The sequence below is a fragment of the Apteryx mantelli genome, chromosome Z, assembly GCF_036417845.1.
Source record: "Apteryx mantelli isolate bAptMan1 chromosome Z, bAptMan1.hap1, whole genome shotgun sequence".
Classification (NCBI taxonomy): domain Eukaryota; kingdom Metazoa; phylum Chordata; class Aves; order Apterygiformes; family Apterygidae; genus Apteryx; species Apteryx mantelli.
This window is the reverse complement of record NC_090020.1, coordinates 35,410,176-35,482,264: the sequence shown is the minus strand read 5'-3', so window position 1 is coordinate 35,482,264 and position 72,089 is coordinate 35,410,176. Positions and strand designations below refer to the sequence as shown.

The 72,089-nt window shown below is 38.6% G+C and overlaps 1 protein-coding gene across 3 annotated transcripts; it reads right to left on the bottom strand.

Moving 5' to 3' along the window:
* Nucleotides 1–14,444: 14,444 nt before the first annotated feature.
* Nucleotides 14,445–66,614, bottom strand: SPIN1 (spindlin 1). 3 transcript variants are annotated; one of them, XM_067315180.1, is made up of 6 exons: nucleotides 66,355–66,614; nucleotides 36,473–36,698; nucleotides 28,531–28,579; nucleotides 22,848–23,101; nucleotides 21,664–21,897; nucleotides 14,445–18,407 (listed from the first exon to the last, which is right to left on the bottom strand). In XM_067315180.1, the coding sequence occupies exons 2-6, from the start codon at nucleotides 36,522–36,524 to the stop codon at nucleotides 18,208–18,210; spliced, it is 789 nt and encodes a 262-aa protein (XP_067171281.1). In that variant the 5' UTR covers nucleotides 36,525–36,698; nucleotides 66,355–66,614; the 3' UTR covers nucleotides 14,445–18,207. The 3 variants fall into 3 exon arrangements, with proteins under 3 accessions (XP_067171281.1, XP_067171283.1, XP_067171282.1); XM_067315182.1 differs by lacking the exon at nucleotides 66,355–66,614 and adding an exon at nucleotides 65,690–65,707; XM_067315181.1 differs by lacking the exon at nucleotides 66,355–66,614 and adding an exon at nucleotides 48,364–48,410.
* Nucleotides 66,615–72,089: the final 5,475 nt, after the last annotated feature.

Here is a 72,089-nt window from a genome sequence, read left to right as displayed (position 1 = left end):
AGGAATAAAAGAAAAAGGTTTAGAATTTGGTGCAGGTTTTGTGTGGATGGCTGTAGGGCCAGAGCCTCATCCTGTCTGTGTAGGAGGCAGGCACATGCATTCATTTAGCATATAAAGAAAATAAGTTGTTGGCTGATGTGCTTCAGATAAGTCTCAATGACAGTCAAATTAAACTTCTTGAAACTACTTTAGAAGTAGCTATTAAGCATGAGAAACCAGATACTCTCTTTTGGAGGCTTGACATGATTGACTGCCAGGACATCACAGATTCACAAAAAACCCCGCATGAAATCACAAAAATTGTATCTTGCACCTACCTTTGATTCGACTGCAAAAACAGTTCTCTATGACACCAGCATGGACCAATATAAAAAGGGTTGATCTTAAAATTTATTTCAATCAGGCTAGAGCCTGTTTTGGCTATGTATGTTGTCTAGGACTATTCTTATTAAAGGCATTAATGTTATTTATTCCATTCCCTAATCTTCAATTTGACTGATAATAATGGAGCTATTTATATAGAGCCTGTGATCCTTTCTCAAGGGATCATATTAGCTCTAAGATGACAATATCTGAAAACTTGTAAACAATTCTCATCCAGTAGAAACCTCTGGCAAATTCCAGGGTAAAATAATTGAGATAAAAACTTCCTACCATAAAATATTCCATTTCTAGTTTTGCTAGAAAATAAGTTTTTAAATATTTAATTTACTGTATTATGTTAATGTGCCAGCAGCTAGTTCTATCTTTTAATCTAAAAGCAAGACTTTCATTTTATTTGTACTTATTGCAAGGATGATGCTGCTTCCCTTGGGTATTTTGCTTGAGTTACCATTTAAGTCAATTTGCTTGTCAAAACCTGGGCTTGTAATGAGAATTAAAAAAAATTGTACTAAGAGCTTGCTTCATTAAAATCATGTTTTCATAATATATGGTAGCACATTACAAAAGAAACATGAAAGAAATGCAGGCATAAATTGCCTAAACTAGCCAATACATCACTAACTCCTATATAATATACACTCAAAGCAGCATAAGTCCATACTCCTGTAGTTGCAGAACTAATATTTCTATAAGCTATATACATGTTAATATAGGAGAAGACTGAAGGTTTGTCTTTTTTTTTTTTTTTTGAATGAACATACTCCTTTACTCTCTCCTTAGACTACCTTCTCCGTAGCTGGCACTGTTCTGGGTAGTAAAGGGTTTGATCCAATAACCATTTCCAGTTAGTAGTTCCTTAAGAATACATAAAATGTTTGCACAATGCTGGATTTTTAAGTGAAAGGGTGATAAAAATTTCAGGGCAGATGTACAGAATTTCAATTTGCTTATAATTTTTAAGCAGTTTATAGGAAATACATACCTATATAACAACTAACATTGACAAATCACATAAATGTGTAGTGAAGCCGTAAGTCCATCTCTAACAAGGTAGTAGCAATACACCTTCAATACCTTACAGAGATTGTTTTCAAGGGTAATATATACCAACAACTTAACTCCCCTTTTTCACTCCCTCCCTCCAAAACCAAGCCAAAACAAATGAAATCTCTCCTTATCACTTCATCTTTAAACTTCCAGGTGCTTTAACTACCATGAGCACCATGTACAGATCTTTTTGCAACATATAAAAGTCTCCAAAGATAACTGTAAATAACTTTACACCATACATGAAGCACTTGCACAATAACAAATGTCATCTTACAACTCTGTAGGGTCATGATTCTCTCCTTAAAATTATGAAGAAGTCCTGTTCCGAATCCCAGGGGGTACTTTACTATACTTGAGATGTGTGTTGTTTCCACACAGCTGATCTTTTATGAGGTTCAAACAGGTATAAGATTTTGGCAGAAAAAAAACAGATTTGTAAAAGGTAGTGGCTGCTTTGACTTATAATCAAGTAAACAATACCTGTTTTAAGTTGTCCAGGGAAACTGGAATGCCAGAGGGTATCTCAGGACAGTAACTCCAGATACAACCACCATAGCTCCTCTGGGACAACCACTCTCCATGAATGCGTCCCCTTCGTGCTGTCAGGGGATTTCTAACAAGTGTTGATTGAGTCTTCATTGGCGAGGGGGGAGGACAAGTATTTTTGTATCAATACCATTTTAACAGCAAATGGAAACTCTCCTCTACCAGCTGGTGATTAAATTCACCTGAGAAGTGAGCAGACCACAGATTCTCAGAACTTTGGACACTGGTAGAGAACATGAAACTTGAGGTCAGTCATGAACCAATTTGGAGATGTTACAAACCTCATTCATTGCCCTTCCCTACTCTAAAAGGAGGTGCAGCCCTCACCAGTCTCCAGCTAGACAGGGACTTTAAAGTACAGCAAATGCAGTCTGAACTACATGAGGTTTAACTACCACTGCTACATAGCTGAAGGGGGGTTGGAGAGGGCAGCCAACAAGCCAGCTAGGTAACAGACTGACGAAGAGGATGCCTGTGGACCAGTGTCCAATAACCTCAACAGGACTCCTGGAGGAGACTGAGCAGATTGGGAAGAGTACGGGTGTGGGGTGTTGCTTTTTTTAAAAATCTGTACAACATGGACACATGGTTTGCTGATGTTCCAAGTTTGTGGTTGCATGCTTGGGATGTTGATAAAATAATTAGTGGCTTAGGAGTACACAGTAAATGATAAGCATACAAAATTAATGATACAATACAAGAACTGATTAAATATACTCAAAGGGTAGTGTTACTTGGATGAGAGCTTGTTGGACCTGTATTCACTTCACTCATCAGCACACAGTTACTAGGTACTCAGAGTACACAATATGTATACTTAATTATACTCTAATTAAAAAATGAAAATGACAAACCTAACTAAGATCAATTTTGTTTGGGCAAAGCTAAATTGAAAGGAATCCTTGAAGAAGTCAGATTAGAAACTGACCTTGAAGCATCCACTTATGTGTGGATACTTGCCAGTCAGAAAAGCTAACCCCAATGGAGATGTCAACAGAAGGAAGACTAGAATAAAAGAAAAATCCAAGTGGATTAAGAGTTTATATATATAAATAGCAATGGTTGATAAGATTAGATAAACTAGTTGTTTTTTAATTCACTTTTGCAGTAGATCTCAAATAATTTTTGTGTCTCCTGTAGAGCATATTCTGTTATGACAGGAAAGCAAGTAAAATTCTTTTCCACAGTGTACACAGTGACTTACAAAAGAGAAAGCAAGCTTTTTAATTGCAACCTAATACATTAACCAATAAGCTGTGAAAAGAGACCAGTGCACAGAGAAGAAAATACTGAGCCAACAAAACCCCAATTTACTATGCACAGTCTGTCAACTGAAATAGTTATTGGACTTTCATAAGGCTCCTTGGATCTGCCACACTCAATGCGCTGTTTCCTCAGCTGGGATCATGAGACCTAAACACAAGGATCCTTATTGGGTAGGAAGCAGTAATAAGTACAATTCCTTCACCAATATTCCTGCTTCTACTTTCCCCTATGTAACCTGAGCACTCTCCAAACATGAAAGAAATAACAATGTTTTCTTAAGTAGGAAAAATAAACCAAATAAATAGCACAAGAGTTCTGTAAGTTATAATTTTATTACTATTATTCAAACTGCCAAGCATGTAACAACATTCTGCAGCCATAAAAGGCTATTGGAAGCACAGTCTTGTTTTCCCTGGAGCAAAGAGATACTGGGACATAGCTCATTCTTACCAGGAAGAGATCCAGCATCAAGTAAGGATAGAATAAAAGCTGTAATAGTTAATCATTAGCCAAAGTATTTCACTGTAGAAGATAACACTTAGGTAAGAAATATCCTCTTTTTTGAAGCAACAGATTTCATAATTGTTAAAGTAAAATTTGGGATGTATCTGTGGGTCTCAGCTTAATATTCATTCTTGGCATAAATAAACAATAGCACATATAGCAAGGAGAAAAGAGTGCCATTACAAACACTTATAAATTAGCTGGATTTAAGAGACTGCAAGAAATATTTTTCTTTTAATCAGAAAATACTTAAACCTATTAATGAGTCTCACTAAGCAAGAAATCCTTTTTAAGAAATGCAGCAAAACCAGGACTACATTCTTAGCATTGCTTCCTGGGTTGGAAATTACAACAGCATTGAGCATGGAGAAATTAGCATAGGTATACCAATTTCTCCCTCCAGAACCTAAAGCCTGATTCAAATATCCTTTGTGTCTAACTTGCCAATTAGTGTTAGATACTCTAAATGTCAGTACTGTACCATTTTTGAGTTCCAAACAGGTACGATAGGGAAGCAATTTTGAGTGATCTAATACAGCAGCAGCAGCAGGGCAACAAGGAGCAACATTTGTGCCTGCAGCAATGGAAAAATACTGAAATAAAATTCTGCTCAAGTTCATTTGAGTTCAGACACACTTTCCTCTTCAAGTCTTTTGGCAGTCTAGTATAATTAAGTAGACATTTCTTTGTGATGAGACTTCTGACTAGCTCACTCTTTCTCAGGGTCAGAAGCAGCTAACATTAGATCCTGCATTTCTATACCTTATTAGAAACGTAAGGCTGGGTGAAACTTTCTCTGTAATCTGGTTTAGCCCACTACAGTTGCCAGGAACCATCATCTAATCCTGTCTGTGTCCAGGGCTTTTGCCAGGAGGAGACAGCGTGATGGTCACAAGGACTCAGGCAGGAGGGATTCCAGAGCGTTATTGCTAGTTCCAGTTGCTTTGCTTAAGTAACTTCATAGGCACGTAAAAAGTAAGTGGGCTGTCTATAGCAATACACCCTCTTTTGACAAGACTCCAACAACAGGAGCAGGCTTCAGCCATGGAAAGGACAACATGCATTTAATTCTGTCATTCTTGGTAGCAGTCTCTATTCTATCTAGGTTGACTTATTTTAAATAATTTAATTAATCCAAACATTTCAGAGGATCATTCACAGCACATAGTAAACATGTGTTTTCTGCAAAGAACTCAAGTTTTTCTTAAAATGAAGCTTTACACCTCCTTGCTAGGTTTCTAAATCAGATAGCAATGCCTAATACAAAAAAGGTAACTTACATATTTTAAACTAATCCCCAAATTTTTGGTAATGAAAATTGTACATTAGGCATTTTCCATATTTATTGAGAATTTAGGCTGAATAAGCCCATTGACAGAACTAGGCAGGGAAGTCTGATATTCATGTCAGAACATACAGGTAATACTTCTCTTTTAAAAAGAGACAGGTCTTCTCACACCACAGTTCTTCCATTTCAATACTCTATTCTTAAACTCTGATGGGGAAAAGAAATATAGCAAGTATCATTTGTCTGTCAAAGCAGATGATTTACATTGTAGTTCAAAATCACCTATTTTTATCATTCTCAACTTACTAATGACAAGGCCAGTGTAGACTATTTCCTAAACACAGACCTAAAAGCTTATTTATGCATGCTACTAAAATATTTAATTAAACTCTGTGGTATTTTCAACCTTCTAAGAACTGCATCATTTAAGGAAACACTTCTGTTTTAGGAAGGTTACACAAGTGGGTCCCCCCCCAAAAAGGGGGGGGAGAAAAGAGGGGGTAATTTTAAACACATTTTTCTTCAGTGTAGTTTGTGCTTGCAAATTATGATCCCTGGATATAGCAACTTTAATTTCCTCATAAAGAAATATTGCAAAAAATGAACTAATTATCTCCTGCCTGGCTGTATAGTAATAGAGCACATATGGGCATGCACATGTGAACCCACCACGCAAGAGAGGCTATTTTCTCAATTATCTAGCTAACATAATCCATTTGAAGAGGCACATTTCATGCCAGACAATCTTTTTATTTATTAGGTACAGGGAAACTTTAGCTTTGGAGAAATGTTACACAAAGAACCATACTGATTCAGATAAATACTCTCTCAAGAACTAAAATCAGGTTGACAAATGAATTCAGTAAACATGGAATGTGCTAACTATTTGTTGGTGAAACAACTCAGTAATAAACACGCTGAAAGAATCATATGCTTCATGTCACAAAGCGGTACATCCATAAAAACTGTACTGGTTTATTTATATTGTCTAATGTCCTCAAATGGAAGTAGAGTGCAGTAAGAGCTTTGGAAACCATACATGATTTATAATGACAAAGATCAAATTAATGCTATCTGCTCTCTAAAAATGGACTTAACACTTCCAGATCCTAGCAATGCTTATAGCTAACAGCTTATAAACAATGCTTACAAAGCTGTTCATAGCAAAAACCAAAGGATTGTTTCAGCTGAGTTGAAAGTTTTCTCTTAAAGAATAAGATTATGCTGTCATCTCCCTTTATAAAAAGAACACTACTACTTAAAAAAAAAAAAGCATTTCACACATAATGGCATCAGTTTAGCCTATCAAAAAAAGTTTCAGCTTGATATTAATGAGAGATACATGGAATGACCTTTTGTTTCATTAGGTTATCATTGTAATTACAGACACGTACTGTGGATGACCATCACAGACACAGAGCATACTTTGAATATTAAGCCTTGCTTTGTAAGTGTACTCCCGTTCCCATTTCCCATTCTACGCCTTTCATCGTTACCAAATTAAGGTCCAGGTCCAGGAAAAGAGGCAAGCCACACAAAACATTACAGGGCTGACAGCTAGGATACTGTCTTGCAAAAAAGTAGGCTGCCAATGCAGCTATGTAGCAGCTGCTAGTAGGAGCTTCTAATAGGAGTTTTGGCAGAGCACACTGACCCCACTGCAATCGCTTTACCCAGACAGCTGCAGATGGTCTCCAGAGATAGTCATCTCTGGCACACTCATTTTCATTTGGGAATCTGTACTTTTGCTGCTTGCATAAGGGGAACGTTACTTTAGTGTTATGATTCACTGTTATTTATATTATATGCACTTTTTCTAACCACTAAACAATCCCAAAACCTTCTCCTTGCTTCTAATCCACAGGCATACACAGAAAGTGCAACTTGCCTAGTCTTTAGTCTCAAAGTCTTTAATTTTAAAACTATTAGAAGTAGACAAGTAAGTAGGAAGACAGACACTTAAAACATAGCCTGTTTCTTGCACTGAGAAAGAACGATCACCAGAAAATGGATAGATGTTGAAAACGCCTCCACAATGAAAAGGCTGGTGGGGGGAAGCAATTAGAGAAAACAGTGATTTTATTTTAAAACTCTGGAATGACATTTAGTTTGGGAGAATGAAAGATTTTAAAGACATATCACCTGTTTGGTCTCTCTGCCTCGTATTTGTTTTTCTTATAATCACATAGTTTTCAATTAGATACTAAGTTATCTATCCTAGCCGAAGGAACAACAGGAAAAAAAAATACAAGAAGTTGTTGAACAGAATAAATTCTTATGCTATTTTATTCTTGCCTCCAAAGGAAAGGGTAACCTCATCCCAAAGTTTGTTCCAGGACTGAAACATTTCAAAAGAGGAAATATTTGAATTTAATATCTTTATCTTCTTCCTATTCCAGAATGCTGGGAAAGGCAAGATGCAATTCACTGGTTGAGGACCCTAAAGCACATAGCTGTACCCAGTAGGACTTCTTTTACTGTCTTGTCCAAAGTCATTTTCCAGCAATCACAACACACCTGAGAAAACTGTGTTAACTCTAAAACGGGTTGCTCCAGGGATGGTTCTGGGGCCAAGCCACAGGAAGAGATAACCACAAAAGGGACACAGCAAAGACGCAGGGACACAAGGACCTGGAAGCTCTGAAGCACCATTCTGGATATACGGGCAGATTTGTTGTCTGTACAGATAGAGTTAAGTTTTAAAGAAGCCTCAGACCATGCCTCTTCAATAGTCACAGTAAAACCGTATCACAGTCCACATCTCAGATTAGCTATGGCACAAATTCTTCCTTCAAGATGGACTTAGAAGGGGAGAGGACTCCCTCACTACCACTGCATATTGGGACAGAGCCATCCTTACCTATTGTCTATCACCTTGCAAAGAGCAAGCTACACTATGGGACAGGACCAGTCTTCATTTGGCCCAAGGATTAAAAGATTATCGCTTCAGAGTGAGCATTTACCTCCTTACAGCAACGGTAGAGAGCCCATACAAATCCATCAGTCCATTCAGTTGCCACTGTCCCTTGCTGGAGCCTGTTCTCACTGCCATCCCCACGGGGAGTTAGATATTTCAGAGAGTGTTGGCCAGGTGACCCTATCACTCCACTACACCCTTTCCTCTGGCAATTATTTCTGCTCCTTTATCCTGCCAAACAATCATGCAAGTAGCTAATCCCAGGTTAAAAATACAAAAAATAGAACCAAACCCAAAAGAAACAGGAAAAAAATAGAAAAATAAAAAAACCCATGAAATTGCATTGATTATTTCTAAGAAGGTTGCCAAGGATATAATCAGACAGTGGAAAAGCAGAAATTTACTTGGAAGGTGAAGTCCGCAGGATTCAGTTTTCTCTTCAGCAGCACGGTGTAGGATTTCTCTTACTTTTTATTGATTTGAGTGGAAAAAGTCATCAGCAGCACTTGTGTTTGCAATTTAGATCCCGTCTTGAATGTAAAGAAGTTTTTAACTGCATAAAGGAATGTCTCAACATAAAGTGGGAAGTAAATGATGTTTGAGGGAGATGATCGCGTGCATCACAGATTTTCTGCAGTGATATTTTTAGCACTCCTCTCACATTTTCTTTCCTTCTACACACTATTATATTCTATGAACTTCAGGCAATTCTGATCTCCCTTTCCACGCTCTTTCAGATTATACATAAACGAACAGCGTAAGGCAACCTTATTTGTTGACTTTAAGAATTCTGAATTTGGAGCACATCTGAGGTTAATTTGGCCATCTGCCTACATGAGATATTTAGATATGAGAAGCTGCACATGTTAAACTAATTCTTTGGAAGATGCATCTTCCCCATTTACACTCTTTTATTATCAAGTTAAGGACCATTAGAATGCTGTTTGGATTTACTGAATTAGAGAGCCCTGTCCATCCCAGGCAATAATTAAGACTAGATTTTTTTCTTCAGCAAAATATTATATTTTACTAGCATCCTCTTAGCCTTACTTTCATTCTCTTGGAACGAACCCTCACTCCCAGTTCCTGATTCAGTAGTTATTGGATTCATATATGCTAGTTTTCCTGCCATCAGGAATTCTGACCCAGGGAATTAGCTTTTCCACATCAGTTTTTCAGCAAACTAAGAGTTCTCACTTTTTTTTTTTTGATTTTTCTGTAATGCCAGTTTCTGAACAGACAGTCTCACTAATAAATAATTTTGCGTTAGGCAGAGTGAATATTTTTTGAAGGCAGAAAGCTGAGAATGGTTGTACAAAACCTGAGATTAGTGAGGATTCCCCCGAGATATAGCTTCATCCTCTCCCAGTGCAGTGTGCAGTAAAATATCAGTAGCAAAAAAGTTACTTGCACAACTTGCTGTCACTGTCCTTACACTTTTGAGCATGATCTTTGAACGGTATTACAGATTTTGTTCTGAATCATTATAGATGTTCTGTACTGCTATTAATGTTTGTTGTTCTTACAGCTTAAAAGGTTACTTTGTTTTCTAATTCATTAAATTCATGAGAACTTAAGTTAGACATCTGCTTTTATAAGTTAAAAATAGCTAAGAGTCAGTAATCACTGTTGTAAAATCCAATTAATTTGAATTTTTATGGAAAGCATAACAGTGTTCCCAGCACATATGACTCCAATGGTAGATCAAACTGTTTGTGAAGATAATTTATAAGAAGTCATCCCACAATCCAGTTCAAAGGCGAGTATATACCATGTGTAACTAGTTTGTTGTTTAGGATTAAAAATCTGCAGCACAAATTCTGCTTTTAGTGTAACACACAAGGATCTTACTTTTCCTTATTCATATTTAAAGCACTAGATACCACTTCACATATCCATCTTCCACACAAACTATTATTACTCATCCCAGGAATAAAACAGCCCTCTCCCCCTTCCTAAAACAGTGGTTGTTTACCTAACATTGCATTGATTTAACTTGAGTGTGCATTTAAAGCAGCGTGAAATGTGCTTTTAAATTGCAGTGATTATCTCAATTTAGGTGGGACATGCTTAAGAAAAAATAGGGTTGCTCAAACCAAAGTAAGCATACAGAGGTCTATATTCATTGCCAGAGTCAGCTTCAAACAGGTCAGTCTTCTGTAGAAACCCGAGTAACAATGTGGCACCAAAAAGCATAGAGATGTTAAAACAGGACTTGTGAAAGTGGACTTCATTGAATACAAGTAAGTTTAAGGACTGATTTTAAAAGATGTGCCAAAATATACAGGTATTTAAACTGAAAGGGCTACAAAAGCCATTTACACAAGTTCTGTACAACTGAAATTATGTAAACTATAACAGTGAATCAAGAAAAGGGACATGCAGCAGAAATGTTAACATCCAAATAGAATAGGAAAGAAAGTGTTAAGCAGACACCAGTTCATTTCCACTGGTGAGACCTCAGCTGCTGCATGCTGTGCATAAACTGCTTCTGTACTTCAAATTTGGAAGAGAAATTAATTCAGAGCAGCTAAACTAGTAAAATGAGAAGAACAGAGCCTGAAAAGAAAGCTTAGAAGCCTGGTAACTTTTCCCAGTCTGCCAATCCTAAAAACAATTTTTAAAAAGGTAGAATATTGATATTGGCAAAGGAAAAAAAAAAGTTAAATGATATAACATGCCAGGGTAGGAACTTCCTTGCTGGAAAAGAAAACCAAAACCAGACTGAAAAAAATACTATGTGTATAAAGCTAGCATCATTTATTACCCAGTGCAAGAGGACAGAAGAACATACCTGTCATTTCCTCAACCTTGTTCTTACTTCTCCTTTTAGTACTTCAGTTCTGAAGTACAGCAGCCCAAGGTCCTCCAGAGTACCCTTACAAAAGCTCATTCTTTCCTAAAAAGAAGACTCTACCGAAGTCATTGGTAGCTCAGTTGCTTACAGCATGAGTATTTAAAAAAGTCATTGATTTAAAAATAGATACCTCACCGCACAAAGAAAGGAACAAGCTATTTATTCCTGCAAGGTTAAGCTGTTTATAGGCACAAAAGGATTCTGACAGATGTGAAAATAAGAGTACAGTACTATGGATTAAAGCTGTTATGCCAGCGAAGGCCCCTCTCCCCACCTCCTAAATCTGAGAGACATTACCATCTTCAAGGGACAGACCTCTGAGCTGCTCGTAAACCCGCTCCTGAGCAGCCCGTTTTCAGAGGCAGTTTGTATTACTACGATCACTGAGACCAAAAATGTCTTTTTGCTTTTAGAAAGCTCCTTCCCCTGTGAAGGGTCAAAAGAGATGTTACAGGACTGAGCTTGGTTTAGCAGCTGTAACACAAAACAGATTCAGGCATTACAGTTGTAAAATTCTAGTATCCCTGTTTTTTAACCGTAATTTAATGTAGCCAGCTCACACGGATTAACATCTGCTTTTGGAATATGATGCTTTTGTTAAGCAAAGCCTTAGAATCTCACAGAATCACAGAATCGCTGAGGTTGGAAGGGACCTCTGGAGATCATCTAGTCCAACCCCCCTGCTCAAGCAGGGTCACCTAGAGCACATTGCACAGCATTGCATCCAGGCGTGTTTTGAATATCTCCAGAGAAGGAGACTCCACAACCTCTCTGGGCAACCTGTTCCAGTGCTCTGTCACCCTCACAGTGAAAAAGTATTTCCTCATGTTCAGATGGAAGCATCTGTGTTTCAGTTTGTGCCCGTTGCCTTGCGTCCTGTCACTGGGCACCACTGAAAAGAGTCTGGTCCCATCCTCTCGACACCCTCCCTTCAGATACTTGTACACATTGATAAGATCTCCTCTCAGCCTTCTCTTCTCCAGGCTAAACAGTCCCAGCTCTCTCAGCCTTTCCTCATAAGAGAGATGCTCCAGTCCCCTAATCATCTTCGTAGCCCTTCGCTGGACTTGCTCCAGTAGTGCCACATCCCTCTTGTACTGGGGAGCCCAGAACTGGACGCAGTACTCCAGATGTGGCCTCACCAGGGCGGAGTAGAGAGGGAGGATCACCTCCCTCAACCTGCTGGCAACACTCTTCCTGATGCACCCCAGGATACCATTGGCCTTCTTGGCCACAAGGGCACATTGCTGCCTCATGCTTAACTTGGTGTCCACCAGCACTCCCAGGTCCTTCTCCGCAGAGCTGCTTTCCAGCAGGTCAGCCCCCAACCTGTCCTGGTGCATGGGGTGATTCCTCCCTAGGTGCAGGACCCTGCACTTCCCTTTGTTGAACTTCATGAGGTTCTTCTCCGCCCACCTCTCCAGCCTGTCCAGGTCTCTCTGAATGGCAGCACAGCCCTCTGGTGTATCGGCCACTTCTCCCAGTTTTGTATTGTCAGCAAACTTGCTGAGGGTGCACTCTGTCCCTTCACTCAGGTCATTGATGAAGAAGTTGAACAAGACTGGACCCAGGACTGACCCCTGGGGGACACCGCTAGCTACAGGCCTCCAACTAGACTCTGCACTGCTGATCACAACCCTCTGAGCTCTGCCATTCAGCCAGTTCTCAATCCACCTCACTGTCCACTCATCCAGCCCACGCTTCCTGAGCTTCCCTATGAGGATGTTATGGGAGACAGTGTCAAAAGCCTTGCTGAAGTCAAGGTAGACAACATTCACTGCTCTCCCCTCATCTACCCGGGCAGTCATTCCATCATAGAAGGCTATCAGATTGGTTAAGCATGATTTCCCCTTGGTGAAGCCATGCTGACTACTCCTGATCACCTTCTTGTCCTCCACATGCTTGGAGATGGCCTCCAGCATGAGCTGCTCCATCACCTTTCCAGGGATGGAGGTGAGGCTGAGTGGCCTGTAGTTCCCTGGGTCCTCCTTCTTGCCCTTTTTGAAGACTGGGGTGACACTGGCTTTCTTCCAGTCCTCAGGCACCTCTCCTGTCCTCCATGACCTTTCAAAGATGATGGAGAGTGGCTTAGCAATAATGTCTGGCAGCTCCCTCAGCACTCGTGGGTGCATCCCATCAGGGCCCATGGATTTGTGGGTGTCAAGTTTGCTTAAATGATCTCTAACCCACTCCTCCTCCACCAAGGGAAAGTCTTCCTTCCTCCAGACTTTCTCGCTTGCCTCCAGGGTCTGGGGTTCCTGAGGGCTGGCCTGAGCAGTAAAGACTGAAGCAAAGGCGGCATTCAGTAACTCTGCCTTCTCTGCATCCTTCGTCACCAGGGCACCTACCCCATTCAGCAAAGGGCCCACATTTTCCCTAGTCTTCCTCTTGCTACTGATGTATTTGAAGAAGCCCTTCTTGTTGTCCTTGACAGCTCTTGCCAGATTTAATTCCAAACAGGCCTAGCCTTCCTTGTTGCATCCCTGCATACTCTGACAACGTTCCTATATTCCTCCCAAGTGGCCTGTCCCCCTTTCCACTTTCTGTATACTTCCTTCTTCTGGTTGAGTTTTGCCAGGAGCTCCTTGCTCATCCATGCAGGTCTCCTACCTCCTTTGCTTGACTTCCTACTCATAGGGATGCACCGCTCTTGAGCCTGGAGGAAGTGATGTCTGAATATTAACCAGCTCTCTTGAACACCCCTTCCTTCTAGGGCCCTCACCCATGGGATTCCTCCAAGCAGGTCCCTGAAGAGGCCGAAGTTTGCTCTCCTGAAGCCCAGGGTTGCGATCCTACTTGGTGCCTTGCTGCCTCCTCGCAGGATCCTGAACTCCACCATCTCATGGTCATCTCTCCCTAATTAGACGTGCAGAATATAAATCTTCAATGGGACCAGTTTCTTAGGGAACAGAATACAGTAAACAGAACACTGAACTAACGGAACTGAAGAGGCCTCAGTACTGATCCCAACTGCACGGTCAATACACTGCACCATCTTCAGTATACTTCTAGCAGGCTTGCTAAACGTGGTGCCAAAAAATGTATTTTTGGGATATCCATGTAAGCCTGGCTTTCTCCTTTAAAATCATGGAAGAAGGAGGAATAAGGAAAATCTCTTCATTTCAATATTCAAAGTCAGGCCTGGTAATTTACCCTTTAACAATATAAAAGAATTAAGTCACCATGCATTAGTGTGAACAACTTACCTGTCTTAAGAAAATTTGCAGCATTGTGATATTACTCTCTTCACTGCTCATCACCTCTAATTTGACTCAAATCTATTTTTTTATAGTGAGTAAAATAAAATTCAAAGTTTAGTTAAGCACATTAAGTCAAAGCACACAAACATACCACCTCAGCACTGACAAATGCTTCTAGTGTTCTCCACTGCCGAACTACTGCTAACAGTGAGAGATGTGGTGTGCTCTGGAAATAGAGCCTCCTTCAGACTTGCATAACCCCCCGAAGGGGAGTTTTTGTGCCTCCGGTGAAACACAATTTAAGCCTTATGCTTTGCCTCAGTCAAATTCCATCTTATCAACATTCATACTTACTTGGCAAAAAAAGAATAAAGACCTGGTTTAGCAAGCAAACTTGTTTCATAGGGAAAGTATTATACCAGCATACATGGCTTGACATTAAAATAATAAATCCTTTTTAATTAGAAAACTGAAGAAACTGCTTCTTCACAATCTGAAATCACATCACTACATTTTGCTCATGAGAACAAAGTTTACAGTCATAAGTTGCACATAAAGGGTTTATTTTAAATGTTTTAAGGATAGAGTTACATCATAATTATAAAAATTACTTACAGAATTAAGTAACAGATTTGTGTTTATACTTCTAAATGCAGAGAACAGGGAATTGTCTACATTGTTCAAAATAAAATAAAAATAATGAAACCAAGCTCTAAAGATGAAGTCATTACCTAATTTTAAAATGTGAACACGAAGACCTTTGAACTATACACATACCAAGAACCATCCAAATTGCACTAATGATGTAAAATACAAAAAGCACAGCATTTTCAAGGAACCAGAAACTGTTTTTAACAATAATTCTATTTCCCTGAAGTGACTGTAATCAATTCTATCTACAAAGATAAGAAGATAAAAGCCTCCATTTTTAAATAGTTCGTTTAAAGAAGGCTTCTACCTGTTGCAAGAAAGAGGGTTTTCCCCAAAGTATTTCAGTCTTCATGTAGTCTTTTCCAACTTAGTTTAGGGTTTGGCACTCAAAAGAAAGAAGAAAAATGTAGTGTTTTACTAATCAATTGTGATTTTATTTATTCTTGAACAGAATACATGGTCCCTTCAAATGCTGTATGACACATACAACTGGAAAATTACCTTCTGTTGGCACTATGCTTGCCTCACCGGTGCATTTAATCCTACTAACAACCATTAAAACAGCACAATAAGCAAATTCACGAAAAACTGAACACAAAATAAAAACAGAACAAAACCAAAACCTAAACATTTTAACATGCAACTTTAGTTTGTTACATTGAACGTTCTAACCCTCTAAGCATGCAAAAAAGGATGGTCTGCATTTAAGTTTTTTTTTTTCCTTTTTAAAAGTTTTACATGGCAGCCTGACATCACGCACACGCACACACACAATATACAACAATACTACAGCAGGTAAATGAGAAAGGCCAATAACTTTTATACAAAGATCCATGGCTTGTGCCATCACAAGCCCTATGATAATTTTGGAAAGTAATGTTGAACCCCTAGAACAAGGAACCAACATTTAGTTACCAGGGTAACGCAAGCACTGCATGCAGATCTGAAACATGAGCCTAAAACAAAGCCCAAAGCAGATGGGCAGGGAGTGGAATTAGTCTCAAGCCTCAAAAAGGTGGTTTAAGCTATCAAAAAAAAAGTTTTTTTAGGAAAAAGGAAAAGGAAAAAGAAAAAAAGGATGAAAAGAAAAACCCACGCAACAGACAACAGGGACATCTAAAAACAATTTACAATTTATAGAGTATACTCTAATTGGCAGAATACGTGGTGTATTAAAGTGGCTTGCAGAAAACCCACAAATGCAAGCCTAATGCTAAAAATGTTTCAGTAGACCTAAACCTCTGGTATTTTAAAACAAACCTTGTATTTCTTAGATGTATAGCCCAAAATTCACTGTACTAGGTTATTCATGTATCTTGTGTATAATCAATACACTCACTCATTTTTGTGCCACAAATATCAACTTGGGCTCATGGAGCCAGGCTCAGCTTTGAGATTTACATGCAGGACTCTTAAGAGTCAATAGAAAACACATAACAGATCTGCAGGATGAAAACACTGTGTTGCAAATCTGCTCACTTTGTTCAAAACACAAGGAACATTTACGACTCAGGTACTTAGTGCTTAAGGACTGCATTGAGAAGCTATTCACTGAAAGACAATAGCCTGCCTTTGGTTGCCCATGATGAAATACTGGACATAATGCAATATAGTAGCAATGGACAAAGAATTAAGGTATCATATTTATATGATGAGTATTTATTACCATTCAACAGCATAATGAGGCACAAGCCTTAAGGCTAAAATATGAAATCAGGCAAAAAAATTGACAGAAAGGGGCTTAAACCACTGAGTCTTCGATATCAAGAATACCCACAGTCGAGGTCATCTGGACCTCTGATCTCTGATTAACAGCACCTCTCCTGCTATCCCTTCCACTAACGGCATAAGGTTGGAAAACTGTGTATTCCTTCCTTCCATCAACAGTGCTGTCTGTCTTCACATACTGCATTTCTGTGAAGCAGTACCTTGCGACTTGCAGAGCTCTGCCTTAATGTAACATGACAATTTTGTTGCTGTGCTGATCATTGTTGCAATTCTGACGTTTTTAAAAGCTGGCACACTTTAAGAAAAAAAATAAAAATAAAAAACAACTAACTTTGATTTACAGCTATCTTGCAAGATTAAAACTGTGAAAGGACTCTGCTCTTGTGGGCTGCTATTTACATCCACAGTCTAACGCAGATGACTGAACCACTGAGACTGCCTATAGCTTCCATTAGATAGTACACCACTGGCATGCAGAACTCTAGTGTTCGCAGAATGAAATTCACAGTAACAGCATACCTCAAAGCAAGTACAACGTACACCACAAAAGGCAACAACAGGTTTAAGCTGTAGATTTGTCCAGACACTCCTTATGTGGAAAAGCCAGGAGAAAAAAAGAAAAAAAAAAAAGAATATGTTGGGAAGATGCCTTCTTGAACCAAAATGGTTTTTAAAAGACACAAATGGATGAAAAAACAGAACCAAAACAAAACAACAACAAAAAATGCAGCAGACTGAGCAGAAGGCAACAAATGCTTCTCCTTCTCTAAAGTAAGTCTTCAAGGTAAAAGGATTTTTTCCCCTCCCCCCTCATGGGACTGTGTTTACCGTGTATAAGATTAACTACTGTTAGGCTTCTAAGTCCACACACAAACATTCAGGTTGCTAGGTTCTGATATTAAATGAGAGACTACTGATTGCCAATGCGTAGTCTAAAGTCTTCTGGAGTAGCATATATACTGTTAAATTTGTGGCACCAAGCACTTAGGTTTTGCTAAGAAGTGTGTACAACAAAACAGAGAAGTACAACATTTAGGATCAAAGGCAGCCTTGTTGCGTGTGTATTACTGGTTCCTACGACTTTTAAATACGGGCCATTAACCTGCATTTTCTAATTAACTGGTTATACAGATTAAATATATTTTTATAGTTTAAAGCCTTTTCACTGAAAGGTGCATAAGTCAAACACTTTATATCCTACTGCCCTGTCACTACTAAAAATGCACAAGTAGTTCCATGTACTGCGAGTTCTTAAAAAGCTAAATTTGAAATGTAGAAACACAGTAGATTGATGTTACTTGGGTTAGGCACTCCTTAATGCTGCACAAACCGTTTAAACCTTTCAGGAAAGTCACCTCTGACCCAACCCTGAAAACAAGGACTGCCAGTAGCCAAGAAATTAAATTTAATGTTACAAAAGAAGGCATATCAAAAATATCAAACTACACTTGCATGTGGCAGTTGAACAAGTGAGTGCAAGGTTGAAGAAAAAGTTAAAATCTATGAAAAAAATTTAGATTAATGATTACAATACTAGATCAACTTTACACAGCTTGAATTTGCAGCTGTTCTTTGCTTTTAACTCCCTCCCACTCAAATATATTGACTTCCTTCAAGAAAAGGAGTTCTTACACAAAATGTGTCACGTTCACATCAATTTGCTTGTATTATTCAGAACAAAACAGTTTTGCTGGCAGAGATTGTGGGTTCGCAGGGACATTTAAGCTTTCATTAAACTGGAAAGCAGTCAAGTCTTTGTGTCTACAAATTTTACATTTAATAGTTCCACAAATTTGGCAAAAGTTCACAATGACGTCTAGGATGTCTTCACCAAATCGTAGACATAAATATGGAAATCATCATCAAACTTGATGAAATAGACAGATGGTTTGGCTTCAACTTGATGAATGACCATGCCAGTCCTTTTTGAGCCATCTTCTTTGGCATATTCCACTTGTTTGCCTACCAGGCTGTCCACAACTTCACCTGGTTCCCGTTCTGCAGGAGGTGAATCATCTGCAACACAAAAATACAACGTGCTTTGGTAGATATTTATGGATTTTTCAATATAGAAGATAACTGCAAAGTCTTAAGATTTAGAAACATCACAACTCTTAAACGCTGAACACGCCCAATACAAGTTGTGTTGTTCAAACACCTAACTATTGCCATGCTTCCAGGAAGTATGGTCACAGATTTTTTTGTAATACTGCCTTTAGTTTTATTAAGTTTCAAATGACACTTCAATCGGTTAGATAAGTATATCTTTTGACATAAAGGTTAAACACACAAGTTACAAAAAATGTAGATAATTGAACTTAAGCCTGCAGCGGAACAAGGCATCGGAGCCCATTTAACAGAAAAACAGCCATACAAAACCTCTCCCCGCACACTTCATTCAAAATTTCAGTGCAACCATGCCACTCCAACAAAAACACATCTTCTAAAATGATAATACATAACTTCCGTAACCAATAATGCTGCTAAAAGCATTTTTTGACTCCACACTGGAATGGATGCTAAATCTCCTCAAGTCTGTAACTGTATTATTTACTCACCTAGTAAAATCCACCCGGAAGTATCCTCCGATTTTAGATGAGGCCTATGGCAAGTCTGGATACAAAAAGATGTGTCTTTATACCAACCTGCCAGTTCCCACGGGGTTAGTTACAAGCCAAGCACAGAACAAATGGGACAGAGGGTACCGCATTGCGCCGAGTTGTATTGGAGAGCTGGAAACTAACCCCACCTAACCATACCAACTACGCCTCCTTTCTCAGTGCACCTTCTGTATGAATAGAGAGCACTAAACCTGTGTTTTGTGGTCCAGGGAGGAATTTCCTTAGCACATGGTCAGACGTGCTGTGCCTTTTATGCCAGACAACCCAAGCCTTTAAATCAACATCCTTGTTCCGATGTAAGAATCTCTTACAGGTTGCAGCTATTTTCCTTTTAATTCAGGGAGTTGCAAAAAAACTCCAAAGGCAAAGAAAAACGATGTGGAGCAAATAGATTGTCTTGATATATTTACAGTTAGAAATTATTTCATTAGTTCATCCTTAAAAACAAAGTGGAATGACAACTTTGCAAGTCTTAATGCAATCTGATATTATGATGACCAAAGTGCATACCCAATTCCAAAGTGGATGCTTTTTTTTTTTTTTTTTTTTTTTAAATAATGGCTTGTTATTCTGGAGCATCTTGGAAAGAAAAGAAACTGATATACAAACATCTTCCTGTTTCAATGATTCACTGCTCTCGGTCACTTATTCAGCACCCTGCATTAAACTACTTGCTAGTCAACTCAAACTGAAAACTGAGAATAAGGCCAACACTATTGTGTCATGCAAATTGCTACGCTGTAGCTATCAGTGCTAAACTAGAGATTCAGATTGCTCCTTGGGCTCCCGTGAGCCACATACTGCAAATGATGATAGAACTGAAGCTGCCAAGCATCTTCCCCAAACTTAAGTTTCTCTGTAAATTTTTCTTCTATTTCTTCTATGAATGCATTGCCATACATAGTTAACATCCTCTTAATATCAGATTTTTTTTAAAGTACCTTCCTTGGGAAAAATGCAAGTTAACTCTTACATTTTATTTTATAAGTAACTATGAAGTGTTGACAAAGTTTCATTATTGCACCCAGCATAACATTTTTCCCCTCATCAAAAAAGCTTTAAAGTTATCATCCACATTTCAGTCTCTTCACATATGCAAAGACAACTTGAGAAGAGGAAAAAAAAAGGCTAAGAACTTCTGAAAGTTCTCGCCATAATGTTATGGTAAGTGCTACCAAGTTTGTAGACATACTCCCAGGTAAATTAAAATCCTATCTGAAAACTACCACCTTTAATATCCAGTCATTGACTTAAGGATATAATACTAATTATCTGAAAAGTATTCAGATTCAGAAAAGGTAGCTCATACTTCAGAGTGTATTGGCAACAGAGGTAAATACTAGGTAGTCTCAGGATGAGCATTAAAACCAGTTAATGCTTAAATATGGAAAGCATATAAGCCTTTTCCCTTATCTAAGGTGTAAGAAAAAGGGAACTTAAATTGCCTAAAAAGTAGCCTACCAAAGAAGAATTTAAAAATACCTCCCAAGCCCTTTTTAATATTTTAGGCAGGATACATTTGGAGGTGCCAAATTAAAAAAAAACAAAAAACACACACACACACACCCTTGCTTTCTCCCCCCCCCCCCCTTTTAGAAAGGTCACTTTTTTTTTCCTGTTAATATTTGCAGCTCATTCATTTCAAGCCACAGATATGTTGCTTTTTGTTAGGTTGGAAAAAAAACACTAAAAACAAGACTACTACAGAAGTTATGCAAATAAGCCCCACCTATTTATCCAGCTATCAGACTATTTATCATCAGTGCTAGATCTGACAATACAGTCTCAGAAACTCAACGAATGAATTGTAATTAATATTTATGTAGTGCATTGTGTAACCAGACAACATGATAACCTAATTAATAATTTACTTTAATGACAAAATGACTCTCTGTCAGAGTCGTGCTTTTTAGGTGCAGGGGAGAAATGAGTACAATATGCTTTACAGTCTTGTACCCTCTTTTTTGTACTGGCTATCCAAATTCTGTGAAAAATCCTTCTATATTAACAGGAAAGACTCAAATAACTTTCACTTCAAGAGAGGAAGAAAAAATAGCCCTCCTAACTTATCAAAATATTTTTCCTACTAATATGTTTAAACATGTGAGAGAAAATGACTTTTCAGAAGATTAGTGTTTCTTTCCTCCAAGAAGCTACTCAAAGATCTTTCAACCGAACACATCTACTCAAAATTAATCTGACTATATTAGCTGGTCCCAAAACATTATTCTTACGAGAACTGCTTCAGAAGTACAAATCCAGAGTCATCTCAAGGCGCTAGGATACTTCTGTAAGAAAACAACAGTGGAAGGTTTCTAGCTCGCCAATGTCCATAAAAAAATCCAGAGTAATCTCTCCCACAGTAGTATGCATATCTTTATCAGAATTAGGAATAATTACAGAAAATAATTTTCCTGTATACCTCATCCTTGCATACCTCATCATTGATTAAAGTAAAATATTCCAAAAAAAGTTGTTTACACCAGATGTGTTTCCAGTTGTGCTGTAACCTTTGTAAGTTGTGATACTTATGGATCTTGTTTGTTACTCCCTTTTACATTTTGTCAGCTCTCCTTTTTATAAATAAATCATAAGCCAAAAGAGAGCTGCCACTTTCCAGAGGAAAAAAAAGAACTAACTGGTCTACTTACTGGAATCAGGCATAATGCGAAGGTCACCTTCTTTATAATCATCTAAGAGTTGGTACATGTACAAGACAGGATCTTTCTCATAGGTAATATAAAACCATGTGTTCATAATAGGAGCTCGAGCCAAGACCATCCCCCTCCATTCATCTTTTGAACCATCCTCTGTCTCAAACATATGTTCCACAGCTTTGCCAATCATTGTGTCTGCCAGGTGGGCATCACTAATTCGAGATGAAGCTGAAATGACAGCAGGTCACATGTTAAGTCCATTCAAAAGCACAGACATGTGTCTTCACAAAAATAATCTTCATCTAGATTCAGGAACAAATCTGACAAACTTAAGTCAATTCACATACAAAACAATGTCTATTCCAGAGTTTAATGTTAAAGAATTGCAGAATTTTAGGAGTGGTAACATGTTAAAACAATTCTTATCACGATTTTTCCATCATTGTACCCTCCAGATTAGACAAACTATCATAATGCAAGGTATTGAAGTGAGACCAATCAAGACTACAGCAAAGAAGGTTTGTATTTTAAATACATACTTGGACATGGGGGGGGGGGGAGGAAGGGAGGCCATTGCGAAGCAGCTCTTCAAATTCATTAATGAAGGTTTTGAGTTTAGTTCCCTTGAACCTTTTGAACTTTACAGTTTGAAAAAAACTGTAGTTAAACAATCCAGGGCTAATTATGAAAACCAGTAAGTCTGGTTTTCATAAGTCAAGCTATTTCACTTCGAAAATGCCCCTTTTCCATGTATATTAATGATTAGAGAAAGCACATGAGGAAAAAATGCAACATCATCACCAAACACAAAGAACAGACAATGTATAGCTGGCTCAGTTTCATTTCTCAGCTGGCTCAGTTTCAATTTTAATAGAAATATCAATATTAACTTTACATAAGCTTGTTAGTGATAAGACTCTAAGGAAGAGGAAGACTACAGAATGTACTGCATGCCATTTAAAGACAAAAGACAGCACTACATTCTCTGGCATCATCAAATCTTTGTGAAATCAAGAAAATCTAAACAGAACATTTAATTTACCTGTCATGTGACAAAAATTAATTCAGCTAATAAAATTCAAATGTTATCTCAGGGAAAAGTCAGGAGAGATTAGTGGACAACATTTATTATTAAATGTCAACATATGTGTATGTGTGCATAGGAAAAAAGCACTTACCAACTCTGTCTGGAAGAACTTCAAGTGCTGAAACTCTTTCATCTTTGTGCAGTTCTAGTCCATACACACAATCAAATCCATCATACTTTATAAGATAGAGAGAAGGATTTACAGGAACTTGATCAAGAACTGTGCCCTTCCATTGTGTTACAGGTCCGCTCCCTTCTTTCCATCCATGCTGTATTCTGCAGCCTACAATGTTTCTTCGTGGCTGAGAAATAGGTTTGCTTGGTCCCACATTGTTTCTATGCTTTCTGTACACAGATACAAACACAGTATTAAAAAAAGTACATGCTCAAAATTCTACTCTGGATAAGAGCTATATGCTGTGTTTTCAGAAGGCACGATTTACACATAATAAGCTGAAATTATAAAGACACATTAAATTCTAATGTGTGTAACAGTATACCTTACTCAAATTAAGGTATAAAGCATATTATACTCCACTGGAAAAAAGAGAAAAAAAAACACACTAAGAAGTACTGCAACACTTTTGACATGTTATATAAGGTTGCTTTCATAATATCAGCTTCCAAAGTGAGTTTGAGACCTATTTTAGCCCTCACTACACAATGTCAAAAGCAAAACTTACCTGTTAAAACCCTAAATCAGGTCTCAAAAAACAACATTACCTGAGAGTATTATAACTTTGTTACCTTGTTGCTCCCTGCAGAACAGCAAACATAATACCTCCCAGGAGAAGGAAATGAGTGGAAACAGTGGTGGCTGACTAAAAATCTTCCCAGGTATTTTTTTCACTTCTAACCTGTATTCTCACCTGAGAGAAATTCAGCTTCCCCCTGCACTTACAGACATCTTTGACTTCCAGTGTTTTTAAAGGCACATGGTAGCAACAACATTTCTCCAACATTCCTTTTTAACACAACACAAAAATATGCAAAGGGAACAGCAGTAGAAGGAATACTCCTTAACATGGAAAGTGGATTAAATACACTTTTTGCCCTTCCTCGGTATTTTATGCTTCCTTTATGCAACTTGCGCTGGAAGATTCCCTCTGGTGAACATCTGCTGCTGTTCTGATGAGCATTCCTGTAAGCTGACAGTTTCAAACCACTGAAACAGTGTTACCCAAATTTTATTCTATCCAGTTATTAAGAACAGTAATTGACAGTTTTGAATACAAACAGAAGAAACACATGAATATTACTACAGTATATTGCTGACAAGATATGCCCATTATATGTATTTTCGCATGTTACAAGGCACAGCCATTCCTAAAACGATATTTAGAGGGCTGTCCACTTAACATTCACATGAATGTTAACTAGTTCTAAAACAAATTTCTGGGTTAGTTACCACTTGTAGCATACTTCATTTAAATGGCAGTTAAATATGCACAACACACCAGCAAGCCTAAAAGCAATATCTAAAAAAGATTATTCAGTTTCAAAATTATCCATTACCATCAACTTCAGGAAACAACATTCATCCTTAGGTTACTGAGAGTGACCAAAAAGAAATGTCTCCAGGAATGATGAAAGCTTTCAGAGCAGAACAGTCCGTGTATGATAAAGACCCAAAAGAGACAAACAGCAATCGTACCAGTGAAATCTCATGAGCAGTCTTACAGAATAATGAAAGTGCTGTAAGATATCAGAATGCATAATGCTGAAGATTTAAATGTAACTATTAAAAACAAGATGTGCAATTTCTCCAGCAGCTTGTGCCCCCTCCAGACTTGCATTCTCCATTAAGATGGATCTTAGCAGGGAGCTCCACAGCACTCCACTTTTTGTCAGCTTTCCACTTTTGTCAAGATGTGATCTTTTTGACAAAATCAGCCTGCAGTTTCATGAGTACCATATATTCCTATCTTTGATAACACAGATTATTATAGGAACGTGAACCTCTTCCAGTTAAAAGGCATTCCCCCAGAGCTGGTTCTAATTTTACATAGAAACTTTAGTGTTTTCAAATTCTGTACATCTTAAAAGGTGGTCTAGTTTTTACTCTAGTCTTAACTTTTTTTTCCCTCTGAATTATAACAGCCTCAGTAATATTTTATTACGAGAAAACAGATGAGAGCTCTAGTCCTTGGGCACAATGAAAATGAGTTTGTTCAAGCTCATGGCCAATTTTACTTTCTACATATAAAGCATAATACTCCCCACTGTTTAAAATGAAAACAATTAAGTGAAAAGCTTCACAGCCACTTTACAGATTATGATGGAAAGAGTAAATAACTGAGTTCTAACCCACCTTGCAGTGAGCAAAAAGCATTATAAATGCAGTTACAAGTCAAGCACCGGCTAGGTGTAGCAATTCAAGTTTTTCTTTGTCTGAAGGCTTTACTGCTGAACAGCCATTCATTCTTGTTTGGCTCATATTGTAAGAAATATGATTTTAAAACTAATAAATTACCAAAGAAAAACTGTTTTTGCTTGCATCTGAACTGTGATAAGAAAGAAAGCATAGGTTTCTAACTGACATTAAATAATAGCTACCAGTATACTTCCATACTCGACAACAGTAACCAAATCAAACCTCCTTTCATCTCAACAGCATGTTGTTTGTGATGTGCAGAGTAACACAAATGTACGTAGCCTTTTGGGATGCTATAGTCAGAAAAACAGACAAAATGTTTTCCTTCTGTTTTATTAGAATTATCTTTAAAATTCCACATAATTTCATCTTAAAGATTGAGGTAACAGATTTCCCTAGATACATAGAACCTATGGAGCCAGGAAAACCAGATAATAGTAATTTCTGCAAATAGCTCTTGATGTATCAGATACGTCCTCACTGTAAATGGCCCTTTGATCCTAGCAAGTTTCAGAACCTCTTCCTTATCTTAAAGGCATTAAGTTGTTAAGCAAAGCCCCACTACACAAAAAAGCTTCATTAACAAAATCAGAGAGTTCACAAATTTAGAGACTAGACAGAAAGAACAAAGTCTTCCTACTTTTTAAGGTTGTATTTAAGTGGCACTCATACAAACTTTTTCTTGGCAGGTGCTACCAGAAAAAACAGCGCAGTGCAGAACTGCTTAGGACTGATAGCAGCAAACTATTCTTTCAGGGTTGTGCTTAAAAGGCAAACTAGCATCTACAAAAGGAGGATAGTAATTCCCAATAAACCATCAAATTAAGTTATCCATTTAGGTATCCTATTTTTCTTTCTGCTTATCTGAGAAAAAACCACCACACTAAAATTAAGGAAAACATAGAAGAATGAAAGAAAGCTATACTCCTCAGACATGAAAAAAGGCACAACTGAGAAGGACAAAACAGAAATCCATAAAATATTATTGAGTAGAATAGCAATGGTCAGTACAATTTCAGTCTTTCATTGTGCTGCGCAGAGAAGTTATTGAAAACAGGACCCAAAACTTACTGGAACTGTGCTGATACTACAGACTATCCGTCACACCTAGCGGGATGGTGATCAGAGAATTATTCACTACTTTTCACAACATTCAGACTATGAGGCACATAGGTTGAAGCAGAAGTTTTAAAGCACTTTCTGTGCTCCATGAAAAGCCATCATTCAGTTGTGAAATTCATTTTTTTAGGACACTGCTGGAGCCAAGATTACAAGTTAGTTTAAAGTGGGATCAGAAATGCACCTGGGATAAATTCATTGGTAGTCCAACTCTAGGTACCACCTCTGCCTCAAATTTCTTGAATTGCCAGCTACAAAAAACCTGAACAACATATGAGGACAGAAGTAGTTTATACTTACACTGTGTCTTTTAGTTTATACTTACACTCTTTCCTTATGCATCAAGGGTGGAAAGAACGAGAGCCAAGAGACTACCAACTGGTCTAACATCGGTGGCATCAACTTTATATTCATGGAGACCATCACTAGCCACTGACAGAGCACTTGGAAGAACTGCCATTTTGTAGTTGACCTATAACCATAGGAACCCCTTCCAAAAGGGATCAATGCTTAACTACCATTGTAGTTAAAGAAAGTTTGGAAGACTAATCCACATGGCTCATCCGATCACCTCCTCAGTTCCTGGACCATGCCCTCTTCCACCCTGTTGGCTCCTCCATCACCCTCAAACCTTCTGAATCCAGTTTAAAATCTCACCTAAGGCCTTCAAGAGCCACCAGGCTTGTTCCTCTTTTCTTTAAATAATTACCGTACAAGTCTTCATAACTAAATCAATGACAAAGTTTACGCTACTAACTCATGGTGGGCTGTAACAGCTCCAAGTATTATCAGCATACATTTTTACATAGTAAACGAGTGGGATATCAATAACTATGAACACATCTACATCACTACTTACTGTTACCCGCACACTTCAAAAACGCAAGTAACAAATATCAGACAGACAACTCTATACTAGCCTCTTATTCTCAGAGAAGTGAGTGAGCAGAAAATGAAGTCACCTCAGGCTGACACAAAGCATAACCTTTACTAAATGTTTCTTAAATCAATTAAACTAGGCTAAATTAACATAAAACAGAGTTGGGTGCTTAGATTAAATGCCCCAAAATCACGTGACTTAGGATCACAAATTAATATGCCCCATAAAAGCCTTTATGCTAACAAAAATACAACCTATTCAGATATTTAAAAAGTGTTTATCAACAACAAAGACAAATCTAGCCACCCTCAAGTACAAAAGGCAACCCACCTCTGATAGTCTTCCCATCATATACTCCTCTCTGAGCGGTTGAAAAAGAACAAGAGAAATTAAGTTTTAACCAATTCTACCCGTCTCTAGACAAAAAAAAAAGTTTCTCTCTGCCTTGTAAGGAGATAAGCAACAATGGATAATGAAGAGTTGGTGGAGGGCACTAGGGTAGTTTTACATCAAATGTGTCTGGGAAACAGCTGATAAACACTCATTCAAATATATTAATTGTAGAAGATACACCTGCCAGACAAATTATTTTAGGTTGATGCATGGTGTACACCACCACTACAGGACTTTATATAAAGTATAACCATTAACATTAAGAAGTTTCACCTTTCCCAGCTTGTTTTAGAGTTCTCCCACCAGAGACATAGCCAGAAGCAACATCTAACTGTTAGACACTAAGATCAATCACGTCCAGACTATTACCTCTGTTTTCTCACACTTACTCATCAATATTTAGCTGTTACTATTTCAAAATATAGTAGGGAAAATACATGCTGTGACTGTATAGGATAAGCAGGTATCTTTTGCACACAAACAGCAGCTTAGTGGCAGAAGCAATTCAATATGCTCTTTAAAAGAAAAAAAAAAAGCTAAGAATCCAAAATGCTAGAGTTGTAGTGAATCAAAGATTAAGTATTTCTAAAATTGAATCCAGATTGGGTTTTCAGTAGGCATACTTCACATGAATAATTTTATATTGACCTGGTGACAATGGACCAGGTCTGTTCTAGATAGCAGAGACCCTAGGGTGGTAGTACATATGTCCAATTTCTGGCTTGCAATCCCTTCTCTCTGATTTCTAGAGTAAAGTACAGAATTGTTTTCACAGGATAAGTTTCTCCCGGCGTAATATTCAAAATCAAGTTTAGATGTCTACCAACAAAACGTTCTTTCTACCACTCTCCCAAAAGAATTCAAGTCTGACTGTACACGCAGGTACTGGCTAAATACAGCTCCACATGATTTTCAAGAGCAAAGAGACTAGAACAATACAGATACATTTCTAGAACAGTACTTTCAGTTACTGAAAGTTATACTTTAGAAAAAATATTAACAACTTACTTGTGGGAAGTTCTTTTCTTCATCATGCTGGCGGAGACTCCTGCATGACCTACAATATAAATGATGATTAATTATTGCAAAATAAAGTGCATTTATATACAATGACAAAAAGACTATCTTACAGAACAGTTCTCCTTTTGAATATCAAAATGTAAAAAATTCAGACACTTCATGTTGTGGTCAATCAGTGAACCCCTACAATAGGAAAGCTCTGGAGGGCTGGCAGGGCAGAGGCAATGCACCCATGAAGCTCAGGGAAGGATGTAGGGAGTGACTGACCACTGCTGTTGCAAAGAAAGCTCAACCCAAAGGGGATCGAGGGCAGTCTTTGCTCTAGATAACCTGCTGCATCAGTCGAGCAAACCAGCTGGCTGTGCAACTGCTTGTCCTAGAGTATTTGTCACCTTAAGTTGGGCAAACCAAAGTAGGTAGGTGCACACATGCCTGACCCCAACACAGTATTAAAAAAACAAAAGAACTCTGAAGAGAACAATGGGCTTGAGCTGGTTTCAACCCATGTATTTCTTCCTTCTCAGCTACCGGGTCACTCAGCATCATGACAGTGAGCATATTATACACACCAGTAACAAGAATCACATTTGTTTTGAGATTCAACTGTACATTGCAATTGTTACACTCAGCTAAGTGTAATTTGTACTTGTATTGTGATTTAAATACATTGCTGTATCACTCTGCTAAATCAAAGTCTGGTGTAACATCAAAGAACTTCAGAAAAGTAAATATGATATTAAACAGTAAAACCTCCACTTGTGGAATACCTAGAAGAACCGCATCAGAAAGTATTGGACTGACACATATGTAACTTAAATGTCTATCAGTAAAAAGCCTCATGCACCTCTAGATCTGTGTTAGCATTTCATTTTTGGCTTCTTAAATTCACACCTACAGAGAAATGCATAGAGTTCCTCTACAAGTCCAAAAAATCAATTCTGTTAAATTTAACATTATGTGCATGTTCCTAGCATAGCTTTGCCATATATATTTTGCAAATTAACTTTCATAAGTTGTAGTGTCACACAAGACAGTCAAGCCCCCAAAGCAATATTAACCTTAAAATCTTTCATGAATATTTTAATCTTTGGATTTCAAATGCTAAAAGAGGACATATACAAAGTGACATAAAGAGCACAATTAAAATAAGACTACATCTGATGTTTCCAACACTCAAGATTGTACCAAATCCATGGGAAGCTGCATCTCCAGTTGTAATGACAGCTGGAGTGTTCAAGTTTCAAAAACAAAGCCTTCCACGCTAATAGCTACAGTAAAGATACTAATTGCAATTTCAGACTACAAGTAATTAGAGCTGCCCTTTGAGCATGTTTATAAGAACTATTAGCTAGTAATGAAAATAAAATATCACAAAAAGTGTGGTTAGAAACCCAGACTTTAGAACTTGACTGTTACTACTAAACAAGTTTTCTGATCCTATCATTAGCCGCTCCTTTGGTATATGAGAAAAAAATGTTCAAAAACAATTCTTCAGAATCTGTTCTCCCACAGGAAAGGAACAGTCTTGTAAGACCATGAACACACAGATTTCACGTTCTACTTCACTGGCTGATGACATAAAGCTAAATCAGTTCAAGTGGTTAATACAGTATATAGAAAGCATCCACGTATTCTGCTGAGTGATTCAGCACAGAACTTGTTTTCTGTCCTCAGCTCAAGGACTCTATGAACATTATATAGGGCATAAGAGAGGTCATAAGCCAAAAGCTTTCCAAAATGAATAGAAAAGGAACTCTACAGAAACACAGAAGGGGTAGGGAAAAAAACCTATCACAGAGGCTGCAAGAACCACAGAGAAGCTGTGCAAACTATTGGGAATGGGTGTTAGCCCTCTTCACTATCTCCTAACCTTGGGCACCTCTTATTTTGGTAGGATTCAAGCTCAACAGCCAGGTATCTTCTTTCTCAAGTTCAGTTAGGAGCAGAATTTCTTGGCCAAGATCTTTATGCATGAAATGACACACTGCAAACTACCAAATGCTTACAATGAAACTCAAATAAGTTTGAAAGGTGGCTTTTGGTTACCGTTTTTCGCTGTCAAGTGAAAATGAGCTTAACAGTTCCCAATCACAGGAACTTGCTTGCTCGCTCATGTACCGAACTCTAAACGAAAGCTAAGACTACTGGGTGCTGTTGATATTTAACATGAACATAACCTACTTAAAAGAAGAGATGACAGCAAGGTACGTGAAGATCCTAGAACAAACCTGCCCTAGTACTGACTACAAGCCTATTGGCCACAATTCATATTTGTATTTTGTATTGCCTGAATACATTAATATCCCAAGGAAACGCAAACTCTTTTTAAGCACATCTCAGGTTAAATTACTGAGCTGTATAGCATTTCAAATGGCTAGACATCCTCTGAAATTGTAACAGGAGTTCACTGAACATTTCTCTTCCTTATAGCAGCTATAGACAAGGAGATGGAAGAACATAATATCCTTATGTTTAACATCTTTTAGTTTTATCCTTACACAGTAAGGACAAAAGCAGAATTACTTGATGATCTGCCTGCCTCAATCTTTCTTTATTCAAGTGAATTATTTCAGCAATATAGTACTTCCATTTTAATTGGAGAACCACAATAACTCTACAAATTACTTGTAGAGGCCAAGTACAATAGCATCCACACAGAGTCTGAGTAGTTTCTAAACTTCAAAGGGAGGGAAAAAAAAGAAGTGTTAAGATGTCAACAGTACTGCTTTCTTTCTCCCTCTGAAAAACATCTTCATTACTGCTAACAAGATATACTCAAGCAGTACACCAGTAAAATCCTTGCAATCATTCATCAGTGAAGATTCTGAAATCAAGAGTATGATAAAAAGTATGCGTGATAAAGTATGATAAAAAAGCATTAGAATCAAAGTGCTCACAGAGTTCAAGCACATATACAGAAAGACAGCTTGATTTAGCAGTTGCATTGGCATAGTAGCTACATATACACACAATACACCAGATTTCCCTGCCTGATCCCTTTTCAGCCACAGAAAAACTAAGATGATAGCTGGGTAAAACTAGTAGCACACCAGAACTTTCTCAAACTGCTTCTTCTCCTGTTCATTATATGAAGCATCTAAAAGAAAGTAATGCTTTAAAACAATAGCTAAGATAATTACAGATATTAAAAAAAAGTATCAAGCAAATACAGTTTTTATATTCAGGAAACTGGTTTCACACTTGTGAAGATCATGCATTAAATAATGCTCTGACCCTCAAAATAGAAGAAGATGTACACATTCCCATTTGTACAACAGAAGCATGCAAAAGACCATTTCCCTAACAAGGGCTTACACCAAAAGCCAGAGATGGCACAAAAAGGCCCCATGTCCAAACAGACATGGAATTTGATGTGCAGCATAAAAGCGCTGTACATCAGTGGTAAACATTTGGTGAACAACCACTGTCACACACAGAGGAATAGCTATGGACCAAAAAGCACCTCTATTACTTTCTTCTCTCTTGTGAAATATTACATGACTCATGCCAAGATTAAATGCTTGTTTAGAGCAGATAATGTAAAGCAGTCTTTGGAGGGCTGCAAGCTCTACTCCTTCAAAGTGGCAAAGCTCACTATAACAGGTTCACAACAATATTTAGAAATGCTGTTTGGTTTTTCTTTTCACTACAGGAATTTAAAGATGAATTAGGATACTAAATTTCTTCTTGTGTTTCAAGATAGCTTTAGCCCTGCTTATTTCCCTTTTTCTTAGATTACAGAAAGAAAAACTATCAAAACATAAGACAGACATAAATCTTATCTTACTAACGAAACAAATCAACTGTGCATAGGACTTCACCAATTCACAAGCTCCTGCTTAGTTGCTGATCTCCTTCAGCAAAAAGGCTGCCAAACGTAATAAGCAAAGCAGCAATTTTGCTTATACAAACTCTCCCAAAACCCCTAATACTGTCTAAACCTTGTTCATTTATCACAGAAGCGTAATTAGCATTAGTCACTCTGTCAAGTGCTTAATTCACAGCAGAAAGGCATTTAAAAATTCCCCAGCAATTTCCAGGGCAATACTGTCACACAAATCTTCCAAGTGAAAAAATTAGTGTACCAAGTGTTTTGGGGTCAAGCAGAGCTTGGCCTCAGGCAGTAACGTGACTTCAAAGATGTTAGTACTAACTAGAGAACATAATGGAGAGTTATCAGATTCTATATAGCATGAATGCCACTGATTGCAAGGGTTTAAATTCACATCCTTTATCTCCTTATAACTGTGGAATGACAAGCACTACAATTCTAACCAGAACACTCTGAAAACCCATGTTTTTAGACAAAATAAACTTTGTACGATTAAGTTAACCTTGAATTCTTAGTCTTCTATAAAAGACTTATTACTAAACAAAATTTAAAGTAATTGGATTATTTTTACGCTTCTTTGTAACAAGCAGCAAACACTCAAATGTTGATAGATCTGAGGAAAAACATTTATTGCTCAATCTCTTAAGACTACTACAAAAATAAATGTTTTTTTGTAACTGAAAGTCAACACAAACTTCAAGTCCCAGTCTACAGCAATAGAATTCAGCATTTAATTGTCAGCTTGGTCAAACAATGTGCTTTTTGAGCCTGGGTTAATTCTGCCTATAATGGATTCTTAAAATAGATCCTTATAATTCAACAGTGAAGCTTCCTTCAAACCTTATTTCTGAATCCTTCTACCTTACTTCACTCTTACAGAGAAAGAATAACAGTAACAGAAATAAACTTTCTTTCACACTATTGAGTCAAAGGGGAGTGCACATTTTGGCTTGGGGGGGACAGGAGGGATGAGAAAAAGGAGGACAGAATAGGGATAAAGACAGGAGAAATTACTAGCAATGTTTTTATTGTTGTCACATTAGATGGCACCCTCCACTCAGTCCCTCAAAATTAGGTGGGTTCTTCAAAACATACCACAGCATCTTATTTCTCACAGTATTTGCTGTCTTCACAACAGGCAGCAAGCTCAATATTTTTAAATTATATGGCAGAGCCTGCTGCAAGAAAACCATATAATCACATAGGAATTATTCTTGACCCGGTGACTATTTCAAAATTACTTTTAGGGACCCAAGAAGGCTGTAGGCATGTTTATTCACACACTATTAGACCTAATATTGCTTAATGTCAACTTAAAGAGTTTGGGGAAGGAAGAGAGTTCTTTTAATCAAAACAGACGAGGAGCATAGTGGTAAAATGAATTCCTGACTCTGCCGAAAGATTTCACTACAATTTTAACCAAATCACATCTAGGAGTGAGATCTCTTGTCCTAATAGGGGCATAGTACCCCAAAAAATTGTACTTGCTTTTAAATTGAACAAACTACATAACCAGTATGCTACTCAATGCTTTCTAGCTCTTTTCTTTATTAAGATATTACTTTATCTCTTCAAGCCATCCAGTAAAGACACTGGGATTGTTTCTGGCCACCACAGTTTGTTACCTCCCAGAGGCACAGAATTCCACCAACTAGGAAGGGCTGTAGAGGACCATGACTTACTTCTACAGCATAAAGCAAGAGATGACTCGAAAAACCTAAATGTAAATGTAAACACAACGAGGGTAATCACAACTTATCTTACAGCCAATCATATTAGATGCTATTAATGGGAAAAAAAAAAGTACATTCCTCTATAATGAGGAGGGCCATCATGCACTAACTAGATAGGCACAGGCACAATGCCATGTGCACAGCAGCTGGCTCAACTACTGAAACTGCATCCTGGAAAGCTGCTCCATATTTTAGTAAAATCGTAGAGGCTGCAGACACACACTCTACTGGGCTCAGTAACTTTATGTTCAAGAATCTCATACCCTATCTTCATTGTAGAGTGGGCTATGCAGTCTCCTAATGATGGCAACCTGTTGCACTCTTTCCTGGTATGTATCTATAATTAAGCAACTTACAGCAGGTAAGTCTGTCCCCATCCCATTGTACAGAAAAAGATAAAGACCTAAGTACTAAACTGTTGTATACTACAAAGCAAAAATAGCATCTGAAGATATCTGAGTTCCACTATAACAAAGATTTTGCATGGGGCAGAATGAAGGTGCCAATTAAAGGGTAAACTATAATGAAATAATAGTGGAAAGTATGACCAACTCTATGAATACACTCCCTCTCTTTTCTGTAATAGTCTTAGGAAGACAACAGGTAGTGAATTTTTCTATTCAACATGTTAATACAGTAAAATTATCTAGCTTAAATTAAAAAAAAAAAACCCACTAGCCCAAAAGTTACCCTCTACATAAATTTCACATTATAAGATGTCAGATCTGTGCTGTTATTATTGTTCATGGTATATCACAATTAGATTGTTAGACAAAATTTTTTACCTTAAACCTTAAGAACCTAGCATATGAATTCTTTAAACTCTCACAGTACCCAACCAAGGCTTAGAAGTAGCAATACTGGAATAAAGTGGCAGGTCAAAACTTGCTTTCCTTTCTTTTTTCTTAAGGACTACAATTCTCCTTCCATAGATAATCTAGTGGTGTCAAGAGGAAGGATGACTCACTGAGTTGGTTGTATGAACAAAAAGTCATTGAAACAAATATCTAGAAGTTTGCACTGGGTATCTCCTTTGAAACCATCTATTAAAAATATTTGCAGGAGTTATCTTTGAAATTGCTAGATTTTTCAGATGACTAGTCACAGGTAAAAATGGTTTTTAAAAGTTACCAAAAAGCTTCCAAAGAAATCTTCTAGTGTCAGTTACTTTACTTCTGAATGAACCGGGCAAGTAATTGAAAGCACCAGAATGGAATATTGCTTGTGTATTTTTAAAAACTTGCTGAGCTTTCCCAATTTCATATGAAACTCATTTGGTTTCATGCAATTTTTTAGAAAGGCACCAATAGGCCATTCGATGCACTGTGTGTCTACAAAGTTTCTCTCTGCACTGGTCACTAGTGAGATTCTGCTGCAATATGAAATACGAATGGCATTTTTTTTCCACTGAAAAACATGAAGTCATTTCAGAAGAGGAAAAAAAAAAGACTAAATAAACAAAGTTGCATTTCTCAAATAAGCTCAACAAAAAAGCAAATAATTAAAGAGAAGAATGAACAACATTTGTTTTTAACATTTTCATTCTCCAAATACTAGTAGAATTCTCAACTTGCAAATGATAATTTCTAGTCCCTGTCCTGCGTACTAGTCCTAGCAGAATGTGCAGCTGAAACAGTCTGCCTTAGCTTATACAGGACCAAATATCAGCACACAGAGCAATTTTTGGTTGGTAACTTGATTCTTTCATTGTCAGTGCTGATAATCCTTATTACAAAGTGCACAAGACTATCTGAGATTCATTAGCCTATTAAGCTGTAAAACTTAGAATTTGCCTAACCAGTCACAAAGGTGTTTTGGCTTTCCTTGAATAAAGAACTGCTTTAAAATACTTTGACTAACCTATTTAAATTTAGGGAACACATTTTGTAGTAATAACCTTTGCGTACATTTAGAAAGACCTTTCCAAACTGTTTTCAAGAGACGCTCTTTTACAATTACTAGTTAATCTGCTTCTACCAAACCATTAAGAGTTTTACAGCAACTTATAAATATGGGGAATACATTACTCCACTGTTCACTCAACCAACACTTCTGGAATGAGCAAAAGAGCAATTTTCCCCTAAAAACGTCAGTCTACTTTTACCACACATTGTTTTCTTTCCTTTTTAGAGCTGCACTTAACTTACGGTTCTACGAAAACTTTGATATTATAGGCTACTAAACATTTCTTTTATCTAAATCTGTGCTGCTAAATTAAACTTATGTATGCCTTTTCAATTCAACAGTTTCCATAACAAAACTAATCACTTAAAACAGAGCTTCATAGAGCCATTAGTAAGTACATAAGGAAGTCTACAGAATAAGAACACTTTTTTTTACCCACTAAAAAACAAAACCACCTCACCTGCATCAGCTCTGGACCGCTGACCTGGTGATTTTCCAAATGGGGTCTTCATTCATCTGTGTTTAAGTGAGCAGCAAAGCTGCTGGACTAGGGTGAAAATCCAGTTCTTCCCAACTCCCAAAATATCTTCTTACTCTTAGAATAGGACAACTACTTATTAATCCACCATCCAACCATGGATTTTTTCTTCACCAAATGCAGAAGCAGCACTTTGAATTATAGTACTCTGAAAAACAAAACAGAAAGCATAAACAGCCTGATATGAGACTTGGTTAAGATAAGCATTAAAGTGAAACAAAATTTCTGCTTTTGTGTTCAGTAAGATATCACTTCATATTCTGTTACTCTGAACACATTCAGCAAAGAGAGGGCAGGTAGGCAAGAAGACAGCCAAACAAATACTTGGGCTGGTACCTTTCCTCATGTACACAGTGCAAGTTCCATGTACTGTAAAAGAACAGGAAAGTAATTAAAGCTACCAGAGTTATCCACAGACAGCAGTACATAGAAAAGCTTCTTGAAAGGCATTTAGTTGAGTTCAGCTTAGTTTCTGCCTGAAACCAGAGAAAACTGCACTACCTTCACCAGAGGTAAAGCACAAATCAACTACTTCCATTTGTTAAAGATAAAATGCTTCAAACCCACATAGCAGAATTAATTCTCTACAGATAAGTTTAAAAGATTCTGCAGGGGAAAAAAAAAAAATTAAGACTTAAACGATACCGAAACCACAAGTTCTATTGCAACAACTACTTGACCTGCCAGTTTGTTGGCCAAGTCACTAGTTTATAGAAGATCTGCAGAAGTGGTTGGTGATTCTCTATACCTAAATTCATTAGATTCTTGAAACGTTTAGTCATCACATTCCTCTATACAAAGCAGATAAGTGAGGACAACTTCTTAAAGTTCTTTTCAAGGCTTTAGTTAGAGACATTTGCAATCTCCTAAAACAGTTGGAAGAATCACATCAACAGATTTCAGAGTAACATCTCTGGACAGCAGACATTTATCCTGATTAATCCATTCATTTCTATGCTGCCCGTGGCTAAAACAGGTTAGGTAAGCTCATCCTTCTAGCCTGGTTTCCTTAAGAAACGTGACTGCTGTAATCACGTTCCCTGTAATCTGTCAGTCAGTGTTGGCCGAGGCTCCCTTGCACCTCCCTCTTCCCCACAGCAGCTTTGGAAGCTGCTGTCAATTTTGACAAAAGTGTGACCGAGGGGTCAAACACGGAGGAAAGCCCCTAACTAGTGTCCCAGTGGCGGGAGAAGGTGCACCCTGTGTTCACGCCTTATTGAACAAGGGAACATACAAGGAAGTGCCCTGAGGTATGGTACAGGTATTACACAGGAACCTGCATTTATACCTTCTAACACTTTGCTCTGCCATGAATCATATCCACTAATTCCTGGGAATATTAGAGCAACATAGACCAATATTCCCAGGAATAAAGAGCAACAGACAAACAAAATCACATACTAATTGCTAGTGTTCCTAGTTTAAGCAAGCATTTGGCAATTCGTAGTTTTCGGAAGGATCTCTGCTATATAAGGAAGAGCAAGCTTTTTAGACATCCATAGCCAGGAAGTTGTGAGAATTTGAGAGACTGAAGCTAAAAACCCATTTAAAGGAACTTAACAGTTTTTCCACACTCCATCTCTCCTGAAAGCTGCCAATTATATACAGTAATTGTGAACAGTACCAGAAGAACAATATTCAAGATTTAAAAAGCATTTAAAGAAACAACAGGAAGCAATTAGTTTGCTTAACTATTTAACTAGAACAAAAGGTAAGCATTTTTTTTTCTACTGAAGCCATCAAAAACATTTTACTATAGATTAAAACAGATTAGTGCAGAGGCACCTCCAATTATTGAAACAAATTCTAAATTCAGAGCATTGGTCTGATGTATTTCCATATTCAGTCTCTTAGGCACTGTGTACACATGCAAAAGAAAACCACTTTCTCCAGATGAGATATTATGGTTTAGAGAGAATGAACTTTAATATTATACTTGTAATTTAACTTTTTAAAAAATATGAAAAATATGAAGACTTAGCAACTAAAAACACTCTTTTCCAGTAAGCTGTTGACTTGTTATCGAAGAAGTTGAAAATATTTTGTAACATCGTTACACATTATGTTTTTCTTCCCCCCTCAGATTTCCAATCCATGGCAAACAAATTGTAAGGTACTGTATAGACACTAATTTCACTGGTTCTGTAGCTATATTTATCAATAAATAAATAAATACAAACAAAAAACAGGTTTTGACTTTCTACTGGTTAACAAGTGCTTTATTGGAATGATCTGTCTCCGCTCACAATTACTGCACAAATTTGAAATAACACCTCTTAAAAGGAAAAGACGACTTCCTAATCCTTTAAAGTCACAATTCATTTGCTAACGCTTAATGAAGTGTTTCACTGTGCTCTCTGAACCCAAGGACACCAGACTGCTCAAGTGAGAAGCTGATTCACCAGTTCAAACAGATTTTCTAGAAACTAAGCCAGTAACTTCCACTAATTCAACACCTGAAGTTTCATTTACTTTCTGTGAAAGCTGTAAGTAAACTCTTCTAAAATTAGTATTCTGAATTCTTAACATTTCAGTTTCACACCGACAGTTCTGAAGACATTAATAAAGAGAGATTAAAAACAGATATTCTAAAGATAATTTGATGTACTTCAGTAACATCTTGAATTTTAAAGTACGCATAACTAAGTCTCATTTGCCATACTAAAAAGAAGCCAGAAAACACACAACTTTGAATTTTAAATATGATGAACAACAAAAAGCACATTTAATGTTATCATGTATATGCTATAAATCTTTTTCCTTTTTTTCCTCTCATATTAAAGTCAACTCATGGAGTTCAAAACTTTTTTTTTTTTTTTTTTTTTTACAAAATTTTATTAAAAACCCCAATATCTAAGAATACCACGTTCCATACACAGTACAACAATTTTTAATGGGCTTGTGACATACTAAGTAGCAACAAGCCATTCTGTTAAGGAAGAATGGAAATTCCTTGTTAGAAGGATGTACTTTAGTTGCCTTATGAAGCAATCTATTTTTGAGTGTAATTCTGTTAACAGCATTGGAGTTTAGTATTTGAACAATCTGAAGCGATCATTAAGCCTCTTTGAAATATTTCAGTAGGACTTCTGAAAACAGATGTCAGCCTTTTTAATAACAGCCTAGCGTACCAATCCTAAACTCACCACTTTGTTCTTTCATATAGCAACCACAACACATGCAGTATTTTTGGAGCCAACCTAACACATCCAGAATATACTATACTGTCTTTACCCCCTACCAGTAACTTTCAGATGAGAGGTGTCCCAGCCTACCAGTCACAGCACTTGTCACCCACGCCCCCGCACCTGTGTCCCCAGCAACTCATTGGCAGGTTTTCACTTGAAGACAGACATGCTTCTAATTAGCCGTCAGCTCCAGCTACTCACCAGCCTGGTCATTTAGCTTGTTTTTACAAAAAAATAAAATAAAGATATTCAGAGTGTGATTTCCTTTTTAGGTCAGGACACACTTATAAAAAAATGAATGTATCAGCTAGGTGAATACTTTGTATTGTATTGTTCTATTTATTTTGCATTTTGAATTTAATGTCATTCATCATACTAGTTTTAATGAAACTAGTACAATCATACTATCAGGGTAGGGACAGGGAGGAAGGCAGCAGCAGAACAGGAGAAAATACAAGTATCGCCCTATGCTTATTTTTTTTTTTCTTTTTTGCAATGTAAAGGCAAAAGGAGGAAAAAACAGCATGCACACTTAGTACGCACAGACTACATAGCTTTTCTTCTGAACTGGTTTAACCCCCTCCATAAACCCATAATTGGTTAGAAGCATTAAAATAAAATCTTTGTTACATGAGCCTTTAACTCCATGAAAATACAGACATTTTAAATAAGCTCCACACTTGCTTCCCCTGAAATTACATGCATTTCCTCGTGACCCGCAGCACAATTGTTTACGGCACGCTACCTAAAGCTTCAGGACCCTACTATCAACACTGAAGAGGGATGTTACATTACATAGTACAAAAACATAGCTGTGGCGATACACAGCTGTAAAACCAGGATATACACCTCTCTGATGCTAACTACAGGCCTGCAGCTCCTAAGAAGGCTGGTCGCCCGCTGTGGCACTAACAGTGCGCAGGCCTTCTGGCACCACCTAGTGGGCTCCCACCTTTCCAATGTGGCATTGAAAACAGTCGCATGCAACTCGGCGCCTAAGTCTGCGCTGATAGTTCAGTGGAGGATGGGCCTAACAAGTCACGAGGCTGGTCTTCTGCGAAGGGAGTCGCGCTGAAATGAAATGGGTCAGCACGAGAGACTTCTTGGTTGGTACGATTCTGCTCCCCGCCACCCAATGTGGATTCTGCTGGTGTACGCTTTAGTTGAATGGTTTGGGCACTAAGAAGTCAGATGAGGCAGATGTTACTTAGAATCTCTAGTTCTTGCCTAGGATCATCCTTTCTATTCATATTGTAAGTCTTCTGCATGCCCCTTCCTCCACCCCCCAAGACACCAAAAAAGGTTAAAATATTCCCTAAACGACAGCAGGAATAAAAATATACACCTGCTCTTAGTTTGTGCTAAGAGCTATTAGAGCTTTGCTGAAGTAATTCAGCCACTCAAATTCCAAATCTGCACAGAAGTATGCCACAAACTCACCTGGCACATCCAGATTAAGAACTTTCCTTCCTGTCACCCTAGTAGGAGTACCATCATCTGATGTCTAAGAAACCTGTGTTCACAGAGCTAGCTTACTATCCAGTGATTTGTAGCTAACAACCACAAAAAGCAATACATTTCAACTATAGATTTATCAGTTGACAGACTCCAAATCAAGTACTGCTTTCCCTCCCCTCTGATATCCTCTATGGCTTTTCCTCTACCCATAAATTTATTGTTACCTGCCCAGAAGCGTATAGAAACAAGAAGCACTGGTATACAACTGTGTGTATACACATATATACAAATATATGTAAAAAAAAAAATCTCTAAATTGCATTTACTCTAAGATGCTATTTTGATGCAACAGTAGATTATTAAACAGATGGCTGAAATAATCTGAAATTTATGCAAGCTATTCCTTGTTGATAGGGCTATCCATACAAGTGACCCTTGTTGGCAATGGGATTATAAATGCTGCATGATTTCTGTCAAAGGGGAAAAAAAGAAGTTCATGTTTTCCTAGTCATTTTCATGTTGAAAGAGAAAAAAGAAAGAGGAAAAGAGTACTGTACAGATGCTTTCAGTAAAGGGTCAGCGTAATAAAATTCATTCTACCACAGTCACAGTTAAAAGACCTTAACAGTGAAGCTGGAAAAAAGACTAGATCACATTCAAATAAATATAAGCTTTTATCTTCAGCACATGTATACACTCACTGAATTCTAAGGATCAGTTTATAATATTTTATAACAATCCAGAAACTGAATAAAAATGTTTATCATCTTTTAGCAAACATGAATGTGAAGCATTAGTGTAGTTTTAAGAGAACACATGCAACCCTTGAAGATTGCATTTAAAGTTCTCAAAAAGAAAAAACAAACCAACAACAACAAAAAAAAAAAAACAAAAAAACCCAAACCACACAACCAGGCACAGAAATGCCGAAAGTATCATTTCCAGCATTTCCTGCCTGTACTTGTTTTTCCCCTTGAATTAGCAAGATTTAGTTGTTACTGAGACAGGCAGTATAGTTTGTTCTCTACTTCCACCGAATTTTCCTCATGACATACAAGTCATTAAAGTACTCAGTCTCTCTCACTTTATTCATTTTAGCATTTAAGAGGAGAGCATTTTTGCAATAAATCTGAAATAAACTGAGATGGATTGTATAAATCAGTCACTTTGCAAAGGCAGCAGTAAGAACTTCATTACAACATTACAAAACAGTAATAAATTTGCTTAGTATTTTAAGTTTTGGGGCTCAGTGGCGACCCTCTTAGCATTTGAAGGTCATCTCTCACAACTAGTTTTTAGACTTCCCATGCCACAGTTAAAAACACCAGCGTATGGAAGCATAGGGTTCTCACCACCATCACAAATTAGTTTTTGAATCGGAAATAGGCTCATTATTACAGTAAAAAAAAGATACTTCCTCAGAAAGCTTACAGAATGTTTTTTAGCCTAGTTTGTAGCACACTTACGCTTGCATAGCTAGTTACTGTGGGAGATGCAAGGTGCTGAAGCTGTTAAGTATGTTCTTGTCTACATTACAGTGCCCATCTGTCAACAGCCTGAAACAAAAAAAGCCAAGTAGGATTTTCCACCTTCTATAGAAAAACACCCAAACAAACAAAAAACCCAAATCCAGAGTGATTGCATCTGACGCTGCCGTCCTGGACAACTGCTCCAAATTAGAGGAACAACACGCTATATCCAATTCAAGGACCAAGAGTTTGGACATATTTCACTGGCATCTGCTCCTCGAGCAGCCTTGGATTAGTGGGAGAGAGATCCATTTCAGGAAGTTAATTCTAAGCACCCTACAATGAAGGGTAGGGTGTTTGTCTCAAACATTCACAGAAGTATGCATCTCATTCTTAAAATAAAATCCACATGTGAAAAATAACCATAAAATGTGAGACTTCCCAAATGTTTTCCAGCCCAAGAATACAGTGGATCGTTCTGACTAGTGCTGCATCACTGAAATTCATTACCGAAGTTTCTCTGTTTAGAAGTTAAGCATTGAAGGAAGCAAAGTCTCCCCAGGTATTGAAAAACTGTATTTTTTGAAAGTTCAGGTATACAGAAGAGAACTATTTTAGAGGCATACCAAAAAGGTATTTTTTCAAACACTTCTAAAACCTGCTGCAATCAAAGGATTATTTCAGACTTGCTGATCATCGACAAATTAAGGCAACATCACCTCCTCCACATCTCACTCGTTTGACATCTTGTTAGCCTTAAGAATACAGTGGGAATTCCATATCCAAAATGAATGCAGGAGTCTACCTTTAAAAAGTGGAGACTTCCGGAAGTGACATACAATGTATGTAATTCCAAAGGATTCTCAAGAATAGCATTGCGTTTACAAGCATCAATTTTACTCAGTAGATCACAGATGGAAACACAGAATAAACAGCAAACTGTCCAAGATAAATTGACCTCGGATGCCTCAACTGGCAGATCTGGTGCTAGTCTGGCAGAGCCCAATAGCTATCTGAATATCCATACAGTGAGAATGCATATGTAATGAGGATATATTCAGACTTACCCTAAAAAAAGTCTAGATTAAAGCTAGCACAGATAGTTAGCCTTGTAACAGCAGTTCAGATTAGGCAGTATGTACTGCAAGACCGCCCGTATGGGCTTCATCTTATTTCTTTCTCTCTTTCTCTCTCAGTTCTCTCCCACCAATCTCCATATCATGTTTTATCTACATAAATGTGCACACATCCACTTTTGCACATTACTATTGTCTTCAACTGCTGTTCAGGTATACCCTTAGAGAGAATATCTGGCTCTCTTGCTCTGCAGAATCTTTCATGTGGGTAAAAACAGTATTTTCATCCCATTAAATCATGCGTCTGAACATTTTAAAGTATGTCCGAGTGCACCATGGGAGAACTGGTATCTACTTTCAGGTTTACAATGCCCCAGGTTAAATAGAAAAGCTAGACTGGTACAATCTTCAGTGGGGCTGGCAAGAGCTCCAAGAACAAGCTGTCTAAGGATTCCTAGCGTGCAAAATCAGAAATTGTAAGTCTGATCCATCAAGAGACATGGAAATAGCCTCTTAAATTTCCTGAGCATAAAGGCAGGTAGGAATCTTAATATAACCTATTAAAAGCCCCATTTATTAACTCACAGATAGCTCTATTTTTTTCATATAGTACAAGAAATCACTGTGCAAGAATCTTTAATGTGCAGTTATGACAATGAGATCCTACACTAGAAGTCTAAAGAGCTCAGAGATCAATGCTTAACAAGTTTTTCCATCTAGATATTTCTTTCCTAGCATTAAATTAAGGTCAGAGAATAAGGATAAGGGATTAAGGATAAAATTGCTCAAAAGTTTAAAGACTTAATTTGTTAACAGTTAAGGCACTTAAACAGAGCTGCACCTATCTTCATGCTGACTTCACAAAAGGTCAAAGGACTACTTTTAGAGAGCACCATAACCATCAGACATTAAGAACAGGGTTAAGCACTCACCAGAATTGGCCATTACCCTACACTGAGAGTGCCATCCTGAAATAACGGATTTGAACTGGATGCTTCTGCCACTTAACAAGAAGATCTGTAAGTCATCGTGTTCTCAAGTGCAGGCTTGACTTACACCTCAGTATCTCCAACACATTTTGCAGCAGCAAAGTATAACTGCCAAATAATTAAGAGCAACAAATTTGAAACTGACATTATTAAATAATAAAGAGTATAACTAAACTTCATCACTTGGGTCATATATCAATCACTTTATATGTTCAAAATTGCTCAAAATCACAGATTCTTTTAAGAGAGTAAGAAGAGAGTAAGAGTCATTAACAGTAAGAGAAGTGGTGACAAGCACCCCAAGACACATGTTTTTGATCAAAGTCGTCTAATAAAGAAGCTTGCTTCACAACATATACATTAGAACAGGAGGCAGTTTTCCCTTGATCTTTTTACTCCAGCAAATTCTATGCTACCATGAACCCTATAAAACACATCCCAAGATCAAGTTATTACAGAAGTGCAATATGAACTGTCATAACCTATGCTACTGGAACACCAGCCTGATAAAGAAACTGTTCAGATTTTACTTAGTTTTTACATTTTGCAGTAGTAAAAAACATCCATTCAAAGAACATGCAGAGTAACAAAGCAAAGAAGCAACATACAGTACATCCTGAAAACGTTTGACTCTTGTTCAAAAACTACATTTAACAGTACAATTCAGAAATCAAACCCCATAAGTATTGATTTTAAATTCAACCTCTTTGTACACATACATTCCTTGATAAATTAAAAAAAGACCTTTTAAAAGCTTCTTATTTTCCTGTGTAAAGGGTTTTTTTTCTACAGAAGGTTCTGGGAAATTTTTCTGTTGCTCTAAAGTATGTAGCTAGATCACTGCAAACAGTTGGGTTTTTTTTAAACAATAGAACCCTTAGTGCTTTCCCCACACAGTACAGTGCTATTAAATAAGAATTAAACAAATATTGAAGGCAGTCTTGCACACACTACATTTAATTCACTCCAGTCACACGCTGCTTCGAGTATAAAAATGACCAGCTTTTCCCCAAGTTCTTTAGAGCTCTGCTCTTCTGACAGTCCACAACATTTTAAATACATGGATAATAACAGTCTTAGAGGTGAGACAAGCCTTAATGCATGCACAGTAAAAGCATCCGTTAATACTGTATACATAGTTTACGTTCTAAAACTGTAAGGGTATGCAGCCTTCCCTAAGCATTCATCACAGCTCACAACACAATCAAGGGCTTCCATCGAGGTGGTCAGGCTACGTCCCTGCCGCTGGCAGGACCTAGTTTGCCTGGCTCTACCCACATACATTACACAGCAGTTTTCCTCTCAGACTGGCTAGGTCTCTTGACCTGCCAAAACTATTTGTTGCCAAGCCACAGCTGCCCAAGCGACCTGCCACTCCAGAATACCGAGATCAGGCAAAACAAGTCTTTCGCTTCTTTCTGAACTTGGTTTAAGACCTTGGTTCCCAGACACGGCCTGCACAAAAACTCTTTCTGTATTGTCCTTTTCCCGACTTCAGCTTCCATGCTTCCTTTCATTTACACAAGTCATTTTACCATCTCTTTCTAGAAAAACTCTTCCAGTCATTTGACAGTGACCAGTCCAATCACTCGCCCAATTTTTCTACATGTCAATTCTCCATACCAATATTCTCTCGGGATCACTGCATCAGTTTTCCCCTGTCCCAACCTCTTTGCACAGCTAGCTGGAACACATACTCCTCTGTGGTTTTTGGCTTCTCACTGTTACTTGTCACAAAGAACTGGTAGCCATCACTTCTGAAAACCTCTGCATGTCAGGCAATACCCAAATCATGTAAAAAGAGTATAAGGCATAACAAAAAACACAAATACAAGTCTTTCTGGTCTTCAGCAGCACAGCAAATGCCACACTCCCCAATTATGGTTACAACTCTACCCATCCCACAATGCTGCTGGACAGAAAGAATACATACGGCGGGGGACTTCAGAGAGCTTCACTGCCAAACCCCAGTGCTAAGCACATGCGAACAGCAATTGCCCAGTGCTTGTTTGTCTGGAGTTGAAGAGGCTTTCATTAGTAAAAAGAAGCTATGTCCTTAACAAAGATGAACACTCTTGAGTTTCATCACTCTGCTTTAAAAGATGAGGTATTAGATCCAGAAGGCTATAGACTCTTTCTCTGGAAAAAACAAAGAAAGCTATTTTTTCCTACTTAAATCACTATGAAGACAATTAAGAGATTTTTGGCTGAAGTCTTCTTAGAAGTTGACTCCAAATGGCTTAAAGCATACATCCGGAATGAGAGATGCAAGTCTTCATGGCTAATCTCAGGTGGTAAAAAGCAACTGTAAACAAGTGCTTCCAAATTTAAGTATGAAGGAGCTTCCAGCATAAACAGAACTGTGGACAGACTCACAGCACTATTTTCCCCCGGTACCACAGAAGTCTATGTCTTTTTTAGAAGCCTTTCCCACCCGCTGTGGCATGCCCCCAGCATGCCATATTAACTCCAAAATGAAAGGACACCATTTTTAATCCTCAATCTTAAAGCAATGCAAATTTTGACCAGCTCCTAGCCACGGGTTTTTCCATCATGTTGTTGTAAAGGGCATGTTTCTTCAAAGCTTTAGAATCCATGGTCCCTTCCCTCTTTCCACTCTGATCACTCATTTACAATTAAATCCAGTAAGCCACCCAAATTCATTAAAACAGGATTCAGTTCCTCAGCTACTACTTTAATGACAATCTAAAGGTGGTTACGTTCGCTAACCTTTCTGCGGCTTGTAATTCACTAACACTCATTACAGTCTAGTACCAAATCTTCACTGAGGAATTTCATTTGTCAAAAAGAAAAAGAAAAAAAGAAAAAAAAAGAAAACCCCCACACCTTTACCCAATATTTAACACATCAAGTTATAAATCACATTCAATTAAGTATTCAACACATCTAGCCAGCTAACAGAAAAATACAGTCATGCACAAGCAAGTAGAATGATTTTTTGATTTAAGAAAAATTCACAGGATTTGGGTTTTTTTTTTTTAATTTGATTCAATTTTAAACTAAACAGTTTTTGGCCAAATTCTGAAACGGATCAAAATTAATCTTGTTGAGAAAAAATAAGCCCCACTCAATATACTCCACATCACTTCATTAGCCCTAATCCCACCAGTCCTTCTCCCTTGATAAGTATGTAACAAAAAACAGCTGTTTTTCTCACTGTTCAGCAGCTAACATTTATGAAAAGCGCTAATTAAAATTCACTCTGAACCATGTTTATATTTTCAGCACACGTATCCATGCATACACAACTGTTTACAGCAAAAAACTATACTTGTTATTTATGTGAGCTCTTCACCTTAAGAGTCTGAAAAAGCAAAACAGGCTCCACAGCCAGGAAGAATTTTATGTAGTACAACTGAACACAAATTAAAATATCAGTAACAAATATGACGGATAAGCACTTTGCAAACATTAAACAAGTGACAGCTTCAAGGTACACAGCATGAATAAGATAATCTGTATTTCTAAAGAGTGCAAACAAGTTTTCCTGTTTTATAGGTAAAGCCAGTGACTTCATTGCCTATGGGAGATGACCATATAATACTTTTCAGACCTGCTCATCACCCCTTGTTTTGTTGAAACCATGTATATGTAAGTGTGACTACTACCTACACATTAGTTTCTTCTCTGTTCTCTGCAGCTGAAGAAGTTTTCAGAGCAGGAGTGTTTTCTCGTTCCCAGTACTATCTCTCTCCAAGTTTGAGACATGCCCTCTTCTTCTACATAGCGTGCCACCTGCGACAACAAAAGCTACTGGTATTAAAAATGCTTCAGGTACTGTCAGTATCCTTCTGGAGGCAAAATGTTCCAGCTGCAAACAATACATTGAACACTTGGCCAGATTTTCCAGAAACTCAGCATCTGCTTCTCATGCTGCTTTCAATAGGATCTAAGCATTTCAAAAATCCATCTCCAGCTTCAGCTGTTCCTAGAGGATCTTCAGAAGAACACATATACCTCACAGTAGCTAGTTCCACTGGCAATGCATTGGATTTATTATTATTATTATTTTCTGGAACAACTGGAAAATTACTGTAGTTCTGCCTTGGGCATGCAAGTTGCACCACCTGGTAAAATAGTCAGGCATAAAGTCAGGTCTTTCCCATCCTTTAAAACAGCAGCTAACTTTTCCACCTATTGCCTAAGCTGAAAGGTCCTCTCAACTGTGTTTTAACACCTAGCTTGTGCTAAGCTCCCAGTTCCCATCACATTTAAAATCTGTCCACCTGTAGAATTTGAAATCAAATTCCATGACCCATGTAAATACTGGTTGAGTGCTTCTAACCCAGTATAATTGCCAAGCAGTAAAAGGTAACATTGTTATTTAATGTAATCTTTTTTCTGTGGGGAAAAGAAAAAATGTTAAAGGGATGTTTTTTCTGTATTGGAAAAGTTAGAGATGAAGAAAATGTCTCTCCTGTACTGACATAAAAAAGATAACTAAGACTTGGTAAAAAATAAACCCCTCTCCTTTCTATTCCCTTAATTTCCCAGGATGCTAGCAATTAAGTTATGACTTCACTGACAAGTTGGTGAATTTTATTTCTTCCATTAGGAGCCTTAACACTTAATTCTGCTAATATGTAGACAGCTCAATCCCCTAATAGAGTATGCTAATCCTGGCCCTCAGTAGCAAGATGAATTTTTCCACACTGTTCAATTCTTCTCTTGATACAACTTAGGACAAAAAGTTATCCTAGCTTTTTTAGGCAAGACGTTTTCCTCAACAGTAGACAACATGATCCATAGAACCCCAAACCAACTAAAAAAAAAAGTTATGCAAAACAGTATACCATAACTAAACTCTCAAATTGTATTTTTCACCAACATTTCCTTTTGCTAGTTTTTCTGGGAAAAAAGCTAAGTCATACAGAAATGAGGCAACAATTGTCCTAAAAATGTCTATGCAGCCTACAGATTTTCCAATTATTTCTGAACTGTTCTGAATGCTGAAGGCTTCAGGAGACAGACATTTAATGCATTCCCCCTCCCTGTATCACGTATAACAAAATAGCATCACAGAGAAGTAGGCCTTAAAGAGTTCTCAAAACAGTCATCTATTTCAGGCTGCTTCCTTGATAGAAGATTAAATTGATTATAGCTAAGCCATATTTTCCAAGCTTAGTGTTTTCTGCTTATTATCCTTCTATACTTTTCAATTTCAGTGGGTTTGTTTGTTTTTAAAAAGTAGGCAGCCCAAAAACATTTCTTTAAATTTTATAAGCATACTTTCATTTTATTTTTCATATCACTAATAGAGCTTGAATGAGAACTAATTCAAGGACATGTTAAGTATGCTTTATCAGAACTCAGAGACCACATAAGAAGCTACACCTACAAGGATCATTTACAGCTGAAGAAACTAACCCTTCTAATGAGAACTACCACTCAGAGCACCCCTATAATGCATTTTTCTTATGCTACAGCTTCCATAAGGAGGTTAAAGCAAGCAATAAATAAGCAACATTTTTCATTTGAAGGCTAGCTGATCAAAGAAACAGAACAACTTTATCCCTTTTCAGATCAACCTAAGAGATGGTTTGCTGTTTGGTTCACATATGGCACAGAGTTACCAAACAAGTTCTGTTGCTAATAGGGAGACAGAATGAACTCCTTTCTCACACTATTTTTCAGAACCTACCATCCACCAAAAAACTAGTCAATACTTTCAGACTTTTTACTAGTATTTCCAAACATGCTAGTTATTTTTTAAGTAAAAGCTTTACTGTTGTAATAAACACAGGGACTTAAAAAAAAAAACAGAATTTAAGTATTTGTATTTTATACAAGACATCTACAAAAACACATGCAGATTTTGCAGGGGGCTGTACATAACTAGCCGTATGCAATAGCCAGCTGCCTGTTCTGATACAATTCCTCCCGACTGTACCTTACTGTAGTTAAGCAAAACACTTTTGTTCTAGCATATTGTTTTCCTCCCAGAAATTCACAAAAGCTTTTGTTACCATTGTGACAGATCCTTATGAAGCAAAAATACAGTAAAACTGTAATAAAATAACTAGTAAATAATGATGGGTAATGCCTCCAGAGAGGCATTTTGGTATAAAACAAATACCTGAAACATTGCCACATATTAAAGTGTCTGCAAGTATACCTCAGCGCCTGTATGAAAACAGATAAAAACATTTAAGTCAAGCAACTTCAACAGAAAAAAAAAGGAAAAAAAAAACCCAAACAAAACAACCCCCCCCCCCCACACACACACACCAAAACACCAGCTCCTCTACCCTCACAAGTTTTCAATAGCAGCAGCTGGTTTGGAGGACACTTCTCAACCCTCAACTAGACGAGCAGTCAAGTGTTGTTCCTTAATTCTACGGTGCAAAACAACACAAGATGCAGGACAACTCACTACTGATTTACAAAATCCGTTTCCTTCAAGGATAAAAGATTGACTAATAGTTACTGGAAGCTAATGCAAACTCAGAAAGCGAGAACTTCCCACAAATAATTGCAGACAAACTCACCCCATTCCAACCTACTGGGCCAGTGACTAATCTCACCATTACACTGTTCAGAGCTCTCCAAACTCACAGGAGAATGAATCATTCCTTCTGCATTGCACAGAACTGGGGCTACTATCAAAACCATTGCGCTTTGATAAAATTTGTGAAACTTTAAGCTGCCATAAAATATTCTAGCAGAGCTCCACAATAAATACAGCTGCAGCTTGAGAGGTTATGTATTAGAGACAGAAGTCACTAAAATGAATTACAAAGTAGCTTTTATACTCACTTTGGTATTAGATATAAGCAATAAATTAAAACACTTCTCTGAACTTTAAGAATCTGCACGGCATACAGCCTCTGCCACATCTGGATATACTCATACACACTCAAAAACAGGATCTTCACAACAGCACTGAAAGTGCAAATGTACAAACAAAACTAATCTCCCCTCTTCCTTCCAAGCAAATGAGCTAACCAGAGGCCAGCTGATTTTTCCATCTGGGGAATTAAGAAAAAAAAAGGAAAAAAGATGGACACAGAAGGGATGACTAACTGTGCTTTGCTTTCATCAGAACACAGGTGTGTTTATATCATGCTTTAGCTAGTTTTCATCCTTTGTTTTTCCACAAAAAACATGCAACAGAAAGTTATTAGGGATGTAACCATCAATAGACATATCATTCAGACCAGTATTGTTGCGTAGGAATTAGCTTGTCTCTGTCCAGAGCTCTTCCAAGTTCTTGATCCTCCCTTGATGGATATATAGGGATGCCTGCAAAAGGGACGATCTTGGCTGGTCCAGCCCCACAGGTCACATGTTATGGCTTTTCCCATTGTACCGGGCTTTGAATCAACTGGAAACATTTTGGCAATCTCTGATCAAAGCCTTCTTCATTATGTTTAATTATGTGCAGCTCTATACGTTCCTGGAGTTCTTCAGAAAAAGTCCAAGAAAGGCCTATAACCCACTATTGAAGGGACCGTATAAGTGATTATAGAACATATATCCAAAGAGCATTAACCTTTAAACACTAATCCTGAAGTCAAACATGCCAATTGTAAGATAAGTGACAGTGATAGCACTACATGTTCATTAAATCAGGCAAGCTATCAATATATCAGTTGATAGTTACAGTTAACTATAGGCATAGGAAAGGGGAAAAAAGCTGGACATCAACACATGCAGGCAAAAATTAAAAGCACTGATACAAAACTGAAGTGACAAAAGCAGTAAAGAAAAATGAAATTCCTGAGGTAATAGGGTTGGGAGTGGAAATTACACATGCATACCATAATCAGGAAGTGATTGGGGGGGGGGGGGGAAGCAAGCTCTTTTAATTACAGGTTTTGAGTTTAGTCTTATTTTAAGTAAAATTAGCTTTCTGAAATTTCCTCCAGGTTTCAGGGGAAAAGGACAACTACATGCCTGCAACTTTAAAGATTAAATAAATAACCCAGAAAACAAAAGAAAGTTAAGCTTTCCAGAAGATTATATTGCAAACAGCCTTGCAGTTTTGGTCTGGTTTTCATGGCTCAGCTCAACAGTAAAGCCAGCTATTAAACATTTGTCTAAAATTAAACTAATTTAAATGTAATAGTTTCTTACTTGATCTGCCTCCCACATTAGCAACATCACAACCAGATTCAATAATATTTGGCTAAGGGACTGAATGACATTTTGCCATATGCTTGCCCTACGAGGAACTCCTTGTTTCCCATATTAGTCCAAAAAACACGCACTGAAACTGAACACAAGAATCCAAAAAATTGGATCTGAAGGTTAGTATTAAAAACACGCACTGGCTGTTCCACTGAATAGGAATCATGCTACAGGAGGGGGGAAGGGTTGGATAGTGCCAACTGAGCTTACAAAAGTTCAATTAAAAAACAGAACATACTCTTGTCAACATATAATTTTAAGTTTGATAAAATTTGTGAAACTTATGTGTGATATGCACACTTATGTGAATTTATGTGAACTTATGTGAATGCATATACAGGTTTTTAAACAAAAACCTCCAATTTCTGGTTTATTTCCTTCCAACAGCTGGGAAGAGCTAGTGAAACATTTATCTATGCACAAACCTTTCACAGGCATTTTTTGACACAGCTATACTAATTTCGCAAAAACATTTTGCCAGTTATTGCAGAATTATGCACACCTTTGATACTAAAACACTAAAGACATGCACAGCACCTTTTTAAAAAGTTCTTTTAGAGCTGTACTCTACACCGCCTTCCTGCAGTGCGGATAAACTAGAACCCTTTTGTTTATTTTGAAATGATTTTTCTATGCCAACAGAACAAGGATTAGGAAGGCTGGAATTCTATATTTTGGTTTCAGTATTTTTCTGCCCTTCTACTATGGAACCATTATAAACAGTAACAACAGTTTATCCAACGAGCTTTAAAACTAATGGTAAAGTTCAACACTTTGGGGGGAATATGAAGATATGACTATTCATCCCATCACTACAATTCCTCCTGTGACTTCACAAAACATGCCAGGATTCTTTGAAGCACAATGACTCTTTAAAGCATCCACATATTTATTCTTATGGGTAATGCAAAACTACGCACTGAGTAAGCCTTGTACATCTTCCAACATACTGACCGATCATTTCATAAATGCACAGTATCCCATACTTAAAAAAAAATCTTAAAAGGTAATGCTTTCATCAACAATTTAAAGATATTTACTGTTGATCCAAATCCAAATCCACCTTCCCTGCATTCCTTTACTCTTTAGGAACTCAGAAATCCAAAGGTAATCTTAACACACTCTTAATTGTTCAGTCTACTTCAAATTACCTTGCATTTAACCGCAGGGCAAGAACATGCACAGGCACCAGGGTAACTAGCTGTCGCAGGTCAGCTGATGCAGTGTAACTGCCTTACATTGAGCACTTTTGCACCACAGCAAACATGAAGTAGCTTAGCTTCTCATTATTAAGCAATAACCATCGTCCTCTTCCCCTGAACCCAACAATATATGCACAAAGATAACCACTACCCAGAACACGATAGCAGTAGCTTATTACTATACAAGCCATGCATTTACTACCGTTCTGCGGTAAATGCAAGTTAAGGTTAAGTAGCATAAGGCAACTACTTTGTCCTTACTCATTCTCTTACGCATGGAGTTGACTCAATTTATTAGAGTTGTGAACAAGTTTACACAGATTGGTATGATAAGAGTGCTGAGGACAGACCTCAAGAATTAGAGGGGGAAACATCTATTTTAGAAATATTCTGTTTTCTATTTAAGTGTCGCCTCATACATGGTACTTAGGTAATTAGCCTTGTTGTGAAGACTAAGTTTAATTGCTGTTGTGCAAGTCTGGGAAACATTGCTCCAAAATCAAAAGGATCACTCAATCATTCTGGAAGAAACAGCCCAGGGCACATCCCTGCTGTGAGAGAAGGCAGTGGAGTGGTATGTTACCACCACTTAGCTAAGAAGTCTTTTTTTATTATTATTATTTTTTATTTAATCATTGCAAATCAAATTCCTGGGTTCACAGTTCTTCAGCTGGCTGACTGATCTTTCATTGATGCTTTGAGCACTAAACAGCAATTAACAGCCAGTTCTCAACTATCCAGGCTAGCAGACACTGATACACACACGTGCCAGCTTTGAGGGAACCTAAGTTTGACATTGTATTTTAAAGAGGGGTTAAAAAAAAAAAAAAAGTAAATCTGCCATTTGACAGTCCACCTTCTCAACCTCTTTGTCTCACCAGAGGTTTGTGGACCACAAGTAATAAACTGTTCTAAGACATGTATTTTGAGACCTTAGAGTCTAGTACACTGAGAAGTAGTCACTGCAACACTAAACTGAAAATAAGTGTAATCAAAATATTTTCCTAAACCAACCTTAAGAATGTGAGGTCATTTATTTTTGTAAGAGCAAGTATCTTGCTGACATACTTGAAACAAAATTTCTTTTAATGAAGCAGGCTTCTACAGCTGCATCCATGGAGGGCCACAATAAAGAACATTTTCTGTTTCCCACATTCAGAGATGACACAGTTCATGCTTTAGGAACCCTTGATTAAAGTCTACACCCAATTACTGCAGCTGTTTTATAGCTAACTCGCAATGTATTGCAACATAATCACTATTTGTCTTTAAGATAAGCAGTGGCAGACCACCAAGTTGGGGGAGAGGGCCAGAAACCAATCTGTCAGAAGATGCTAAAAACAGTGTTTGGGACACTAAGCCAAATAATTATATATCAATAGTTAGGATTTGTGCTACAGCTTGTGCTACAGCAACTACCAACCAGTTTTAAAAGCAGATTCAAAATTCTTATGACAAACTATTATTCACAGCATTGATTAGAAGATCAAAACTTGTTTGGTCTGAAGCTCTATCTAAACAATCAATGAAGATACTGACAAAGAAAAAGTTATTTGGCACCTAAAAATAAAACCCCACAAAATATTTAAAGGGAGAATAGGGTTAGAAAAAGCAACTACACAGCATTAGTTCTGTATTCAAACAAAAAGATAACAAGCCGTCCTATAAGCCCATTTATTCATAGTTTTGAGACACACATGCCTAAACTCCTCCCATAATCAACACCACAGTAACTGTGATCCTGGCAGACAGTTATTACAGGCAATAGCTTGGGCCTCCATCCTACCCAAACGCTGACTGCCTCTCCACTAGTAAAAACTTAATTCTCTTTCTTAAATCAGCTGGTGGGGGGAGGGAAGAAAAGGAATTAAAATAAAATCATTGGGTAAATTAAAACTGAACGAGCATCCTCTAGTCACAAGAAAATGGTCAATTTCACTAAAAATTACCAGCAATGAAACAGTAAACATTAACATTTTTGCAAACTGATGCCTGACACCAATACAAAGATGCAAAGCCTCTATCCAAAGCATAGAGAAGTTAGCGGTTCTCCCTACAGACCTGATTATAAGAAAAGCTTATGGACATGATCAGGCAATTAAAATCCATGGCAAGTTTCACCCTGTCTTTGCATGATTAGGAAAAAAACAGCACTCAGGGAAATGACCTCTTGCCTTTTACTTGTGTCTTGAAAAAGATGAGTAACCAGTCATCAAGTGAATTTGCCTTACTTATTTTCTTCACCTCCAGTCATTTTAGCTTAGATTCAAAGTAGTTTTTAAATGTAAATATATTCAAGTAACTGTTTACACTGGGAAAGTAAATCACTTCAGCGGAAGCATTTGCTGCAAAGGAAGAGTCTCTTGCCATAGGTACTAACCAATAATGTGATCTGGTATTTTTCCATACAAATGAGCAGAATATTCACTGTCTATTATGTTAAAACAAATCTCAACCTAAAGAGACTATCAACTTTAAATGGTGAATAGCATTAGCTTTCAAAGTTATAAAGCGTAGTAACAGCAAGGCACCGAAAACAAAATTCGGCACTATCTTAAGAGCTCTAACTACAGCTGACTATGCTAGTTTTTTTGATAATATTTGGAGGGTCAGTGAAAAACAGTTCTTAACAGTAAAAGGCGTTACTTGAAGACAAGTAATTAAGCTGTAGAGAAAAGAATTCAGAGACCTGTAATACTAATCATTTATATACTGTAGCCAACACTGGAATCAGCAAGGACAACAAGAAGAACTTTTTAATTAAACTGCTTATTACACTGGGTTTTTCTCCTACAGAAGATGAGAACCCTCAGCATTCTAACATCACATTATTTCTCAACTCGATAACATTTCCTCTATTTATGCACATGTCTTTCAGACTTTCAAACAAATAACACAGATAAGTAAAAAACTGGGGGAGGGGGGAAATGTCAAGTTGTGAAACTGATGGCTCTTCTGAGAAGGGGAGGCAAAAGCAAAGAACAGAGATTGTGGAAGAGAAATGCACAAAGAACTGGCTCTGAAACTAATGGATATCTGCATATTCATGAGAATAATGAGAAGCAGAAGATCTTAAGGAAATATTTAAGAGGACAAAGAACTGCCTCCAGTTATTTGGTGAGAAGTTATTCAGTGGATTGTGGGAAAAGGTACTTTCCGAGAACACCTGCATGAGTTTATGAACAGCTTATGCTTGGAAATTAGGAAAACTAGTTTAAGCCACAGAATTTCTTTTAGCTGAGTTGTCAAAAACAACCTGTAGCTCACGAATTCACGCTATATGCAGTGCTCATCCCCCTTGCTAGTGTTTTTTTTTTTCTTCAGAAAGCAAGATACCTGGTATCTTGGGAAAACACCACTCCCTCTGTGAACTGGGGCACTATTTGATAGCATTTACCAACACCTAGATGTAAGAGACAGTTCAGTACAGAAACAAGATAATTCTATTTTGGAATTGTACTTCAAAAGATTATAAAACTGGAAGGACTGCCTGTGAATAGACTTGTTTGGCCTTGAGCAACTGCCTCTACAGGAAAGCAAGAACGCCTGCCTCAAATATTTCCTCTTGTCCTGTAGTAGCAGAGGTGAAAATGGTGGCAAGAAGCAGCCAAGACAAAGAATGAAGACCACCTTGGAATCATTTTTGTTCCCTACCATATCTTGCTTGTCCTACAGAAAATATAGAAAATGTTCTTAAATTTTGATAATAAACTCTTGTCAACAATCCTGCTTCTAAATTACTTTTTTTATTGTGCATGAAGCACAAATGGAAGAGAAACAAGATAGTTCATTCTTCAGGACAGGACTTCAGAGTGAGAACTTTTATCAGAGACAGGTATAGGTAGGTGGTCTTCATCTTCCTTTCAGCTCGGAAATCTCTGCAGAAAGCTTTAGGTCTGACCAGAACTAGATTCGCTGGCACAAACACTTAGTTATGCCTCACACTTTCTGAGATTTTGCATCAGTCTAGGTAATGGTACTAACAGAAAAAGAAAAAAACCCCAACATTTTTCCTTTTGAAGATACAGCCTTATTTGCAGAAAGGAGAGACTAATCATCTTTTAGTATCTGAAATCAAGGTTGAGCTTGCGCAACTAAAGGGCAGAAGGGCGGGGGGGGGGGAGAAATCCAGAAAGGGAAGAAGTTAGGTGTCTCCCAATCCCAGACGGCAGGGTATCTCTCCCCTTTAAAGCAGGCAAGGCATTCTAGAAGTCTGCCCTCTGCACAAACAGAGCACACAAGAACAGACAACCACACCTCGGCCTTTCAAGCCAATCCCCGCTTCATATTTAACCTTGCTCCACCCCCACCCAAACGCACAGTCTCCCCGAAGTGGGTAGAGGCCCCAGCACGACTGAAAACGAGGATGTCTATTCACAGCAGAGTCCCTTCCCCCCACTTTTCCTCCTTCAATTAAGTTTTATACAGTTTTGGGGGAGGGGGGAGAACACTCCCTGGAATGACTCCATACAAAGTCTGTTCTTCAGTCAACACCTACACTAAAAAGCTATCCATAACGCAATGTGTTTCCTCCCCCTCCCCCATGTTTGGGGCAAGTTATTACTGTGAAACAAAAACAAAAAACAAAAACAAAAAGATGCTTTCTCTTCATTATTAATACAGCCACATTCCCTAGTCATATGAAATAACCTAAGTTTGTCTTACTATTCTATCTATACATGCCAACACAGGTATAACTGAGGGTAGGAATGAATGCCAAAAAACTTTAAAGTGAATGGTTAGGACAGCACATGAGCCAGAAGAGAGTCTGCTCGCCCTCACTGCGTTGGGGCTGGCACCTAAGAGTAAAGTATGCTTTTACCGACAAAATGGGAGCAGAAGATCAAAGAGATGTAATTCACAACTGCTGATACCAGGAACAGGACAGCAGTCACCTGAGGTGCCCTCTGCAGCCAGCAGACCAAGAGGGCTTTCCATGCTGATCCACTTCTAGAGCAGCCTCCTCCTCCTCCACCCTCCAGCAGTGCAGAGCCCACGCTGTGGCATCAAGACCAGCCTTTGGGAATGCTCCCCTATCTGCAAGTTGTCAAACGCGAGTACCCAACGCTCTCCGGTTTCCAAATACGTCAAACATCTGCATACTCCCTAACTCCAAAAGGATTTAAGAGCCACATTTTTAAAAAGTCTTTGCACCATGCGATAAACAGAATTTTCTGCTAAGCTGTTTTTTTGAAGATACTCCTGTCATCATATATTCTGACTGATCAGATCTCTCATCACTGCAGTTCCATCAATGAGTGGTGAACCAACCATTAACGAATTTTTGCATCTTCTTTCAACATTAAGACAAAAAATCTTATGAAGGTGATTAAGAAAAAAGCCCATATATTTAATAAATCTCTCTGCAACTGGAATGTTCTGAGATGGAAGTAGTGAATTAATCTCTGAAGTATTTGCTTCCATTTTAATTTATCTTTACCATTCTTATCACTGCCTAAAATATGTAAAATCATGGCACAGGATGGGCAAGAAACAGTCCAGAATCATATCAAGGTAACTGTATCTTTTGAGTACAAGATGAATTAGACAACCTACATTCCAAGCTTTTTTTGTGTGTGTCAGTCCCAGAAAATTGAATAAGGACAACCTACTCTCCAAACATTTTGCAATTCAAGCTGAAGACCAGAAATAAGTTACAGACATACAGAAGAGCACAAACCCAATACTCATCAGTACGATAGGTACTTAGCATACTGGAGACCTAAAGGCCTCTAAAGGCTACTGCCTTTACTGTAGCTACTGCTACAGTGCTTATGTTTGACAAGGCATTCAAAAAAGGATCGCAAGAAGCATCACTATTCCAGAACATGCTTTCTTCTGTGCTGCTCAGCATGAAACACTTGCACTAAAACTAGAAAGCTGGGAACTTCAAGATTTAAAAATCTCAACAGCAAACAAGAGAGCGCGCCGTGGAGTTAAGCTACCTTTGTTCAACATGCTAGGGAAAAGTTTTCATAGGGAAAAAACATACTAAGCTAGGAAAATGATTTCTGCAGCAGAAATAGTTATTTGATTTTAACATCTACCAGACTAAGTCTGATGTCTGATATGTCTTTCAATTATGTTTCTTAGGGTAAGAGGTCACAATCTAGTAAAGTTCATTTTTTACATTTAAATGAGACTAATACAAACTTAGAAAAAAGTCATTTATATGAGTTCTGAAAGGGAGTAAAATTAAAATGTACACAGGCTAAATTTTACAGAAATCAGCATGATGGCATAATCTTCTGGAAGAGCTTAGTATGCTTTAGGAGGAGTCAAAGAACATTTCTGGAAAAGAAAGTCATGGTTACTTTTTCATTTTACAAACAACTGACAGCATCCAGGTAGAGTAGTATCACCTTAAGAAGTGATACCAGTGGAAGACATCAAGTTGCCAGGTAATGTTATACTTTACAACCCAGTCAGCACAGTAACCTTAAAACACAATTAAGTTAGAAATGTTCCCTGTGTTCTTAATTGTTCTGGCCTAGTAGGAATCTGGAGGAGGGAAAAGGGAAAAAAACAAAAGGGAACAAAAAACCCACTAAGCAACACAATGGAGAGAAAAAAAAGCCTTAAAGGCACACACTCAGAGGGAATTGTCATCTTAATAGGCAATTCCCGAAGTTACACAGTTACTTTGGCAAGGTCGGGAACTCAGGATTAAAGACTACCTGTGAACCATTAGAAAGACACTCTGGAAGCAGAAGCACAGAAGATCTGTCAGTGACTTTAAACGCAGCAACACATTCTACTGGAGCACTTGAAGAGCACTAAAGCATTTCTGAACTTGTGGATACAGTCTTAAGAAACTTCAGCAGACAGACAAGCTCCCAAAAAACTCCGACACCAAGTCAAACAAATAAAAAACTCCAGAAGCAAGTATTAAGAATAGTCAGGTTACTGCACACCACTCATCTCTCCCAAGAAATGGAAGTGTGGGGATTGAACCCTAGGCACTCTAGTTGAAATAGGATACAAGAGTACACCAGCTTCAGCACAGCCAGGGAACAGGATCTGCGTAGAGCTATCTCAGAAGCAGCAGCAGCAATGAAAATACACAGATGACTTCAAAGACAGCAAGTAGATTCAGAAAAATCAGCCACCATGACTGAAATTTTTTCCCTACACAAGGTTACTGCAAGTCATCATTATAAAAGCAACTGGACTATTAATGAAAAAAACACAATAACAATAGGAAAAAAAACCAAACCATAATTCTGTCTTGTTCAAACTACCATATGCAGTTGAAGGGTCTAAAGTTCAGCATCCATTCTGTTTAAGTATTTACTAGATCACTGAAATCCATACAACTACTCTTGAAATTAAGATCAACTCATCAGTATTTGTAGATGCAGACCTTGAATACCACGTAACAGAATATTCAATAACATAAAAACCCTACAATACATCTAAACCACCTTGCAACAATTGCAAATATTAGAATGTGATTACGTAACATTTAAGTCTAATACAGTCATCACAGTTCATGACAACAATGTACATGTATTTCAGCAGTTTGTGAAACCATTACAATAAAGTTTCCAAGTAAGCAAGCCAAGCAAGACCTCATGTAATGTTGCTTTAGAGTAGTTTTGTAATGTACCTTATAAAAATAAATAAATAAAGGGAATCTCCATTTGTAGAAACATTCTCCTCAATTATCCTCTCTGATAGCCAAATCAATTCACCTCCTAAATTCTGCAAGTCATCACAAAATTCACATTTCAGATTAAGATGGAAAGCTAAATCCAACCACTATCATACAGCAAAAGCAGTTGTAAGTACTGTACATCATGGAATTAAATATCACCATTATCTGAAAGTTACTTTTGTAATTTGATGTCCATTTTCACCAAAATCAATGGTTCATAGATAAATACAAACGTGCTAATTATACTGTTTCAAGGAACTCAGCACCTGTCCTCGTCACAGATGTGGATGGAAGCTCTCTGGGCATTTATATAAGAAAGGTCATATTCCCCATTCTTTTAAGTCATGTGGTATGCCAACATCTAGCCAGCATTTGCTGTGGATAGCAAGTGGGCTACATCTTGATATGTGGAAAGCGCTGATTAGGAAGAGCAACAAGCAAGAAAGATCACTGTTTGCCTTCAGATCATAAAAAGTACCAAACTCAGAAGAGTAAGACTGTGAAAATGAGGGAAGAAAAAAAAAAGACAAAAATAAGAAATTCTCACACCTAGTATCAGAAACAAGGGATCTAATCATCCAAACAGAAAATGAGTTTTCTTGTTAACATTCTTCTCCTTTGGTTAGGCTTCCATGTTCTAAAGCTGCTTTTTAAGCCACTTTATCAAATTAGTTTTCAGTCTCATCTACACAAACATGCTGCTCATGCTATACCATCAAGAAGTCAAGTTTGATCCTTCTAATATCTGGGGGAAGAGACAGAAGGAAGCAAGGTGGGAAGAAAAACAAAAAAAGGAACAAGAAGTTTACAGGAGTAGGCCTTTAATGTCAAAAAAACTGGCTATTCATCTTCTTCAGAAAATAAGAGTCATTGAGAATTCTTGTTTAATTTGTCAAAAATTAAGCAAACAATGCACTACATTTAATGAACTTTAAAACAGCTATTGCATCAGCAGGATGTTTACAGATCTCAACATGTCAAAGGGTTCAGCTTGGCAACAGCTGGCAATGAAAGCTACAGAGCAAGAAGTCGATGGAAGAACATTACTGGATCAGAAAAACAGAAAAAATATTGAAGTATAAGATGAACTATAAGTGTTTGCTACCTTCTGGACTTTACATTAAGCGGAAACCTCACAAATATTTAGAGCTACATTTAGTCATGATTTGTTCTTCAGTCAAAGATTCATTGAAACCTATTTCCCGTGAAAAGAAATCAGTTCATTGCTGACATCTTCCAGCACGCCCATCACAGCAGCCATGCATTTCTTGCAGTCTTCCCCTCCCCCCCCAGCTCATTTCATGATATGAGCAAGTGAACAGTTTTGGAAAAGAGGGTTTAACAAATACTTGGGTTTTTTAATTTTGGCTAACCATAGCCTAACATTATCCACAATGACAAGCACAGTGAAGTGTCTTAGTGGCATCAAAGGCACAAAGGTTTGGCAGGTTCTTCAACTAGATCAGCTCCCCAAGGTACACTAAGGAAGATCAACAACACTGATTTTTGACAGTCTAACACAACCAAGGTAGGAAGAAAAATCCTCTAGGTATCATAAAAAGAACACAACTACAAGTTACAGCAAAGGTGGCATAAAACAAACAAACAAAAACTTATAAACCTAACAATGTGGAGCCGAATTAGCTGAATTTTATGGAATAAAATTCAGTTCTAGCAGCAAAACTACCACGTACTAGAGTAAGAAACATCAAGACTATTTTGAAGTGAATTTTTTTGGTCTAAACCCATTATTCAAACATGTTCTTGTGGGTGGAGTGTTTATTTTTGTTTTGTACAACTGTTTATTTTTAGTTCTAGAGCCAAGAGGACCAGCTTAAGTATCAAAAGGACTAGTCAGAGGGAAAAGCTGCATATCTTAGTACGCTTCACACTTCTAGTAAGAAAGTCAGTAATAGCAAAAATTTCAAAATTTGACTGCTATAACAGTGAACGACAATGTATCTACCACTGACAAGTTTTTCCAGTGGTTTTAACAATATTACTTTCTTGAATAGGTGGTTAAGAGGTTAAAAAAAGAAAAAACTGACTGCTGCAGGAATCTACCGACATATCAAGTTACAGACTTTTGCTTAGACTCTTCCATCTAGAAGTAGTACAGTTGGCTCAGGAGCCACGACGTAGATACACATTCCAAAATGATCTTGTAACCTGGATGACTCCACTCAAGTTTTACGTTGTTGTAAACTCAATATTACCATTTATTTTCTCCTCACCTCCAAATAATCAATACTTGTTAAAAGGGATCACAAAAAGCAGAAGAAAAAGACAGATTAAAAAAGTATTAATATATGATACTTAATTCTAGCATTGAAGCATAGTAATCATTTACTTCTATCTCAGCAAAAACTATATGATTATGCTATGCCAGTGCTTCTCCATTTGACACTTCCTGAAGCAAAGCGGCCAAAGACTACAGAGTTAGGGCATTATTTTAAGGCACTACTCAGCCATTAACAGAAGTTATGGCTATCGATGTGTACATGCTTTGAATAAAGGCTGTGTCTTTAAACATAATCTTTGGAAAAGGAACCATTTACTATGAATTACAGTAATACAAATGCCTAGAAAGCAATGGAAAGCATCATGTCCTTCGCACCTTAAGCATTTATCCTTAAGTTACAGCCTGGAAACAATTCTGTTCCACACCAGATCATTTTAGATATGTCCAAGAAACTACCTTCAAATATTATTTTGGCTTTACGTCATAAAAAAAGCAATAAAATATAAGCAATTTTCATCAAAGCCAGAAGGGGGTGCTCTGAATAACTGAGGCTGGGGGGTGTTGAACTGAACATTTGCCTTGTGTTAGAAGAGGTCAGAAACATGCTGTCTTGCTTTAGTTCAGTAGCGCACTTAAGTTCACGATGCCATGCCTTTTCTACAAAAAATATATTTTTTTAATAAAAGGAATCTGGAAAGCAGGAGTGCTCCTTTTAACAAAAAGAAATTGCTTCGGTTTGTGCTATTGTCATCACAAGGGCAAATTAATCTGTGACAGAAAACTAGCTACACAAAGAGACCTGGCAAGTGTTAATTCCAGTTTTGTATCCCATGATCTGCGAGCTATTTAAGACACTGACACTGAGCTATAGGGAAAGCCGAAAAATCCAAAAAAAACCTATGCTATAGTTTTTAACCTACACAATGCCTATTCTGACATAACCAGTTCAGCTCTTTTTAAAATGTGACTGTGCTGAGTTGATACCTTATCCTGAACTGCGTCCTAAAAATGAAAGCAATGGCCCCAGACCATTCTGCCGGTGTAATACAGTATTTCATTCCTGCCAGCACTTTGGTGCATCAGCCTCCCCCCACCCCAAAAGAGAAAAAGATACGCACATCCCGACCAAGCCTCTCTCAGCGGGGCTCGGCCAGCTCTCCCCCTCCCGCCCTCGCCCCAGGCCTCGCCAGGTTCCCCACTCCCCTCTGCTTTTAGGTTTCATTTTGTTGTAAACAGCAAAACGAAAGGAGAGAAAGCTTCCAAAGCGAGGATCCTTACCCTTGAAATCCCGCCATGCGCGCAATAAGGAGGGTGAATTGTTTTTCCCTCTCCTTTTTTTTTTTTTTTTTGTGGATGGGAGATGGGGGGGGGGGAGGAGGGGAAAGAAAAAAAGCCTAAACGGAGAGCGGCTTAAGCGGCGGAGACCGAGGGAGAAGGCGGAGAGCCTGGTGGAGGCGCAGGGCGAGCGTCAGCCATGTTGTGTGTGTGTTGGTCCAGTATTTACAAACCTGCAGCTGCAGCAGCGCTCGGAGCCTGGGAGCGAGGGGGGGGAGGAAGGGAGGGAGAGAGAAAGGAGAGGCGGGAGGAGAGGGAGGCACAGGGCGAGCGGGAGCAGGGCGAGAGGCGGGGGAGCAGCGGCGGCAGACAAAGGAAGCCGGCGGAGCCCGAGCGAGGCGCGCACACACGCACTCGCACACACGCACTCACACGCACACGCGGCGCGTCTCAGGCGGCGGCGGCGTGTGCCAGCCCGGCGCCGCAGCCCGGCGGCGGCTCCCCCAGCTCCAGCCGGCGCGGCGCGGCCCCGCCGCCGCCCTCCCGCCCCCTTCGCCCCGCTCGCTCGCTCGCGGCGCGGGGGGGCCGGGGCATGCCTCCCCCTGCCTCCGCCTCCCGCCGCGGGCGCTAGCGGCGGGGCGGCTTATCTGCCCGCGGCCCCTCGGCGGGCCCCAGCCCGCGGCACAATAGCCCCGCGCAGGCCAGGGGGCCGCGCGGGCGAGACCGGCACTCCCCCCTCCCCTGGCGGGGGTGGGCACGGCCGGGGCCGGCGCGGTGCCGCCGGAGCCCGGAAGGGTGGGGGCTACCACGGCGCCGCGGGGGGGACCGGCCGGCAACGCGAGCCCGGGGGCCCCGCGGCCGCCCGCCCGGCGGCGGCGGCTTCCGGCAGGGCGGCGGGGGAGGGGGCCGGAGCCAGGACGCCGCGAGTGAATAAATAACGCCGGCCCCGGGGGAGGGGAGGCTGGGAGCGGCGGCTCCGGCTCCCCCCACAGCGACTCCCTCCGGCTCTGCCCGGTACTGGGCCGGGCCAGGCCAAGGGCGGCGCGACGGGCTGCGCTCCCCCCGCCGCCCCTCCCCCGCCGTCCCCGCTCGCTCACCTGCCGGCGGGACGGGCGCCCGGGGGTGCCAGGCGGGCGGCCCGGGGGTGCCAGCGCTGCCGCCGCCGCAGCGTCCCTGCCTCGCCAGGCCGCTCAGCTCCTCCGCGGCGGCAGCAGCGGCAGCAGCAGCAGCGGCGGGGACGGCTGCGCCTCTCGTCTTGTTCGCCCCCCTCCGCCGTCGCCGCCGCCGCTGCCTCCTGCTCGCCTCTGCCACATTTGGATCCCCCTCTCCCTACGCGAGCTCCGCCGCCAGGATAGAGGCCTCCTCACCTTCCTGCCAAATAGTGAGCCAACCGCATCGAGCCGTTCAAAACACAGGGCCGGGCCCCGCCCTCCCCCGCCGCCCCCCCTCCCCCCGCCGGCGCGCAGGCGCCTTGCGGCTCCCGAACTGCGACAGGAGCGCAGGAAGCCGTCCCCCGCCCCGGCCGCCGCCGCGCGCCACCGCGCATGCGCAACCCCCCCGCGCCCCCCCCCCCCCCCCGCGGCCGCCTCTCGGTGCCCGCGTGCGGGCAGGTCGCCCCGTCGCAAGCGGCAGCCCGCGGGGCGCCGCTGCCGTCTCTTCCTCCTCCCCCGTCCCGTTAGTGTCCAAGTGATGCCAGAGCAGTGTAGGCGATCGTGCTTACGGAGAGAGACCCGGCGGCGTGCGGCTGGCTACCTGAAGGCAGATCGGTATTTCACAGGGCTGCGCGAAGTGCGTGGAAGTAATAAAGATTTTGGACTCGAAAGTTGGAAGGTAGCAGGGTCGAAATAGTTGGGCTGAATTTACCGTTGTCTCTAAAAAGAAAAAAAAAAGGAAAAGACTGCACTTTCTTTTTGGAGGAGAGCCACAGTTAGGACAGAAAAGTAGTTCCATGGGATTTCTTCAAAAACGTGCGCCCTCTACATAGTGTGCTCTTCTTCTGATCTATGGAAATGAGAAACTTAAAAATGGAAGAAAAAATCTTAGAACCCCTGTCATTACAATTTCTTTATATAGCCTTGTCACCGAAATCGGCCTTTTGGTAACAGCCTTGATAGACTTTCCTGGGTGCTCCCCAACTTTGGATTTTTATTAGACTGAAAGGAAATATGTGAGATGGCAGTTGGTGCAAAACCTACAAGTAGTCAGGACTACCTGTTAACAGTTGCCAGACACACAGGTGAGTATCATCTACTGAACCATCAGCAGCACCAAAAAAGAAGCAGCAAGCTTAACGATGATGATGGCCAACATTTTCAAATTAATGAAATGTGCACAATTTAGGGAGCTAAACAAGGAGGGGATTCAATAAGCCATACTAGGGTTTTCCAAGGAAAAAGTATGCAAGCCATCACAGGAAGGAAAGAAGGAAAGAGTCAGCTATAGATGTTCTGCTGGAATTGAAAATAAAGGTTTAGACAAAGTGGTGAAAATAAAATGCATGGTCACCAAATCATGGTCCATCACATTTTGCTACATCATTCAGGGATATAACTCCAAGAGCCATTCATAGCTTTAGACTGACAAAAAACAAAAAGGAAAACATCAACAGGGAAAATGTGTTCTCCTTTGTTAAATAAATGCTTCAAAAAAGAAAACAGGTGAACAGGTGAGGCATGGTCTGCCTTAACAAATTAAATGGGGATTTTTTTTTTTCTAATTAGACTTTGGTGAGTATAGCATGACACGATGTGTTTTCTGTTACGACATTGTTGGACAAAAACTTCAGTGCATGACGAAAGCCCTGAAGAATTCTTTATTTGGCTTCCTTTCCCTTAAAAGTCAAGCAGAGTTTGATTGAAGGCCACTATACTGTGAAATCAAAATTCAACTTAACCAAATTAATAGCATTCTGAAAATTGTCCTTTATCTTATCAGTTAACAAAATAAAAATGCTGTACATAAACTTCTGAGTCTTTTCGGATGCTTTGAAGAACTGTCTTAATTTGACTAGGAATAGAACGGTTGAACTCTTCCTCTTGAGAAGCTTTGGGTGGGAACCAGGTTCCCATGGTCCTAGAAAACTTTGCTTTTCTGACATCCTCCCAGCCTAAAAAGCTTTTAAAAAAGCCTAAAATCAGCCTTAACTACTGAAGAATCCCGGCCCCTTTGACTTGATGGTAGAATCAAGAACCCTCAAAATCCAAGTGGCAAGATCCTTTCTTGATCTGAATTTGAAGGAAGAACAGCATCTTGCCTCTGAGGCTGATCTGCAATCAGCATCTTTAAATGCTGTGATCAGTCAGCCACTTCAGCTTTAGTTTCACCTTAAAGGACCAGTTGTCTCTTTGAGATAGCTACCTGGCTACCTGGCAAATTTGTCTTTTCCAAGCAAGCTGCTATAAAGCTAATACAGGAATTATCAAAAGTCAAGAGAAACAGAGGCTTCTTTCCAATGTGTTTGCTCTCTGACATAGTTACAACATTGATGAAATTTATCGTGCTGGCAGGAACCAATCATCTATCTTTTAGCAACTTAAAACAGCAATAAGTTTCATATTCAGGTCATCTAAATTAAAAATTTCCTTTTTAAGTGAATGCTTGCATACCACAGGAAGTTGGTAATAAAGCTCAGCTTTTAAGAGAAATGATTCAACTACTACTGATGTAAAACTCAGCTGTAACTTCTAGGAACAGTCTTACAAAGAATTGCCTTCATTTAGAATTGAAAAATATGTAAAAATAACATTGAAAACCATGTTTAAAAGAAGTTAAGTCAGTATTTCAGTCTGCAAATCCAACAGCTAACTCAGGTTTGAGAGGTTGACTTGGGTTTCACAGGTTGAATTAGTTCAACATTAGGTTTATTGGGTTGAATTAGTTCAACCTAGTAAAAGACTTTTAAAAGCAGCAACTCATACTAGAGAGTTGGTGCATTTGCTGTAATACATACATACAGATATACAGATATATATATGGCAAGAGTCTCATCCTCAAGATCAGGTGTATATGGGAAAGTTTTGGTGGCAAAGTTCTCCACCTCATAGTTCAGTGTCAATCCATGATTGGATTTTCTTTCTGTCAACAAAACTCTTCCACTTTTACCAGTGTAGTTACACCATTTTCTAGATACAGGGTTCCTACTGTGTGTCAAGGAATGACAAACTGCTGAAGAGGGAGAAAAAAGAAAAGTCTAATAAATTTGTCTGGAAAGAAAAGTCACTGATATTAGCCAGATGTACCTTTAAAACAGATATAACTTTTTGTCATGTAAGATGAGACCCTTCTTCAACAGACTTTCTTTGGTCACAGCAAGAGAGAATACCAAATAAATCATACTACAATTGCAGAAATTTAAACCCTTGTCCTCCCACTCCTCACTTGCCTCTTCCCTCCTCCCTTTCCCCCCCACACAGAAGCAGTAGTCCTCAGGCTGTTGGTAGACAAAGTATAGCAGGTTTTTCCCCCCGATAATTTCCATGTACGTAGAGAAAAGCGCTATCATAGCCAAAGTAGATGTGTACTGCAAATTATACCTTTTTCCCTTTATTTCCTTTATTTGGACTTGGAAACATGAGAGGCTTGATGAGCAATGCAATTTGCAAATATGTGATATTCATTTCCATCTTGAGAATTTGTGCTTTATAGCAGATTCGGAAACATTTGAGACACATGTGCTGTCTGTGTATTGTGTTTTACAGTTTCCCCGGGAGAACCCAAGAGTAATATAAAAAAAAAGAAAGCAGTAGGAAAAAAACCCACTGTGAGAAATCTCAGAGGAAAAAAAGAAAGACGTGACCTCCCAACTTCACCTATTAGTAGCTTTCAAAGAAGATAGGAAAGCTCTAGTCTTTCAGAGATTTAGTAGTGAGATAGGAGAGAAAAACTTTATAAATTATTGATCCATTTTTAAGCTAAGTTCATTTCCTTGAGAGAGGGAAAATATCATGTAGATAATTATGTGATTTTTCTTCCAGTAATGTCAGATTAATTAGCAAATATTACAGGCTGTTTTAAAGTTACACAATGACTACATGCCTCAAATTCTGTTTCAGTTTTCCATCATATTTACATGATTTTACTTGGTATTTTTTATTCTTGTTTGTTGTTCATTCACTTTTTATGTATAAAATGTTCTTTACTTTTTTACTATAATTACAGTCATGTCACTTGTAGTTTAGATACATTTACTAGTTCTTATGCATGGGTTGTATAAAAAGTAAATTAAGCACTGATCTGTTCCAAGTTGATACTAAAGACGGACTACGTACGTAACTTGGTAGAATGATTTGCTGTATTTTAGTGCTGTCTCAGCTGTGATGGTCTAAGGATATGAATGAGGCTGCTTTGGTAGGGGTATTTATCAAGTCAACTTCTAGCACGTTGATGAACATAAAACTAAATGACAACCGATAGACTTCTAGATGCATTTAAACTCATACACTAATACATCTACTTTCATAAAACCAGCAGCCATCTAAAACAACCTCACACAAAAACATGGGTTACATTATTCATAGCTGCACTTGCAACGCTTAACCTAAAACAAATTTTGCCAAATAAGGACAATTGACTGGGGAAATATTGTTTGAGTGGCTCACCACTGCAAAGACTCAAAAAACCGCAAAACAAAACAAAACAAAACCCCAACCAACCAAACCAAAAAAAAACCCAACCCTGCACGTAGAGTTAATACAATATGAAGTGATAACCCACACAGACCATACCCACATGGTTATTGCATACCACTCTGTGTTGAAGATTCCAGGGGAATTCATTAACTAAGTACAAACTGGAAGTACAAATTGGAAGATTTGCATATCAAATAAACCCCATTTCCCCACGGCCTAGTGAGACACATGAGGGCCAGGCTTCCAGGAGACCATATCACAAATGAAAACAGACTGCATCCGAACAAGAGAGAGAAAAGCTTAGCAGCAGATCTTCACAGCTATCACAATACATACCTCCCCACAACTGAACCATCAAAATATAGGAACTCAATACATGTGCTTACCAAAATGTGATATACTCCCTTTCATGCATCGCAGGTCTTTGCGGAAACAGCATCGGTTAAGCAAAACAACCACTGCTCATCAGTATTGAGCCAGATGGACAGTCAATGAAGGATGGTGACACCTATTTAATAGTAGTATAATAGTATATTTTTCACTAACTAACTTTTTTCTCTTTTTTTTAAAGTTGATTAGCACAATTCAGTCAAATTTAGATTTAGATGAACTGTTCTTAGCTTATGTGTTCTTAGTTCTGTGTAGTGTTCTTGGATATGTGTTATCTCTGTTTCAGTCCTGAAAAAGCTTGAATTTTGCTGTGTTTTTTGCCCCTCCTCCCAACATCCATTCTTATTCCACTCCCCCTCCTCCACCTCCATTGGATCAGTAGATACAATAACAGGTATTAATTCACATATAAATATTGCTGTACTTACTGTAACTGAACATTCTTGTGGGCATAAATGCCTAAATGAAGACTGTCAAGGTTTTCCTATGCTTTTTGTGCCAGGCTCAACTAGACTACCAGACATAACTGTTTCATGTAATGAAACTCTATGATCTACAGTTTGAAAATATGTCTTTTCAGTCTGTTTTTGTTTAACAGCACTATTGGTATAGTCAACCTGAGCAGTCTTCCATAGTCTGGAGCCAACACATAGCAGACAGACGATATGTATTTTTAGTCTACAGTTAATATATAATATAAGGATCACATTGTAAGCCTTGATATGAATTAAGAGAGCCCATTAATGTATAGAAGTTCTCAGCATCTATAGGGTATTATTTTTTTAAAAACTTGGAAGAGAAGCACATCTAGCATT

Bases quoted from the DNA above. Each gene is read 5' to 3' on its own strand.
- SPIN1 (XM_067315180.1), bottom strand. From the start codon at position 36,524: ATGAAGACCCCATTTGGAAAATCACCAGGTCAGCGGTCCAGAGCTGAT. The intron at 23,102-28,530 runs GTAAGTTGTTAA...ATCTGTGTACAG, and splicing joins AAGAAAAGAACTTCCCACAA to AAAGCATAGAAACAATGTGG. The intron at 21,898-22,847 runs GTAAGTGCTTTT...CTGTCATTTCAG, and splicing joins AGTTCTTCCAGACAGAGTTG to CTTCATCTCGAATTAGTGAT.